Genomic DNA, 58,438 nt, shown 5'->3' on the forward strand with positions numbered 1-58,438 from the left:
TTCACGACTGGTGTATTCCTCTGATATAGAAACTTAGCTAAGTGTCGTGTATTTATGGCAGGCAAAAGGGGGCAGACTCAGTTTGCGTCGGCTGATGCATAATATTCATGGACGGACGGGCGGAACGCATCAGTGTCCAGATGATGGCTTTTTAGATATGTCCATTCTGTAGCGCATTCTGTATTCTGTTCACAATGTAATTCTTTTCATTCGCTTTACACCTATATTTTCGTCTGAGAGCTCCGCCATATATATTGTATCTACGGAGTTATAGCCTTTCGTTCATTGGTATTTTTTAACCATTGTATAAGCATACGTTCATCATTGCGTACTCCGAAACCAGGTTTAGACACGAATCATGTGTTAGTGTTATTCTACTTCGGAGCTGTGTGTGAGATAATACTAAACATCGAGCAAATAATTTTATAATTGATTTTTAGTTATTCTGAAGTTATAGTTTCGGTTTGAAGTCGCCGAACGCAGGTGGTGGCCTCAAAAATAAGCATGCAATTGTGTTGCACGCAAAAGCTGCAGTATAATCGCTGATTTGTAATTGTAATTCATGAAAACTCTTACACTATAAGCTGCCGAACCAGTCGGAATGACAGCGACTCGGCAAGAAACTATTATTTCGCAGTTAGTATCGATCTAACATGAGTCCATACTCCTTTGTGATGTCACAACTATTATTTGGCTACCTTACACTGAAAACAAACGAGCATGGCGGAAAAAAATTTCAATTGTAGACTACGTACTGAGCATAGGGAAATTTCACACGCTGAATCCCGTTCAATAATATCTTGCACAAAATTCCAAAGCGAAGATATGCTGACAACATCCTCCCCTTTAAGAAAGGATCCGTTCAGTTCGAAGGTAAGCATCTTACGTTTGAGGAACGCACAGTGCCTAACGACACCTGGAAAACTTCATTCGTGCCGGTACATATCTCCACAAATGTACGTTGCTTGACACAATGTCACACAGCCCTCCAGTCCCCTGCCTACCCTTTAACTCCATCACCACGGCTACCCACCTGCCTCAACGATCCTTCCCTTCAAAGTGCCCTCGACACCTTCGTGTCATTTTGACACAGCTGTGGTGCCCTTGAGGTCCGCACATTGCATGGACGATTAGTCGTAGTAAACTCAGGTTCGTATGTTTTAGCACCACGGCTTTCTAGATGCTCATCGACTTGGCAGGGGACGTATAGTTTACACACAAAGTGAAACAATGGCGAACTTGAGTAAAGAGACGAAACTTAACTTTATACAAAGATAACATAAGGTGCACAAGTTTATTTACAAAAACCGAGAAGCGACTATACGAGAGGCTGGCTATAGGAGAGATGTATAGGCTGGCTGGGAATTAAGCGCAGCTCCGGCAGCTGGAACGCTACATGGCATGAGCTCAAAGCTCTCATTTCACGACATAGTTTAAGCGGGGGACTACCTGATACCACTACCGTAGCTTCGTTTAGAACCCGCAGTCGCAGCGCGGCGCGCTCTGATATTACCGCGAGTGAACATTCCAGACTCGGAGAGGGAGCGCAAACACGTCAGCGCTCATGAAGCTATGCATCTCCTTCTTGGTCTGCCAGAGAGCACTGCATTCTATGAAACAATGGAAGCAGTGGTCTGTCCGCGCGGCCTTCTGAAGGGCATGATGTGAGGGCACGATGTGTTACCTTTAAATACACCGGAAATTGTTACACGAAGGATGGTTGTAATGCTTGTTCGCCGCCGTACTCCTCATAAAAAGCCTCAGTGCACCCATCGGGGCGAGGAAGAGGTAAGGTGAGGTGCCATGCGACGCATCCTTTTAGAGCATCGCTTTACGCATGCTTTTAAACCCATCACTGGAGATGGGCTAAACCCCTAAATGTTTGCCATTATTTCGCATATATAATCAGATGCAATACCTGTATCAGTGTTTTTTTTTTCCACATTCCACAGCCCGTGTTTCAGATCCTTGCAAGTTTCCAATTTCCATAGGACGTCACTGCTATAATGACACGAGATTCGTGACAAGGCATAAAGTTTTTGGCTACAATTACATGACCCACAGATGCGAAAGGTTCACTTACCTTGGATGTGGCGGGTATAAGAACCGATTCAGCACAGCCGCTGAATGCTGGCAGAAATGTGCAGGTATGTCTAAATTTCGGAAACAGATCTTAGAGGAAAAAAGGGTTTTTGCCAGTTGCTTTTGCTAATGTAGAAGGGCGCTCAATTTGATAACCGTCGCCTACAATAATAGTATTACAAACGAACAGAAAAAATGCGTGGTAGGACAAAATGGAGTCTAGGTGCATACCAGGTCGAGAATGTTATGATTATGTGATAGGCTACTTTTCAGAGGCGATGCGTTCGTAGTTTTTATGATTTCTGATCCTATACACAAAGGCAGAGTAAGATAATTCCCGGATGTAGAGACGCCTAAAAAACAGGAGCTAGTACTGGGATGCACATTGGAGATTAAACAGCAATAAAGCATAAATCTTCGTTAGAAAAAATGAATCGAATCACAATTTATGTGTGGATTTATGTATGAGGGAGCATCATGAACCCTTTTTCACTGACAAGCGAGTAGAGACCGTTCATCTTCTCAGCTCCTTAGAGACGAACTGATAAACTTTAAATACAAATATTAAAATTTCTAAACATTACTAAAACCTGGAATTGTGCTCGATCACTGGTGCAGCACTTTTGCAAAAGGCAAGGCAGCAATAATTTGCTTGCGCCAAGAAGCTCGTGGCAAAAAAATTGGGATATAGGAACGCATTTAGTTATCAGCTTTTGAAAGCAAAATGTCACTGTGAGGCTGTAGACATTTTTGTTGCGTTATAAACGACAAACGCTTTTAGTAGAACAAGAAAAGTCCGTCATTTTGGCGACCGTAAGATACGTCGAAATATTTTACAAAGAGTGTAGTACAGTACGCTATAGCAATTAACATTTTAGGTCTGTTGATAGAGTGAATAAATATTCGTTAAGAATTTGTAGAGGTTCTTTCATATCGTTGCGTTAGAACTTACGAAATTATATTTCAGCAATTTAGACTCAAATGCTTTTGTAAATTTTGTATAATTTCGCCAATTTACAGCTTTTGCACTCAGGCCCCTGTAAATGAATTCAGTGGTTATGTTCTAGGTGCATCAGGGAGCAAGTGCGTCCTGAAAAGCGTTAAAAGAAGGTTTGGAGGATTTTCAAAATATTACTACAACATGACTTCTGACACCTGTGAGTCCTCGAGGTACTGGACTAATAGAGTTAATGGGAAAAACAGGTTCTCCACTCTTGCGGACTGCGAAAGAAGCTGCAAAGGTAAATAATCGAATTTTTAATTATGGGGGTGGACATCCCTTAGGTGTACAAATGATTTCATGGACGCAGTAGTGGAGGGCTTCAAAATTTTACACGGAACTTGGGGTTGTGTAACGTGAGTGACATCCCAAAGCACATGAGCGAGTTTGCGTTTCACTTCCAACTAAACGCAGCGTCAGTGTGCGAGTTTGGTGCCCCGTCCTCCAGCTCAGTAGAAAAGCCCCACTAACATCTGGCTCAGGACGACTGGTCTTACTTAAGGCTATGGCTGCTGCGTCCTAATGATCATGTTTGACTGTGCATTAAGCTATTTGCTGTTAAATATTGTAAACAGAACATGCAGAAGATAATTTCCCTGCCGCTTCTTAGTGGTAGGATTTTATGATAGATGTCAAGCATAGTAAAACATTCTTTATTTACCACGGCCCACGCCGTGTTATCTGGCAGACCTCTCTTGGCAAATATGTTACCAAAGGAAGTGCCTCGTCCCAAAATCAGCGTAACCGAAGCCCTGTCATTTTACTCTTCAGCTGCTTTAAATCTTCTCTGGCGCACTCTGAAATCTTCCTACCTCTTAAGGTTACACCCCCATTCTAGCCCTAATGGTATTAACTTATATACAGTTACACTTTGTTACCTTGAGCGATACAAATAAGCTGCTAGTCATCATCTGAGGGTACTTGCTAAAAACGTACACATGAGCCTTACTCTCCTACTTATTTACCTCTTGTCGTGTGGATCTGCGGTTGATATGAACCCTAATTAGACATATCGTCAACAACTTCTAGTGATTCACTATTTTAAACTGTAGTTCTTGTTCGAAGGTTGTTGAACATTACATTGGTATTCTGCATATTAATTTTAGGGCTACGTTGATGCTTTTCCTTTTTAAGCATTTCAATTCATCCCCTTATTTAAGTAACGATTTACTTAACAAGGAACAGTAATCTGCGAATCGTAGATTACTGACGTATTCTGCATTAACCCTTATACTTAATTGCTCCTATTCCAAGTCCTTGAACGCTTTTTCTAAGCAAGGTGTGAATAGTACTTCGGAGATCGCGGCTCCTCGCCTAATACCCTTCTTTATGGAGAACTACCATTGCTGTGTAGCAATTATAAATATCTTATAATTTTCAGATATGGTGCATCTACACCCTTATTTCACAAAGCTTGCGTCACCGCTGATGTTTAGACAGTACCAAATGCTTTCTCGTACTCGAGGAAAGCTATGTATAGAGGCTGGTGATATTCCCAGCATTTTCTATAACCTGGTTGGTTGTCAAAATCAAGAAAAATGGGCATGGGTATCACATGTAGCGTGAAGGGGGCATAATTGACGGTAAATAAGGGTAAGAAATTCAATTCTATGGGAAGGAAAGCCTAGCAGGGGGCGGTAGTAAGTTAGGGGCGGATGAGTTTAGGAAGTTCGCTGTGGTTAAGTGGGTGTAGCTAGCACTGGGCCGGGTTAACTGGGGGAGCATAGTGGAGGCCTTTGCCGTGCAGTGGGTGTAGTCCGGCTGATGACTATGATGACGACGACCATCTGCTTGCCTCCTCAACACGGTAGGAATCGTTTATCAAAGGTGGTGAATTGTGCTGTTGCATAACCAACCCACAGTGAAGGAAATAGCCGCAGAAACGACAGGACAGAGGCAGGGCGACAAACGTTTTTTAGTCATGGATTACGTAATGCTATGGGGCCATGTTATTTCTCTGAACATATAAGAGGATTTTATCACAAACGCTGGCACAGGACTTCAATACGATACCGCTAAAGGCCCCGTTTTCCAGATAATACCACGTGGACGCTGTCAAAGGAATATCAATACTCGAGCCAGATGGTATTTGACCGGTGAGATGGCCTTGCGTTAATTGGCTGTCGGGTTGCGTCACATATCGAGGCAACATGACATACATAAATGAGGTAGTAGGTGCTGTAAGCTTGGGCCTCACCGCTTAGGTGCGAAAGAGAGGTGGCAATTCAGCCTGGCAGGACCCTTGATTCCACGCAGGCAAGTTCGAATTGCTCGGTTAAAGTGAGGATTTCTATCAATTCTGGTTGGCCTTTCATATAATGTGGTGTGTTACGGCAGCATGATAATGAATATGTGTTGATGAACAGATGAATACAGTAAAATATTAGTGATATAACTACTAGATACGTCCTTGTATGCTAACATATGCAATGGCAGCTCGCAAATGGCAGCCATTAGCATGGCTGCATGAAACGTTCGAAGACGGAGCCACGTATACCCTAATTTTTTTCCAGCCTGGGATCTAATGGTATCGAATTAAAACTAATCCCACTATGAGAGCGCCTACTATATGCTGTATGTCGTAATCACAGGCTGAAGGATTCTGAGGCTCGGCGCATTCCAAATGTGTGGCGGCGTCGAAAATGTTGACATCGATATGGCACCTATTAATGACAAAGTACCATGGCTCAAAAAGTTAGAAAAACCTACCTGTATTACCTATATTAGGGGTTATAATTCATATATACGTGCAGCTCTCAGTTGCCTTGGGAGGTGGTTGTGATTTATTTTGTCGCCCAGCAAAGAATATTTTTGTACACATGTAAGATGATGGCTACATGGTTTATATACTGCCTTGGTAATGCGATTTCTTAGTCGAGTTTAATGCTGCATTTTTAATAGCTGCAGCTTTACTGATCAAATTATTACGTCACCTTTTCCGTGCATGCATTTCGCTGCCTGGTTTAGCCCTATAGTGTTAAATGCCTTATTGCCTAGGAAATCCGGCCTTGGCGTTTTTTGGGTCGGAGTTGTCAGCATCGAATTCGGTGGCCTTGGCGTGATGAGCGAAGAATCAAGATCATGCCCCCGGGAGCTGAGGTGGCAGGGTTCTGATCGGTCGTAGGGTGCGACATCACGCGACCACGGGACTTGTCCAATTTGGCAGGGCTTCTCTGCCAACTCAGGCTTCTCAATCTAGATTTTAGAGCGCGAGGAAAATCGCATTATTTATTACCTTTGCGTTAATAGTAGGGTATGCTACTTTTCGGCCACGTGGGGGCGTTCGTACTGCTTGGGTATATAAGCGGGAGTTTTTCACATAATACGGTAGTCAAAGAGTTTATGCTATAGGGTATTTGCGAAATAAAAGAGGCAAAACTTAACGGCTAGACAATAATTGAGTGGCAAACAAAGTGCACGTAGGCGAGAGAGGATACGAAAGGGGAGCCGTGGCTCGGAGTCAACGCTGTCGGATCGTAACCTTATAGGTGAAACTTGTCTCCCCTCGCCATACAATTCTGCTACAATAATCGCAGATTTATCGAACATTATTATAAATATTCCACTCGCTTTTGATTCAGTATCTACTTACTATAACAGTACGTGACTCAGTAACTCAGTTGCACCATTCTTGTCCACGAGATAGCGTAAGGTCCCGTTCTCCAGAAAGTAGGACATTGGCGCCGGGGCTGCGACGTATAGTAGCTGCTTTACGACATGTTGACATGTCCGCACATTGATCGGCCGATGGGTTGCGGGACTTCGCAATCGCTGCTATTAGGTTTTCTGTTTTGGGATGGGAGGGTGATGTCGCAATGGAACCCACCTGAACCTTTGGATCTCGAAAAACACGTGCTATAGGCCACACAGGCATGTTTTTAATGCTTGATTCGTCCTGGGTGTATATCTGCGTCAGGTGGTCACTCGAATAATACGCTAGAGGACGGTTGTACGTTGGTCACTACTTGTGACCTCATATAGTCACAGATATTAGAGGAAGTGATTATGCAAATAGATAGAATGAAGATCTGCCAAGGGAGCAGCGGACAGGATATATTGTCTGTCGCGTCACACCCTTCAAGTTGGAGCTCAAGTGTACCTCTATGTTTAGTATCAGGACCTACTTTCCTGTCAATCTGAAAAAGGGTATTTTGTCAATACGAAATGGTTTATGAACGCAAGGTTTGCGCCTTGGGTAAGATTGCTCCATCACTATAAAATATTTGCGGACATTTAAGGAGCACCTTAAAGGGTATGACGCAAGAATCGTAATTACTCCTGTTTGACGCATTTCCTTGCTAATCATTGCTCTCGTACATGGGTTTGATGCTCCGCTGATTACTAAGCCCTTAATGTTTCCGTAACATCTCACAGATATTATTTAGAGTACGGTCTTATGTGAAAGGCAGCCCGACACAATGCATCGTTTATAACGAATCCATGCGAACGTGCCTGCGTGGCCTAAAGTTAAAGTGCCTGGCTCAGATCTCCAATTCCCATTTAAAAGGAGAGGCCCGAGTTAGCAGCTCCTACGAAAACAGCTATGTCATGTGATCGCGTGACGTCAGGGAAGCTTGTGACTAATAAGTGCCTGGGACATGCCAGCTTCCTACTAAGAGATGCCATCGTCATGCCCATAATCTTTCACTTTCATGCCCCTAATCTTGCAAGAACCTTTAAGATAATAGCTTTATATTGTTACGTGGACATTCGATGTATTTACAGTATATTTACAACAGCCTCAACTGGCATAACAGCGAGCAGCAACACGGAACCAGTGCCACTTCGTCTTCATCTCCTTGTACCTTCCGCGAGGCAAGAGAAGGAAACACTTCGTCGTCGTCATCTCGTAACAATATATCCGCCGATTGTCTCTCGGGGACGCTTGCTGTGGGCTGCAAAGGAAATGAAACTGGCCCATAATTACGATAGTCAGTATTGCAAAACTTTAACAAAGCTGTTCCGGAATATTAATTTTGCAATCGGTCGACATTAGGAATCTTAGTCACATGTTTCCCTAGACGCACAATTTTAGCTTGCTTTATATTTCCCCCTATATAATTCTTTCGTCCGATACCACGGTGCAAGATATATATTCTTACACCGTGTTCGATACTCAATCCTTTCTATGTTCTTGATTGTTATGAACGGGTCGCTTTCATGATACCTGCCATGTTTCGACGAACTTGCCTCTGGCGGGCGTCGGTGACATGGGTGCGTTTTTGTTTTGTGCAAACATATTAAACCTCGGGTAGTTTGCGCATTCGTTTAGCCGCGCCATTAGAGGCATGATGCGACCACCGTATCGGTTACTGTCTATGGCCCCGCTTTCCGAGGCCGGTTCTCGTTGAAGCACATTGCGAATCGTTGAATCACTACTCTCTTCTTTTATGCCACGTTTATATCACATATATCAAATATACATAGCATAGAGCTCTAAGATGCCGCATTGTTTGAAAGGCCACTTGACATAGATACAGATGCTTTAAAGCGTGGGAGCATGTGCGTCACCATATTCGGCCACGTCATCTTGCCGCCATTGAGCGCCTCCTGTTCGAGTACATGGCTGGCGGTGCGCTCGTTCCTTCCAGAAAGGCGCTCTGCGAACTCTTACAAAACTGGCAGGCGGATCAAAAGCGCTGTTTAGAGGCGTGTGTTTGCATTTATGTGGCACTGAATACCTGCGTAAGGCTTATAATTATTTATCTCCTCACTACGCGGATCGGTTCTAATCTAGCGACAAACGCACAGACGTCTGTGCGAGATGCGAGAGTGCATTTTAACCTTTTCAGCTGATCGTGGGGCGGCCGGGGTAAGACAAGTAATTTGGTTTCGAGCTACATCTTAGTTACATGAAAACAGCAGTGTAAGAGCTTCATTTTCTGCCTGTGTATTTCATTCGCTAGGAGAAACGCAGACGCAGAAAAAATGCAGGCGGACAGAAGCCATTCTCTGTGTGCTTTCCTTCTTTTACGTCGAGCAGTTATCCAAGAACGAAGATTGGAAACGAGAACTGTAGCGCTCACCTATTTAACCTTTGCCCAATAAAGCAAGAAAATACTTTGAACCTCTTCTTAAAAACAAGCAGCAGTCACTCTTGTGTGCGCAGAATTTCAGTTTATATACACTTTCGTAGGATGAAAGCGAAAAGAGTTTCCAGCTTTTCGAAAATAGTGGGGAAAGATATATTATACCACCGCTGGATGCACAATGAGAGGCTCGATCGATTATGCAGACCCTGCTAGCGCTGACACTAGTCGCTGTGTAATATTTATGGTATATGTAAAATTTTTCGACAGTGATGTCTTCACATAAAAGTGCACACTAGCAAAGAAGAAAGAATACTTCAGAAACACGAGTGTGAGTCCCTAAATTACTGCACGTAAGGTGCCCCGTGAAATCGCCCGGTGATCTGAACTTCATCCACTGCACTGCGCATATCTCAAGGAATAAGGGTGAAATATAGCCATTTTCCTTTGTACTTCAGTCCTTAGCGGCGGCTTTTACAGGTAATGGTATTTATGAACATGATATACATGCTGTTTCCTTACCACTGGCGAAGAAACGACTATAGGTTTATATACAAAGTGAGCTATGTATGATTCCATGCACTGTCAAACGGATTGTTTTTGAGTGCACAGAGAACCTCATGTGCAGGCCCCATTACGAGTCGGTTGCAGGATCAAGGTCATCGTTGTCTTTCGAGGAGCTTCGCAGATACGGTAGCGGGAACCTATAGATATCAGCGCTTTGGTATTTTCTCATGACGCAGCTGTTTGCTTGCAAGAGTTTTCTTCAATCCAGTAAACCAACGTCTTTTTGAAGACACGATAAAAGACGATCCTCTTTTATCCTTCCTGCCTTTCTTCTTGGGTGGCATTCTTGTCCATTTTTTTGCCACGCACCGCTGCTGCTAGCAAGGCAATAATATACCTAGTGTCCGCTCGTGGTCACCGAATCAGAAAAGATGAAAGAAACCTTAGCCATGTGCTATATATATATATATATATCATTTTTGTGCAAACAAGCCATTTTGTCGTTTAATAGGACCATGTCCATAAACCCATGATGAGTGCCACAGCAAATTCTGTATTTTCCCCTATTTCATTCGCCAAGCATTCTCTGCAAGCCGACAGCACACAACGCACGAGATCACCGGACGATTTTCTACTAAGATCCAACTATTAAACACGCACCCCATATGGGACGTAAGAAGAGCAGCAGCGGTTCGCGGCTTGGAGGCTGAAGATGGCGTCATGCGGCACCGTGTTGCTGATGCCATCTGTTATGTGGAAATTGAACTGCTCCCTGTAAACGGTCCATAAAGTATCACGTTATTCGAACTACTCCAACTACTTTGGTGCGGCCTAATGGTTGCATGTGAGACTTGGGATCCTGGTGTTCAAGGTTCGATTCGCATGTCCCTGTCTCATCTGAAAGCTGTCGAGTTGGCAGCTGAATATCCGAGGAATAATATATACAAGCTTGCTGTATGCTGTCCATGTGACCCGATGACTCCCGTGCTGCTCGTGACTTTCCGCTCACAACGCCCACCGCCACCTCCTAGTCGTCTACTACGCTCACCGTCTTAAACTTTCCCTTTCCCTCTTCTGCGTCACTCTCCAAGTGCGACGGCAGTACCGGTAGTTCAAAATGTTCGCGAGAGTTTGCAATGTCTGCGATATTCTTGAATTAAGTTTTGCCTTTGAGTGTAGGACGGTATAGCGTACATGGACCTTCCAGGGTGCCAAAGCTCTCATTTTCCGGACGCATGGGTTTCAAATGACATTGGCCTGTTGCGGGAGGCTAAGCTGTATCCTGTGCTGCATGTTAGCCAGTAATAAGTATAATAGGGATGCTTCTTGGGCCACACTACAGCTGTACACCAGTTACGCTGACGGCGACGCAGCACAAGCTAGCAGCGGAAGCCCAAAAGCTGCGCTCTAACGTGCTCACCACTGGGTTTCTGAACTTTGTCCTAAGCACCTTGCGTGGCCATAAAAAACTTTAAGGACAAGATTTTGTAGCATATCGAAAAAGGAGGCCTTTCCCGTGGAGATATTGTTTACAATATCTTGAAATATTACACAGTTTTGTCACAAAGTAATATCCGCGAGAATTTGATTCAATAGGGTTTAGTCCTACAAACAAGTGGACAAATGAGCGAGCCTTTCGTCATTAAGGTGAATGCTTGTAGAATTGTTCAAGTGGGATTGAAAAAAAATTATATATATATATATATATATATATATATATATATATATATATATATATATATATATATATATCGTAAGGTAACGCGAAGGTCGGACTTGGGGGATCAGGTTTTATCGCAGACCTGAAGCCTTGGTCGTACACTGCAGCCAACCACACTCCGCGATGACCCCGCCGGGGTGGCGCAGTGGTTACGGCGCTCGACTACTGTTCCCAAGGATGCGGGATCGAATCCCGGCCTCGGCGGCCGCTTTTCGGTGGAGGCGAAAAGCAAAGCGCCCGTGTGCTGTGCGATGTCAGTGCACGTTAAAGAACCCCAGGTGGTCGAAATTTCCGGAGTCCTCCACTACGGCGTCTCTCATAGCCTGAGTTGCTTTGGGACGTTAAACCCCACAAACCAACCAACCAACACTCCGCGATGACGATGGGTATCTACAGTATCTACAAGAGGGAGCAGGATGAAGATGAAGCAGCACGTTCAGCCGTGTGGAAGATGAAGCGCCACGGAGTGCTCACACTATTTCGCCCGCGCAGTTGAAGCTTCGGTCACCCTGGCCGCAATTAGTCCGCAGGATTGCGCCGAATAAAAGGTTTCATGCGTGAAACGTGGACAACTTCAGTGCCACGGTAACGACTGTCCGGAGGAGGGTAAACAGGGGAGACGCGATAGTTGACCGGGGAGGTTTTGCAAGAACTATGTAAGGACCAATGTAACGGTGCTGGAACTTGTCACAAAGACCAGGAGTGCGTAATGGGGTCCAAAGTAACACCTCGTCGCCGGGAGGGAACGAAACTTGGCGATGGGTTGCATCATAGCGGCACTTGCGGTCTTCCTGGCTAGCTTCCGTGTTGACGCGAGCAAGCCGGCGAGATTTCGCCTCTCGGGAAAGGAAATGGTCAGGAAGTGAGGATGAGGAACTGGCATGCGTAGAAAGGAAATAGGCATCAAGAAAGGTAGCGGGAAAACGGCCGTAAACGAGGAAAAACGGGGTGTAACCTATGGTCCGCTGTACAGCCGTATTGTAGGCGAACGTAACAAAAGGAAGTACTGCGTCCCAGTTTCGGTGGTCCTGGTCGACGTATGTAGACAACATGTCAGAAAGCGTGCGGAGGAACCGCTCAGTCAGCCCATTGGTCTGCGGGTGATAGCTGGAGGTCAATTTGTGATGTGTGGGTGAGGCCTCAAGAACCTCGGCTACAATCGTCGACAGAAATGTCAGACCCCGATCGCTGAGAAGCACTTGAAGGGCCCCATGGCGCAATACGAGCGATTCCAAAAAGAAGGTCGCGACCTCATGTGCTAAGCCATTAGGCAGGGCAGCGGTCTCAGCGTAGCGTGTTAGGTGGTCGACGGCGGTGACGATCCAGCGATTACCTCGTGAGGACAATGGAAGTGGCCCGTATAAGTCTATGCCAACAACGGCGAAAGGAGTAGCAGGGCAAGGTAGCGGCTGTAGTAGGTCAGCAGGAGGAGAAGTCGGCCGTTTGCGGCGCTGGCATGGCAGACAAGAGGCGACGTATTTTGCCACGCTTGAGGCGAGGCCTGGCCAGAAGAAACGAGTTTTCACGTGGTGGTAAGTTTTATGAAAGCCTAAGTGACCGGCTGTAGCATCATCGTGGAAAGCCGCCAGGATACGGGTGCAAAGCGCTCTCGGAATAGCGGGGACCCAACGGGTGCCCTCAGAGCAATACATATACCGGGAGAGCACGCCGTTGTCAAGTCTGAACTTTTGGAGTTGCCTGCGCATCCTAGCGGTAGGAGGGTGAGAACCACCGGTGAGAAGGTCGATTAGGGAAAGACAGCAGAGATCTGCTCGCTGGTGTGAAATAATGTCGTAGCGATCTGGAGCAGCGGCAGGAGTAGCACAAGTGATGTTTGGAGCTCTGGGCGACATTGGGACGTTGAGAGTGCACGCAGGAAGGCGCGAAGAAGCACTAGGTGGTAATTCTGGGAGCGGGCAACGGGAAAGAGCATTGGCATCTCGATGTTTGCGACCCGATTTGTAAGTGATACCGAATATTCCTGCAAACGCAGAATCCAACGGCCCAGGTGTCCAGTCAAATTTTTTAGTGTTGGTAACCAACACAGGGCATGGTGATCGGTAACTATCGTGAAATGGCGGCCATAGAGGTAGGGGCGGAATTTCTGAATTGCTAAAAACGACGGCGAGGCACTCTTGCTCAGTGATGGTGTAGTTGCGTTCCGCTGGTGTTAGAGTTCGACTGGCAAACGCAATTACCTTTTCCCTAGAAGCAGTATCACGTTGCAGAAGTACGGCTCCGATACCGATGCTGCTGGCATCGGTGTGGAGAATGGAGGCAGCCGTGTCATCGAAGTGAGCGAGAACAGGGTCCGAAGTGAGGGCATTCTTCAGGGTTTGAAAAGCTTTTTCACATTCTTCGGACCAATTGAAAGTAGTACAGTCGGTAAGAAGGTGGTGGAGCGGTGCAGCAATGGTAGCAAAATTGCGAATTAAACGGCGAAAGTATGAAGATAGGCCAAGGAGACTGTGTAGATCCTTAGTCCGCTGAGAGCGTGCAAGGTTCAAAACTGCAGCAAGCTTGTCAGGGTCGGGTCGAATGCCATCGCGGCTGACGGGGTGGCCCAGTATCTTAATTTCTTTCTTGGCGAAATTACAGCGGACGCCAGGCATGTTAATACTTAATCAAGGCGGCATAAATGATCAGAAAAAGTCGCAGAGAAAATAACTGTCGTCCAGGTAAGACAAGCATGTTTTCCACTTAAGTCCTCTAAGAACAGTGTCGATCATGCGCTCAAACGTAGCGGGGGCGTTACAAAGTCCAAAAGGCATGACATTGAATTCATAAAGCCCGTCGGGAGTAGCGAATGCGGTTTTTTCTTTGTCGGCTGCGTGCATCGGAATCTGCCAGTAACCGGAACGCAAATCCAACGGGGAGAAATATTCGGCGCCCTGGAGACAGTCGAGGGAGTCGTAAATTCGTGGCATAGGGCAAACATCTTTGCGAGTGACTTTGTTAAGTGCGCGGTAATCAACGCAAAAACGCACGGACCCATCCTTTTTTTCTGACCAAAACGAACGGAGATGACCAGGGGCTAGCTGAGGGCCGAATAATGTCTCGTCGGAGCATATCATTCACATTATCGTCTATGATTTTACGTTCTGATAAGAAAACACGGTAAGGGCGGCGGCTAACAATAGAAGTACCATCTGTAATAATGCGGTGCTGTGCAGAAGACGTTCGGTCCAAGGTCGGAGAAGTGACATCAAAGGAGGCTTGGTGTTTTCGAAGTAATTCCTGCAAAGCTTGGTAGTGAGTCGCAGGAAGGTCAAGATTGATGGTACCAAAGAGAACACAGAGAGAAGCATCGGAAGAAGCTGCTGGTGAGGAAGAGGGGGCGGTAAGGGTGGTGAGGGACACCGGGTGAATGTCCAGGGCACAAGGAAAACATGTCCCTTTAGTCAGCACAATGGGCTCTGGGGAAGTGTTCGAAGCAGCGACAAGCGCTGTGCCATGCTCAAACCGAACAAGACTTTGTGGTAGCGCGATTCCACGGGTGAGATTGCGATCAGAAGGCACGATTAGCACATCTCCGTTATCAATGTCAGTAGAAGTAAGCGCGACAAGTTGTTCGCATCCAGGGGGCAACACTCAGTCAGTAGCGGCAAGCAGGCGATGACGGGGCTCGGGATGTTCAGAAGACTGATCGCTCTCGTTCATGTAAATGACCATGTCACGACACGAAATGCTGGCTGATGCGGCAGACAGAAAATTCCAGCCTAAAATAATTGGGTGAGCGCACGGTGACATCACGGCAAATTGTACATAGTGGCGGACACCGTCAACAAAAACTCGCACAGTACACTTAGCAAAAGGCCGAATTATTGCACCATTAGCTCCACGGAGTTCAGGTCCATCATAAGGCGTTTTCACTTTTCGCAAGCGGGAGCACGAGTCAGTGTGTATCACAGAAACAGCGGCGCCCGTGTCAACCAAAGCCTCAAAGATAAACATTAAACCCAACTAAAATAATATTTTTTGGACGTTCCGGAGGATTTTTGGTATGGCCGAAAAGTGCTGTTTTCTTTCCTAAAACTGCAGTGGTGAGTTTTCCGATAGGCGGGGGGTCGTCAGAGAAGCTTGGCGGAGAGGTGAGGTTGAGCGGCGAAAAGGCGAAGGAGAACGGCGTCTTGAAGGCATGTAACCACCAGGCGGAGCGGGGCTTTCTGGCGGGGGTGATGAACGTCGGGGATAATCAGTGAATATATGGTGGCTAGAGCCGGAGAAGCGAGGATTGTAGTTTGCTTCAAATGAGTCGTAGCCGCGGCGTTCATTCTGGAGCCTGCGACGACAGAAGCGGGAAATATGGCCTCGGTACCCGCAGTAATAACAAACAGGGCGGGCTGGGCGCCAGGTGGGGTCTGCGCCGCGGCAGGTGGCGCCAATGCGGCGACATGAGCAGTGGTAGGCGCCGGTGGCGTAGGCGCTGCAACTGCAAGCGGCAAGGACGTGACCTGGGCGTACGTTGGCACCTGACAGATGGTAGGAGCGACCGGTGTTGGGGGGGAAAAGGTGATTGAGGCCAGCTCTTCTTTGACAATGCTACTCAGGCCGGCACTTGAAGGATGTGGCTCAGATGCAGGGCGACACAAATTACCTGAGCCGAGAGCTCTTCACGAATTAATCCGCGAATAAGCGCACGGAGGTCAGCGTCGGCAGTGAAACCAAATGAAGTGGAATCAGCTGCAGGTGTATTGACTGTAGTTCGTCAAGGCGTTGACAAGTTGATATGATGGCGTCGATCGTGGTAGGGTTCTGCACGGCCAGGGCGTTATAGGCGAGTGGCCCAATACCTTTAAGGACGTGCTGAACCCGCTCGGCCTCTGGCATGGTGTCATTTATGCACCGACAAAGTGCAAGAACCAGATCACGAGGCAGATATTCACCACTTGTTGTGGGTTTGCCCGGCACTGAAGCCGACAAGAATTCGGCACCTGACGGCCGTGGGCCTTTCGCCGAATAACCCATCTTCATACATTCCATGGACTCAAGGGCCTTATCATCGCTCTCTCTTGAACTTTATTAGAACAGCCAACCATTTTTCTTTCATTTAATACCCTCTTTATTTTTTAGATATTCCATTATGCCCTGAGGCAAAAAAACAACGTTATAAAAAAAAAGTGGAAGAACATCTTCTATATAGAGGTATAGGTCTCATTGGACCGCTGAAGTCGGGCTTCTAGCTTCTTCTTGGCGGACTCCGTGCGAACAGTAGGAGCGCAGAAAATCTGGCGTAACTTTTGTTTAAAGGTGGCCCAGTCCGGAATCGTCGATTAATGATTTAGGAACCACGTTTTGGCCACATCCGTCAAATAAAAGGACATATTATTAGTTTATGAGAATCGCCCCACCGGTTGAAAGCACTGACCAGGTCGTAGCTGTCGAGCCAGTCATCTGCGTCGTCGCCGCGGAGACCGGCGAACATCTGCGGGTCGCGTTGACGGCTACTGACAGTCCAAGTGGCAAGGGGAGCTTGGGTCGAGTTGGTAGAAGCCAGAACAGCGGAGTGGCCCTTTTGGGCCATGACGATGGTGGTCGGGGTCAAACGGCGGCCAGAACGGAGCTCCAGGTTAATGCAGGTGGCGAAGCAGCGGGGAAATCAAGGCGCACCTCCACCACGTGTAAGGTAACGCGAAGGTCGAACTTGGGGGATCAGGTTTTATCGCAGACCTGAAGCCTTGGTCGCACACTGCAGCCAACCACACTACGCGATAACGATGGGTATCTACAAGAGGGAGCAGGATGAAGATGAAGCAGCACGTTCAGCCCTGTGGAAGATGAAGCGCCACACAGTGCTCACAATATATATATATATATATATATATATATATATATATATATATATATATATATATATATATATATATATATATATATATATCAGTTTAGTTCAGTCGTGTCCGACTCTTCGTGACCCTATGGACGAGATAGATAGATGTATTTATTGAAAGGAAAAGGCAGAGAGGTTGGCCGGAATAATTCAAATCTGACCATATCACACCACGCTTTCCGGTCTCTCACTATCGTTCTAACATCACACAACTTCATATATATATATATATATATATATATATATATATATATATATATATATATATATATATATGTATGTATGTACTAGCTGTGAACAGAAGGTTACATCATGCGTCGTTATGTAGTAGGATGTTGTTCAAGTGACGTTCATTAACGGACACTTCCAATCAACGAATCAATACTTACCAGCAAGCAAAGGGGCCTTTTTTTTATCAGGTTCTTGCTAAACCACATTAGCGCATAAATTTAAGAAAATAGGAGGCTCCTTTCTTTCGCATTCAGGTTCAATAACATCGTCATGATAAACTGTGCATGTCGCAATAGGGTCATTCTTATTCAAACAATTTTTTTTTCAGCAAACCATACGCATATCAGAGACGACGTCTGATCTTCCTTCAGAGCTGCGGACATGCTACACAGCATCTTTATTACTAAAGACAGCATGCCTAATAATTTGATGAAAGCACCTCGTGCAAATGACAGCAAAATCTAAAGGAAAAAATATAATTGTTCAGCCTAAATATATCTGTGTCTGTGCCTATATTCATTCCCATACAGGTATACAGGTAGGAGTGTTCTTTACAAAAGGGGAATACTTATTTCCATTTTTTTTTCTAATACAGTGTTAAAAAACGGAGGTGAAGCAAGTGAAATCATGTTGCATTCAGAGTTTAAATAATACTGTTTATAGTGAGTGGTTGTGCCCTCAGGTGAACAAAATATCGTGACGCTATTGTCGAATTGTCTTGAAAGTCCTCGAATGAAATAGTTATCACAGCATCGAGTGCCCTGAATTCAAATGTAACTAGAGCTGTCAGAATTTAGTGCCTACTGCTGTGCATGGTTAGATACTCTGCCGGACAGATGCTTGTCTTTTGGCTTCCCAATCCAAATTTCAAAAGGTATGTCGCTGTACTATGAGAAAGGACCAATAAACATTAACACTAAAAACCTCAGCGGCATTGATATTATCCCTGTTCATAAAGTAGAAAAAAGATAGTCAAATAAAGTATAAAATGTCAAATAACACTGTCTCTTTCGTAATCGACGCATGGCCTCTATGTCGCTATTCTAATTGCGTTTGCCATGCTATTTGTCGCTGTGTAAAGAAATGAAATCGAATTTAGGTTCTCAAGGCCAACCAAGGCTCTGGATTTGAGCAAAGGTGCAGCGCAGCAGTTTTTCACTGAATCTACACCAATTAGTGGGCGTCAATAACTATTTACAGCAACAGTATACTTATTGCATGTGTGGCGTTGGCGTAGGTGATAGCGCTGAGCACTGGAGATTTTCTGTGCGCTATAGGTAAGCGACTGCGTACATCACGGTTGCCGCCGTAGGTTGCATTCTGAAACGTGACTTTAAGCATGCTTGTGAGATGACGGCCAGAGGCAGCGACGCAAGGAAGAGTCCTCCAACCAGCAGCGACGCGGAAAGAAACGAGCAAACGTTGCCGATGTTTCGAAATCTCTCGGCCTTTTGGAGTAGGAGCTTCATCAACGCATACAAGGGCCTAGATACGCCAAAAGGTGAGGGCTAGGGAAAGCAACGAGCGGAAGTGTCCCACAGTCAGGAGCGAAGCGGCGAGAAAGGCAAACCGTTGTTCAGGTGAACGGGAGCTCTTGCGTCCGTTGTTGTGCATTACTCAGGCGTTAGCAGCGGTAGGTACGTGGTGTCTGCGTGATGTGAATTAGCACAGATCAGCAGTAGAAGTTCAGTTTTTTCTGCCTAAACCACAGTGTCTGTATGAGTCCCTACATTGGGAATGAGACGAAAGGAGTATCTAGGAAAAACGAAAAGTAAGGACCTAGAAAAGCGTCGTCAAACAGAGACGAAAAGAGAGTCTCAGAGCCGAGAAACTCTAAAACGAAAGAACAAAACCGAAGTAGAAATCAAGAAGATCGAGGCAGAGTTGAGCAGGTAAGTACTCGATACTCAAAAGGCGTTAGCAGAAGCAGAACTTAGAATATTAGAAATAAAACAAGGGCTTCGTTGACCCGAAATAGAAAGAGTTGTTAAAGCAGAGAAATCTAAACGAACGCGAAAGAGCGGCCCTGAACTAGCTGGCTAGCAGCGTATCGGGGGAGCACTGAGTCGGTTTAGACGGCCTTAGCCAGAGCGAACAAAAAATGGCACACATAAACGGCATGACGGTTGCCGCGGAGAAGTGGCCGAAGTGATGCGCTAGACGCTTGTCGCGGTTGGGATGCTCGAGATTGGTGTTGAAAAGATTATGTTGTTCTCTTCGTCATGCGATAAGCCAAACTGCGGCTTAGTAATACCGACTTTCGGCGGGCGACGAAACGGTCGAAGCAGATAAATATGCGCCGACTACAGCTCCTAGACAGTGGACTTCACCTTTTGGGACTGCCGCCTAGAAAAACGTTCGCACTATGCAACTTGAAGCCGATCATATGACGCCTCAATGCAAAATAGCTGCCGGCGCCAATTCATCGACTCATGGTGACTGTTTAATTAGGCTGCTGCATTGTTAAGCTGATTATTTTATTTCATCCTCAACTTGGCTCGACAGCGATGCCTCCGCAGTTTCGGAAAACTAGCAATGCGCGCACATAGTGCTCACAATATAGAACAAGAAAACGTTTGGACATGATACTGCAAAATGCACAATGGCTGAAAATGTAATGATGCTGGTTGACGTCACGTTACCCTTTTACGCGCTCCGTCACATTGATGCACCTGCGGTGGCAGGGTATCTATTATTCAACAGAATATACATGAACAAATATTACGGCCATATCTTTACCGTGTGAGACATACCATTTCCAGGTTAACATGCAGTGATCGGCTTCTTGAACAGCTTAATTGCTTCATGAAACGAATAAAATAAAGCTTATACTACAATTTGCTTATGCATGAGCGCCCATATCATAAAGTCGTACGAGTAACGTAGGCCTGAGACTGCAATGATGCATTTGCACTTTTCTGTCATATCAAAATGATAGTTCAAACAATTTACTAGCATCTTAAGAGATGCTGGATGGTCACTGAGCATTGATGTCTGTGGTCACAGCAGAAACCATCAGATATACATCAGAGCACTGATATATCTGAGCTATTCTTAGCTGTACCAAACTGAGTATCGACAATTACTCAAGAAGTACTCATCTGTGAAAAAGATAAGCGAACATTGGTTAAAGATTGCTGAGTGCGCTTATCCACAGTTGAAGTCACATTGATAAGCCATTGGGTAAACTGATGATGAACTAAATATAACGGAAATTTTAAAGTAATATTTATAAAAAAACATGCCAGTGCGCCACGAACATTCATGCAAAATTTGGTGATAATAATGATCACGTTTTCATTGCTTTCTTACTTCCACATCGGCCGTAGCAGCCATCCATGCTGTTATAGGAATTTCCGTCTGATGGCATTAGGATGTGTCATTTTTACACTGTTGAGTATCTGGGTTAAAGCGAAATTTTTGTTCTTGATGTTTTCCGCGAGATGTAGTGTTGTCACAAGCGCCGTATATACGGTATGAAATGAAAAAACGTTTCTCATGGTATTAACAATATTTATACAAAAATTTTTGATCGTCAATGTTTTGAACCTCAACAGTAAAAAAACAGACAGCCAAGCATAAGCTACGGTGCTGTCCTTGTTCAGTGCTATGATGACCGCGAACATGTTATTGCTTACGCCAGTCGGACTCTAAGCAAGACTGAGCGCAACTACACCATCCCCAAGCAGGAGTGTCTGGCAGTTGTTTTCGCCGTGCAGCGCTTTCGCTGCTACTTATACCGACGGCCTTTTGTGGTAGTAACAGACCACCATTACCTATGTTGGTTACTCAATCTCCGAGATCCGTCTGGTCGCCTGGCCGGCTGGGCTCTTCGATTACAAGTGGCCGACGGCACGCAGATGCGGACTGAAACTCGCGGTTACCACTTGCCACGACAGTATGTGACGCGGAAAACTTCGAGCATTACATCGCTGCTTTATTTACGAGCTTTCCTGATATTCGCACCATCCGAACAGAGCAACACAGCGACAAGCACCTAAAGCCGTTATTGAAGTCTGCTCATGACCAAACCTCGAACAGCCAGTTTTGTGTACGTCATGGCCTGCTATACAAGGAGGTTTACTCAGACACTGGCCTTAGTTTCAGCTGGTTGTACCTGAAAGCTTCTGTCTGTCTCTTTTACGCGCCATGCATGACAATCCAGCTTCCGGACACCTGGGATCAGCGAGAACTTTGCACCGCACACATGAGCGATTCTACTGGCCTCAGATGTGCCACGATTGACCAGTATGTGGCCAGCTGTCCCGAGTGTCAAAGTCACAAAAGTCCTACTGGTGTAGCCCCCGGAATGCTTCACCCTGTAATGCCGCCCAAGGCTCCTTTTGAGAAAGTTGGAGTTAACTTTTTGGGTTCTTTCCCAAAGTCGCAAAAAGGCAATCGTTGGATTATTTTATGTGTGGATCATCTTGCTACTGTGAGACGGCCGCTCTTACCGTCGTTACAGCCTACGATTGATTGATTGATTGAATGTCCTTTATTGAATGGGAAGGCTCATGGCCATGGATGGGGATAAAGGGGAGCAAACAGAATCTTCATTGTTTAGGTCGTCACTCGAATCACATTGCTCTAACCAGGCCACTAAGCGATACATACTTGGAAAATATCCTCTGTGTTTTAGCATCAGTTTCTAGAAGGGAACGGTAGTTCAGGCGGTAGGGTTTGATCTCGGAACGTCCAGTAGAAAAAGCAGGGCAATACTAGAGTAGATGAGATATGTCGCCGCGAGTTATAGTCGTACAGTGGGGGCACGTAATCATTTTCTCTGTATACTGACGCCAGCGGGATGAAGCAAGGGGGGTGGGGAAGTAAATGTGGACATCCCACCTGCCAAGGCAGCCGCGGCGTGTGCCGCCGCATTGCCCCCTGATTCGTCCGAGTGACCTGTGGTCCAGTGAATAGCGACAGTTCTGGTCGCAAGTTGGCGGCGTTTAAGGAGGCGCTGTATGGCCGTAGCTGTTGCATCTTGTGAACCCGGAGTAGCGCTTTCCTTGTAAGCTTCATAGGAATCAGTAAGAATACGTATTGAACCAGTTCCGGTGTCGCGAGGAGTTCAGCATGAAGAGGGGTACGTTGAGGTAGGTGGCAGGTATAAGCGCCTGAAAGGAAAGGGTTGTCATCGCATGCCCAGCCCAAAGATGCAGATCGCTTGTAATCGATGCGTCGGTGTATATGTCAGCCGTATCAGGGATTCGCTCTGGTCGGTGATGGGCAGCGAGGAGCTCTCGGGGAATGACAAAATCGCGGTTTTAGGTCGGCGATGGAGGCGTGTGACTATACTGGCATCTCCCAAGGGGGAAGAGATGCATATAGGGCTGGTGTTTTGTCGTTACGCTGTTCATCCCAAGCCAGCAGGCGGCGCCCTTGGACAGTGTTCTCTAGACGTATTCGATGACGCGTCCGTGAAGTGTCTCTTTTTATGCTGCATTCAGTCATCTTGCGACATGGTCTCCCGATAGTTGTGATAAGTGACAAAGGCCGTCAGTTTACTGCCGATACAATAGAAGAACGTCTCCATGTATGCGCATCCGATTTCCGGCATTCGACCCCTTACCACCCTGAGAAATGTTTTAACAGAACGCACCAACAGAACTCGAACCATATGCTCGCAATGTACGTCGCTATGGACCATAAAAACTGGGACTGTGTTCTATCGTTCTTCACATACGCATTCAACACTGTCAGGCATGTGACCACAGGATACAGTCAGTTTTTCCTTCTCTCTACCCGACACACCCACGATACTATCCTCCCATTTTCCTATGACGACGATCTGTGCTTAGCGGAAACTCTGTCTGGCTGCAGAAGCGCGGCGAATAGCCCGATTTCAGATTTCGTCATCGCAAGACAGATCAAAAGCTCTCTATGACGACCCCCATCGCCAGATCACCTACCTCCCCCCCGACGACCTAGTCTGGCTTTGGAAACCTATGAGGAAACGTGGCTTACACCAGAAAATGCTGGCACGCTAAACCGGCCCATGTGTAATTTTAGAGCGACTCGGCGAACTAAACTACAGGATTGCACGCCTTATGGCCAGTGGACGACGTTCGGCGAACACTGAGGTCACGCATGTCCCCCGCCTGAACAAGTGGCATACTCGTGACAACACCTGACTCGTCCGGAGGGCTTTGTTTGCGAAAGGGGGGCAAATGTTACAGACTAGATGGATGAAGAGGAGGAGCATAGAGTGTAGGAGGACGAAGAAGTGTGTGATAGCAGAGGGGCTGTCTGGGTGAACTGTTGTTTTGTTGCAGTAGCGTTGCTTTACATCGTGACATCAAGAGTGCTAAAATATTTTTCGTTCCTTGGTTAAGACAAAAATTAGCAATACACTTTTGAAGACGATTTTTTAATGTGCACCTACGTACGTTCATAAGTAAGAAGCTTGGCAGCATGGTAGGTTTGCTAGAAATAAATATTGCTTTATAGAAGCAGCACGAATGAGACCGAGATGATGGGTATTCTTGTCGACATATCTATCCCAGAAAAACATGCGAGCCAGCACGGAGCGAACCTACCATCCACCTAGCCTGCAAAGTGTAACCTGCAGTTCAGATAGAGGGCGGGTTCGTTTCGTGTTGGCTCGCGTTTTTTTCTAAGCTAGATAGCTGTCGACAAGAATTTTCATCACCTCGGTTCATTCGTGCTGCTGCCATAAAGAAATATAAAATTCCACTAAAACTTTCATGCTGTAAAGAGATTTGCTTATGATTGTACTTTAGTCCCCGTTAGAAAAATGGCCTTCAAAAATAGAGTATTGTTAACTTTGTTCATATCCGAGAAATGAAATAATAATGCTAACAACTGCATTGAATAGCTCTGCACCCCGGAAAAAAAGGAGATTACAGGATAAAGGCAACGTTCGATCGTCCTTAGCGTGCTCCCATGAAATTGCCGAAAATTGCGAGTTTATTTCATTTTAATCTACCTTCAACCCTGCCAGCAAGCATAGAGAGACTTTATAATATTTGAGAAGGCTTTGAATATTGCACAAGATACAATGTAGATAAATCCAACAAATAATAAATCGAAGTTTTGACGTCTACTCCTAAGGGGAAGCCATAAGCACTTCTATAGAATAAAAACGTTCGTTCAGTTTTATATTTACTTAATACATTTTTTTGCATAATGCAATGTACTTAAGTGCCTGATATTTATAAATAACTTAAGATTGTTTTTACACTCTAAGATAAAAGTGGGTACCAGGGAATGCCTTTTGGGATGGTAAAAAATTGCCACATATGCGATTCCTTTCAGGGGTATCCAGTGACCTCTTTTGAGCAAAAACCATAACGGCCCTCCACTGGTAGGAGAAGCGTCAATGCGACTCCGTAGCAAATGCCGCGTTGCCTCCTTCAGGGTGGTCAGATGGCAACCCTTCACGCGTTTAGCATGACTTCTACTGTTAGAATAAAATGACTATACCCTAGGAATCACATAGACCTTTTAGAATATCGCCGCGTTGCCTCCTTCAGGGTGGTCAGTTGCAACTTTTTAGGGGTTCAGCAGGACACCCATTGTTACAGCGAAATGACATTCATTTTGGAGTCACATAGCGTTTGTTGTGCGCCGGACGTCTTTCGTGAACGTGTCAGGTGATGCCTATTAGGGGCGCACTGCTGATCCTCTAGGAAGTGCCTTGAAGGGATAGGCATACTGTCCACTCACACTGGGCCACCTTTTTGAGCTGTATCAGTTTCATGAGTATCTGTGTCATGCAACCAACATAAGCATTATTCTGAAAAGGATAGGTTCTGTAAACGTAACAGGCTTATTAAACTCAAAAGCCTAACAAATAAAAATATAAAACGCACAGGGAAGCAGCAATCCACAAGTACCTTGACTTTTTAAGAATTTGCAGTGCACAGTCGATTACTCCTGCTCCTTAAGCTGAAAAACACAACATGAGCTCTAAACCATAACATTACCAAGAAGCTAGAATACTGTTTTTTTCTTGAACAGAAAATTTATATAACGCCACCTGTCAAGCCGGCCGGCCTGCTGCAGCCTATTCTTCTCGAGTACCTTTTCACGAAGTCAGTATAGACTTGCTCGGGCCATTTGCTACGTCGTCATTGGGCCACTGGTACTTAATAGGCGCCATTGACTACCTCACCCGCTGAAACCAAAGCCCTTCCCAGCGGCACCTCTAATGATATTGCGAACTTTTTCATCTTTAACCTAGTCCTTCGCCAAGGTGCACCAGCGGTCGTTCTGAGGGGCACGACATTTACTTCAGCTCTAAAACAGGAAGTTATGCTTCTCAGTGGCGCTTGTCATCGCAGACAACAGCTTACCATCCTCAGACGAATGGCCTTGCTGAGCGACTCAATAAGAACACCGCCAATATGCTTTCTGTGTACGTCGTCGAAGACCATAAAAACTGGGACCAGATATTACCGTATGCAACACCGCAATCCAGGAAACGACACGCTTGAAACAGTTTCGTTTGGTGTACGGTCGCGAAGCCGTTGCCATGCGGGACGCAATGCTACTGTCAGATGTTGCTCACCCATCAGTACACGGAGCCCACCAATTCTTTCAGCACGCTGAGGCTGCCCGCCAAATGGCTAGACGGAGAGTCCGTGCACAGCAATCTAAAGATGCTCAACGCTACAACCTTCGTCACAGAGAGGTAATTTACAACCCTGGAGATCAGGTTTGGGTGTGGACTCCTGTTCGCCAGTGGGGCGCTCCGAGAACCTTCTGCGCCACTACCTCGGCCCGTATGAAGTGTTGCTCAAACTCAGCGACGTAACTTATGAAGTGATCCCTCAAAGAACTGTTCTCTCCCGATGGTAGGCACAATCAGAAATTGTGCACGTTGCCAGAATGAAGGCTTTCCATGACCGCTAGATCCAGCCATATGTTTTGTTCTTCCTGCCATCAGTCACAAGTACCAACAGGATATGCCCTCCCATATTGTTCCACCTAACCACGTGATGGATAAACCTTCGGTGCACCTTCCTGTTCCCGGTATACAACAGAAATCAATGGCTCCACTTAGTGGCCTCAACTTACTCTGGCGCACATCTGGTCAGAATATCCTAATTATATTCACGTATACACCGACGGATCTGTGTCAACACAGGCATCCGCTGCAGCTGTGGTCATACCAGTTCAGAAAACGACTCTGCATTTCCTTTTGGGACATACATCTACATCAACCGCTGCTTAACCCGTAGCCATTCGGGAATCTCTTCCCTACATGTGGGGAACCACCTCAAAAATGGAGTATATTCACGGACTCAGACTGCATTTCTTACTCCACACTGCCTACCAGTCCCTGGCACTAAACAATATGGAGCTCCTCACATCTGCCCAACTGCAAGGCCACAGGATAATGTTTCAATGGATCCCTGCCCAGTGCAGGTGCCATAGAAACGAACAGGCCGATGTTGAAGCGAAAGGTGCACTGAGCAGTGGCCTCGAAACAGCTGTGCCATTTTCAAGAGCGGATACGAAGTGCATTCTTACGAACTGTATGAAGATTGATACAGCAGCTTATTGGGCCCAGCCAGAAGCCCGACACACTCGTCTAAAAAGGCTCGACCGAACATTGAAATTTTATGTTCAACGTGATATTCCGCGTCATCAGGCATGCTTGCTACGTAAACTGCGTTTAAACATGGCTTTCACGCGCAGGCACTTACATTTAATTGGACAGGTGGACTCCCCGAATGTTCAACTTGGGGCACCCCACAGACTGTGGACCATATATGATTGGTGTGCACAGTGTATGCGTGAGAAAGAAGTGTGATAGCCACTTCCTTGAAGCATTTGGACAAGAGGCCTTTGTCGGAGGAACTGCTGCTGGGCGCTTGGCAGGATAAGGAAAAGGGTGTCCAGGCACTACGGGCTCTTTGCCGTTTTTTGTGCGCCACCGGACTTGATACGCGCTTGTAAAGCAAGCTGCCGCGCTTGTATATATATTTCATATGTCTTCTCCCACTTCGTCACCCATCATGATCTTCTTTCTTCTCCCCTTCCCCTTCCCCAGTGCAGAGTAGCAGGCCAGATTTTAATCATTCCGGCCAACCTCTCTGCCTTTGCTTTCAATAAATCCATATATCTATCTTCATGTGACTGCTTCTTACTTCTCGATATGAACTTAACATTCACGCTTCCTGCGGTTCTGCCTTGTGAGGCAGAACCGCAGGAAGCGTGGCCATGCGGCATCGGGACCATGCCTTTTTTCACCGGGAGGGGAAATGCCGCAATTTTATTCACTTACTGGCGCCGCTATGTGGCCAAGCTCTGAAGTCTGTCACGTACTCGTGTTCTTCGCTCGAGGAGCTCGCTCCGTGCCTTTATTCACCGGTGCTTGTGCATTAGTGCCCAGCAAACTGACTTACTTAGCTTTACTGGCTTCTGTCACAATATATAAATCAATTTATTGAACTGCGCCCTTATTATTTACATAGGCAGGCCTCCCGCGCCGCTTCCCGTCTTTTCTGAATTGGCGGTTTTGGAATCTGTCCACTTACCCAAGCTTACTCAGCTGTAAAACCTTACAACCTTAAAATGTAAAATTCAGATTTATTATGCACTCTTCTATTCACATTTAACTTACTGCAATTTAGTATGGGCTACGACGACAAAGACTAATATGGACAAATTAATTGTGCTGCAAAAAAGAATCGTTCGCCTGATTGCTAACCTTGAACGATCATTTCCCACAACAGACGTTTTTCAAATACATAACATCATTCGCATCGACAATCTTTATGAATTCCGTTTTCTGCAAACAATGTATTTTTATTCCACCAATGTCACAAATAATTGATCAACGTTGGCATATTTAGAATTGCGCCATACTTCGGTGGACACACGGAATCAAGACACATGGACAATACAGTTTTTTTTGTGATAACTACAAATTGCAGTCTTTAATTTATAACCTCCCTCGCACATTGAACATTTTTAAAAACACTGCTGGCTATACCAAAAAAGACCTACTCAGCTATTTTGGTAAATTATGAAATGAATATAAGTTGTTTTGATTTGTTTATCTATGCATTATTTCCGTATGTATTGTGTTATCTTTGTGCAGATGGCTGTATGGTTCTCTTATATACTTGATTTGCATTATTATAGAAATCTTCTATTTTTTCTTATTTACGTTACAGCTGTTACTTTTGTATGAATTTTTTTTCTACGTGAGTCTTTCTCTTGTTTCTTTTCTGTTGTATATTGCGAGTTTTCATTAAGTTTGTATTATTTCATTGTTACATTTTTGTTGTCACGCTTGCTGTGTACGCCATGCCTTGCAACGGTTTCCTGGACTTAGTCAAGCTGGTCTAGCAGCTTTTATTCAGGAAACCTTCCAGCAAAACTAGAAAATAAATAAATAAATAAACTGTCTACAAACCAAAACACGGTGCACTGATCACTTTAGCTCCACGCTGATCGCAAGCGCACATTCCTGCTACAATCATATGGACAGTTCAGATGACGTTCAGACGTTCGTCTCTCGAGGCCCGTCGCCTCTCAATTGTTTAGGCTGCACGGACGTATGTAATCAGACGAGACAATGACAACAAGATTAAATGTCGTTATTATGGCCAAGTCTAGCCAGACTGTCGAAAGTGTATCTGAGGCGAAAAATATATTAACAAAAACTCCTATATATAAAATCACTATCAATGCATTTTGCTTGATTGATAGCGGCGAATTGCTGACAGGGGCGAGTTGTTTGACATCAAATGAGCACGTGACATAGCCGAGTTCGTAGAAGTCAGCAGTGACGCTATGCAGGATCCCCAAGTTTCGCTAAACTCAGGATCTCCCCGAGCTCTGGCGACGCCTCAGAAGGTGAGTAAATGCTACCAAGACATAGAATTCAACCCTTTTAACACCTGCCAGTTTTTGTTGTTTATTGTGAGTCATTCTATGGTTATCAGAACTCGGGTGTCGCTTAATGGGCCTGGTGGGAAGTCGAGAAAGTACGACTCGCGTGATCACATCTCCGGTGCAGTATTTCACTTATGTTTCCACTGAGTGCAACTTGTGCAAGTAAGTTGTAGAAAGAATATTTTAGCATGTTTTTATTACGTGTTTACCGGTATTTTACAAGCATTCGATAGAGGGCAAGTTGCGCGCTTAGCGTGCTTAGCAGAACTTACAATTTATTGCATTTTGTTTTGCTCACGAGAAAAAGCCGCTGCCCTCCTATCAGCTATGAACGGCATTTACTGATTGTAAAATTCCACGGGAGACGGTGCCTTCCCTTGCGACGCGGCTTGGAAGACTCGCGCGTGATTTGAATAAAGTGAAGGCTCTGAAAGTTGAATTTATGGACTCGTATGCTGTCAGTTCTGCCTCTCCACTGTGAGGGGAGAGAGCCGGCATAAGCGGACTGATCCTATGAGTGTTGGCAGAAGAGTGCGGATCTCGGACGTCAAGCGGTGTGCGCGTGTGTTGGTGCAGATCTCGGAGGCCTAGTGGTGTGTCTTCCTCGAGAGCCTTCCGAGAACACCGAGAGCCTTCCTCGCCCACTTCACCGATTACTGTCGGCCCAGTTACTGAACATTACATACCTAAAGTTGTTTATTTTCAAACTTCAGTGAGCTATGAAATGTTGGTGTATGGCCGAGGTTTAGTTTTATTACAGTGACGCGACGGGCATCCGTAATACGGCATCAACCTTGTTCTTCATTAGTTCTCACGTCTTGGCGAATGAACAGGCATACATTCATTCCTACAGCTTTCAGAATTTCTAAACCTGTTTTCTTCCGGCCAATAGGATTTCAGAAGATATGTCTTTGTTCTAAGACATGTGTCGTTCTTTGGATTATAAAAGTATGATTCCCAAATTCTTCCAGTGTGAAACTCCGTGGTCAGTAGACATGGTGATTGCGCTGGAACGTGAACAAAACGTGAAAATATATTTCAAAGACGCGAGTTGAATGTCTCTAAGGTGAAAGTATGTCTACAGGTGTTTTATTGAAATAAATTAGCATTTTACCAGCACGTCGTAGAGGGCTTGAAGGCATGTAAATTACATTAGCCCTTTTTGTGCTTTTTTGTAATGTCTGCCTTTTTAAAACCCTAACAGCTTTTAATTGATGGTTATTCTTTGGTGCGACTGACTGAATAATAAATTGAATATTTGAAATAACATTTGATACCCGAGAAATGATCACGCTGTTGAAAATTTCTCATTTTTCATTCGTCGGAGTGAACATAGCTTTCAAGCCTAGGTATACCGTCACCTTGACTCCAATTTAAAGCATGCACCAGTACATCCGGCGTCCTCGTCAGCGTTGTGAGCGACAAATCACGAGCATATCCCTGGCAGCTGACATGATCGCACACTAAATACAAGTAAGGTTGTCTGCCGTTACACTGGGCTAGAAGATGCCACCTCGGGTCTCTCCTTTCACATGGGAGGCTGGTATAAGAATAATCCTTCCAGGACCCTTGCATTCAAATTACTCGCCGGCCACATGGCCACGTCCATACGGCTTGGTTAAAAGCAGTGTTTTATATGGGGGACGGTAGCCTACTCTATCACGTCATGTATTTAAAGATAGAGCTTGGCCTTCATACTTTTTCTTCCTAATCGGATTGAGTTGTAAAGCTGAGAGATTCAGCATATTATAAAAGAGAATAATAAACAGCCCTACTTTTATAGTTTCGTGGTCGACATTCCGACTAACCTCACGTCGCTTCAAGAGCAGTCAATAAATGTTCATATAGTTGCTTTATTAGTGTGGTTTCCTGATTTAAGTTTGCTTTGCACTTTGTACCAACTACCCTTTCGCTGATCTGAAAGCAAATAAAAAGGTTTAATTTACTCTATACGGGCATATAACCGCGTCTGCAGTGGAAGGTCCAGTAGTTTTACTTGGTAAGTATTTTAAGCAGATATGACGTACGCTGTGAATGTCAGTCTCATGGACAGTGCAAATTAACTGCATGTTTTAAAAATGTTGCGGTTCTGCGTAAGGAGCGCACTGACTACAGCATGCGGTATTAAGTGCCATAATGCTTGTCATAATGAAGAATGGGGCCGCCTACAAACAATGCGACTTTTATATTTTGAAATATCCTGCTGACAGTAGAAGTCATCATGACATCTCTCACTCGAAATTGATAATTTAGGTGCCAAGTGTAGAACAAAAAGAGAAGCTCATTACGATACACGGAGGAAGCCAAGCAGCTGCGAGACCAACATACACATTTACTGCAATGTTATGTTTTTTTTTTTTCTCATTTGCAGCTTGGATGATAAATAACAATGTAATCTATCAGGGCTGAAAGGTAATGGATAGAATGCTGAAGAAAAAAATGACAGAGGGTTAAGGGTGTTTACACGAAAAGCGGAGGTCAGTCCTCAGTTACTTCAGTTTCAGCTTTAGTTAGAGATCGTGTTTTCAAGCCAAAGCAGGATTCATGCAATCATCTGCAAAGCGGTCACTAGTGGTCCTATTTGTATCGTGCTGTCCAAGCTTCCGCCCACTTAAGCCCCTTAACAAAGCGATTGTTCATGATTCATTGCGCATGGATGAAAATTTATCAAGACGGCTACAGGCTGTCACAGCACTAGTGGCTGGATGTTCAACATGCAAAATGTTCGGATGTAGCATTCCAATGTTTCTAAGACAGTGATTAGTAAATCTGACCTGTTAGCGCCACTCAGAAGTTAAACCCTTCTCGCGGCCATAACATAAACCATAAAGTTTGCAGGCAGAAGCTTCCGCCACTGCCTACCAATACCGCCTTCCACAGGCCAGAGACCAGGCAGAAACAGGCTAAATCAGCGCGAGCACTAAAAAGGACAGAAAATTTAACGCGGTCATACAAATGCCAGTTACCTGCGCTAGCATTATTAGTCGCTGTTTAGCAGGGTTTAAAAATTCCTAAGCTTCCGTTTATGCTGGTTACTGCAGGGATTTGCAGTAGCTCTGCTGATGAGTTTTTTCCCCTGCTCTGCCCTCTTCCAAGTTTATTTTTTAGTAGTTTTTCTGTTTATCGACATCGCATGTTTCACTTGTCTTCGCCGCTGTTCATTTTGTCAAGCCTGCGCACCATCTCAGGCAACCCGAATGGGCTAGTCTCTTCCGCTGCTGTACCTCAGGTCCTGACATGATACCTTTCGGCAACGCTTTTATAGGGAACGACCATATTGGCCTCGAGATCGAGCACAGTCGCCACCTTGCGGCTCAGCGGCGAAACCTACTCAGTGTGGATGCGTTTTCGCGTCGCGTGCCAACCCGCAGCGATTTACGCGCGCGCATGCGGCGTGTACAGGAGTGTCTTTGTTTGTTTCGCAGTTCCTGTGAGCTTTTGCTTACCTATATGCCTCTTGCAAAATAAATATGAACAGTCTATAACCCCACGCTTCATTAATATATATATATATATATATATATATATATATATATATATATATATATATATATATATATATATATATATATATATATATATATATATATACATATATATATATAGGGAGGGGGTTGAAGCTCAAATGGGTCCGGTAGGGCATAGACTTAAAGTAGTTGACACACGGTAGAAAAAACAACACTTTATTCCGACGTTTCGGCCGGGGTCCGGCCTTTGTCAAGGAATGTCATTCCTTGACAAAGGCCGGACCCCGGCCGACACGTCGGAATAAAGTGTTGTTTTTTCTACCGTGTGTCAAATACTTTAAGTCTATATATATATATATATATATATATATATATATATATATATATATATATATATATATATATATATATATATATATATATATATATATATATATATATATATATATATATATATATATATATATATACTTGTCCGTATCGAGCGTGCCATGCTTGGATAAGGACATCATCCATCGCGGTCTTCGGCGCTTGAGATCTTTTGACATGCAATGTCACAAACGAAGTGGTACTGTCGTTACCGCCGTATCAAAGCAAAACAGGTCGTTGCCGCCAATAAAAGTTAATGCAAACGCTCAGAAATCGCATATTCCTGTTTCTGTTTGGAATACCGCAGCTACTAAAACATATGCCACCGCAGACTGCTTTATATAGCAGAATGCAGTTTGAACAGACCACTCTATGCCTACTATGCCGTCTGTATGCACGATAGAGTTGTGTAAGTACTTCTTTTTTTTTTTTTTTTTTTTGCTTTTAACTCTGTCGCGGTGTCTCAATGGTAAGGGCGCTCGACTGCTGATTTCGAGAACGGGGGATTCAATCACAACCGTTTCGAAAGGCGTTCCCCTGCTGTGGAATTTGACTGCACAATAAACAATCTCACGTGATAAATGTGGTGTTAATAATGAAAAAAAAAACGACACCAAAACCAGCCTCTGCAATCATCCGTCATAGCCGATGCCGCTTTCATGCGTTAAACCCGGGCCAATATGCATTTCTTTTTTTTTTTTTTTGTTGTTGAAGGCTTCAGTGCATCCGTAAAAGTTTTAGTGAGCACATTTTGCTTTAGAGAAATGCTCGAATGTTTGGTAAACATATTCTCTGCACCTAACTGTTACCCTAAATAATACATAATACACCTAGATCAATGTACTTTACTGGTAGCCTATTATAATCACTATAATCCCTTTTCGTCCAAGTGATGTCTTCCGACAAAACTCGTCATTTCTGACAAGGGGAGTAAAACAGCTTCATGCGGGCTTAAATATCAGTGTTTAGTTCGGGAATAAATACATCTTTATAGTCGCACGATAAGATGACCTCCATTTCTTTCGGAATAGTTTTATATCCGGCATCTGTTTTGAAGCAACTCTAATATTTTACTTCGCATAAGATTTAGTCACTGCTAAATAATTAGTGACAAAGAAATTTTCAGCCTGTAAAATTGCTTCCCAGAACATGGCAGTGCCCATGCGCAGTTTATAACGATGTCTTCGCAGCGAGTAATTCGTAGCTTGCACTTTAACGTTACTGAAAATTAATCGCTGATTATTGTAAATTCTGTCAAGTGTGTAAAAGTTCTCTCACACGGTGAAATTTATTCGCATTGCAAAACAAAATAATTACACTACTAATTTACCGTTATATATTAACATCACACACATCAGGAATCCTTTGTACTTTCCTCGGTTTCAGGAAATCATTTAAAGTTAGTAGCGCATGCATTAATACGCTATCACATTCTATGACAGTGGCCGCAAAAAGCATCTCGGCAAATTCAATCCACTCAGCGCGCTGTACACGTGAACAATCAACTTTCCAGTGCGGCGAGGTTTCCTGTATATTGTCGGCGTGATCTCATTTTTGGGGAATACTTGTGCGTGGTTGTCTGGGCCAGAGTTGATGTGCACTCAGTCTAAAGCAACTCGCCATGCAGTGCGCTGCCAATGCTACATTTAACCTGCTTGATCCTCGAGTCAAGACGATATAATGAACCAGGCTTTCTCGATTCAATCTAAATTACTGCAGGTCACAGCACGAACCTTATATCTGCGTGGGCTTGACATAAATTCGCCGGTCTCACTCGCATGAGACACGCGCAAACTGTTTAAAAGTCGATAAGAAAAACAAAGCTGTCATTAAGCAGGCCCAAGCATTAGACGCGTGAGCGCGGTACAGCGCAAGAAACGTGCAAAGTAAATCTAGAAGACTGGTGGTTGCGTGCTTTCTTTTCCTAAAATCCGCTCTTCTTCTACTGCATTGACGAAATCCTTGGATTTTTTTCTGCAATATTGCAGAATACTGCAAAAGACACGTTTTCATCGCCAACAAACCCGCCGTAAACTCGGAAGCAGACCTACGCAGCGCGCGTTTCTGCGAGCGCCGCCGGCTGCCGATCCACACTACCGGAGTGACGGTGTCGCCACCTCTAGGTCGATCTCGCAGCGAATAGTGCTGCGGTACTAGTGCACTGTGAGTTTGTTTTTAGCTTATCTGTCTGTGTCGAAAAACTCTAACGTAACCTAGAAGTTGGCCGGAGATGAATTTATGATTTTTTTTAAGAGACGGAGTGCGTTGCATAGGACAGTCCGCTCCACGCGGCTGGAGGCTTCAGAATGAAATCGGATAAATTATTAAGGGGTGTAGTAATGTTAGCGTACAAATACTAACTAGACGCCACTTGTGCAATCCGTGCATATGGCTTAATATTCTTCTAGTGACGCGTAACCTAAGCTTGCGAGCATTCAGCGCTTTTAATTCATCGTATTATTACTGATTTAACATCGACATCACAAATAGAAAAAAAAAACATTGTTCCCATGCTTTCCTTGGTCTCACTGAGTGCCGGCTTCGTTCAACATGTATCACATTAGCGTTCCTGATTTTCTTGCATTTATCTGCTTCAGAGCTGAACAAGGGCCTCTGATCTTAACATATTGATGCTATAGCTAGCGAAAGAGGGTGAACGCCGAATTCCCAGCCTCTCATTTCGATCATGGTTCCACTGACGGGGGTAGTAAACAGGACTTACTAGGTCTACTGTTCTGAACAAGAGCTATTCTCGAGAAAAATCTCAATGATAGGTTACGCGAAGCATAAATACCTATGAAAGGGGAAGATTAGTAATCGCCGCTGTGCCCAGTCTGTACAGCTACAAACGCGAAATTCATAGCTCCGAGGTTTGTAGTCCGCCAGTAGCTGGAATTTGCTTTCAATATACTTTTTTTATGAATTGACTTTCGGCTATTCATTCAGTACGCTCGTTTTCTCACGAGCATCAACAATTCAAAAATATGGAGTCATTCCCTTATTTTTTTCTTGAGTTGGCAGATGACTGGCTTCGTTATTCCGTACTGAGCATACCTAGCCTCCGGTTTTAGTATCACAGAAATTAAATACTTTTACGTGAAGCTCATATTGAGCTGGCTGATCTTATGTAGCAAATCGGTGCATTGTCCTATTGGAAAATTTCGTATTGAGTCAAACAGCTTTTCACCGGGCATGTGGGTCCAGTATAGATCTTATATAACTTTGACACGTCCTATATAAGTTTAAACAGGTTCACACAGGACCAATATAATACTCAAGTCGGACAGGCGAGTCCGGTATCGAGCTCATGCCATACAGATCATCATGTTGCCATACAGATCAGGTATGTTGGTCGAACTGGACAGACCCTTTCCGGTATGGATCTGAAACCTGACATACACGTCTGGAATGGAGCTAACACAGGACAAGCCGTCTCCGGTATGTAGGTCAAGTCCGATATAGATCTGAAACCGGACGGGCTTGTGCAGTATGGGCTTCAATTCGGACGAACCTGTCTGGTATTGAACTCGTATACCGAACAAGCTATGCAAGGTTTCCAAGTGAAACATTACTGATCCTTGAAGCTCGACCGGATCATGCTAGCGCGCTGACAAAGTGAAACATACACTGCATACATTACACTTTTCCTGCATATGTGCGGTACGCCTTTTTCACAAATATCTGGAAGCTATGAGACCATCCAAGTGTTACCTGGCAGGTACAGTGGACCACTTTTCTAAATGTATTGCACGAGCGCCTCTACCCGGAGCAGTGGCGCCGAGGCGGAGCACCATTCCAGTCGGGAGAAAAAATGACCACGCGCGCCTATCACCCAGCGGGACGCAGCGCTTTCTGCTTGGCTGTTATACATTGAGCGAACCAACCACCTCGAGCACTTTTTATGGCAGAGTTCTGAGTTCTTGTTTCGTGTTCTTTTTGCCGCATCTGTTTGGTTTTTAATTGGGGCAAACATAACAAGCAAATGAGCTAATGCCTCTGCCCTGGCCATGCGCCTACCCTCGTGGTCGTCCTTGGACATATTAGTGGGGAGTGGTTATACGTGCAGGGCGTATCGCCACTCCTGGGGAAGCCTTACTCTTTCCTCGGTTACAGACGTGTGTTGTATGTGTAGACGGGTTAATAGGCGACGCCCCGGCGGTGTCTGCGATAGTCGCGTGTATTGGCTCGTGAGGTGGGCTTCTCTCAGCTCCTCGAACGAGTTCGTCATAACCAGACCTTGGAGTCTCAGGTTCGACATGGTTATAGGGAGGTCGAGGGCCTTCTTCGCTATTTTGCGCGTGATCACCTCGAGGATGTTCTCGTCGTGTTTCTTGAGCTGGAGATAGGGGGTCGAGTGCAGGATTCTGCTTGTTACAAAGGCACTGGCCAGTCGTAGAGCATTTTTGCTTCTCAGTCCCCCTTTCTTGTTTGACACTCTGCGGACCATTCGGCCCGCCTGGTCTCCCACCTTTTTTAGCTTGTCGAGCGTGGTCGTCGCTAACTTACGCTGGTCAATGAAAAGGCCCAGTACTCAAATTTCCTCTCTCTCGGGTATTGGTTCTGATCCAAGTCGCAATTCTATCTTGACTGCATTTTTTGGAGGGACGAATATGGACGAATTCGGATTTTTTTGGTGAGCACTGAAGGCCGCATTTTTTCGCGTACTCATTCACAGTGGTGGCCGCCTCCTGCAAGCTGGTCTCCATTTCTCCGAGATAGCCCCACGTGGCCCATATGGAGATGTCGTCCGCGTACAGCGCGTACTGCACACCCTGAGACTTTCTCCAGGTGCACCGGGAGATTTTTCATTGCCATGTTGAAAAGAAGTTTCTGCACCGTTCGCCAACTGCTTAACTCTCCTTGGCTTCCATGTCGAGCGCGTATAAGTTCACCGGTGTTCTATAACTCGTTTACAGGAACGGAAAGACGCTGTATATGTCACTCACGGAATTCAAGACGCGCCGCCCGCCGGCTTTGGAGCGCACTCGTTCCCGCTTGGTCCTCATAGCTGACGGCAGATGGGTGACGTCAAGGATGTGACGTCACCCTAATTGAGTGACTTAACCATTTAGTATTTGGTACTTTCATATTGCGCGCCAATCGCAGTATCTGTCACTTGTGGAATCCTGCATTCATCATCACGGTAAACAATCGGAATTGTGACGAGCGTTTCACGGCCCAGGGCGTGGCACAGCAGTACAGCGCTCGGCTGGGGATCCAAGGGATAGAGTTTCGATTTCCGGATGGAGACAAATGTTTTTTTAATGAGGAGAAGTCGCACACCTCTTAAGCGTTGCTAGGCAATGCCGGCAGAGCTTGGCGAGGGGGCTGCGCAGCTGGCCTTGGCTGTGACGTCACGGTCTCCCACTTACGGCTTACGAGAAGCTCGACTCTGACCCTTGTGGTGAAGCTTTTTGCTTCAAAAGTGCGTTCATTGAGGTCGCTTCTCCACTATTAGCATCTGAAGGTAGATGAGGATATATGTGGCACATACTATTGCGGCATGTGATTAATTCATTGATTGTTTTGTTTGCTAGGGTAGTGTATCGAGACGGAAGTGAACTTCGTGAGTATAGTTAGCATTCATGATGACCTGGAATGATTGAAGAAATAGCAATTTCATCGTGCACTTTTCTGTGAAGCTGATGTATTCTACATAGTGATCTGTATTTGTGCGGTGGTGTGTAAGCATGCAATAAGGAATGAAAAATTTGGTTGAGGAGCAGTGCTTAGCCTGCCCGACTGGGGTGCAGTAGGGTGGCATTTAGAATTACAACGTGCGCGCCATTTTGCATTGTTTCTTTCTTTCATATGTAGCTGTGCTATTTATACCTCTGCACTTTTTTCCGCTGCGGGGCCGCTTCTTTTTTTGGAAATCAGGGCCTCCGACTCATGTACAAAATCCTGGAATTTCAACTTCGCCCGGTTTCATTCCGGTTCGGCCTGCCCAGAAAACCTTCATAGAAAACCCGGTCTGAAATTCACACTGGATGTTTCAGCAGGGTCCCAGAAATAGAATATATTGTGACTGCAATCTCGATCGGCACAGCCGAAATGACTACGATAGGCCCCGGACGCAGCGTTTCTCCAGGTAACGTCTGCATTAATTTGGGGAGATTTAAGCGCTGCCATCGAAGGCATTACATATGCGGTAGTTCTATAGTCTCCCTTTGCTCCTCCCTTTGCGGGCACCCTATCGCGTATAAGCACTTTGCTACTTGCTTTTCACCAATGCTCTTTCTACTCTTCTCAAAAATTTCAATGTTTGCTTCTCTTAAGTATCTGACCCTCATTAGCATCACAGTCGGAAGTTTCCGAATTAAGTAGAAGACCAACCGGCATAATTAAAAAAATGCGCTGTCCAAGTTTGCCTCAAAACATGTCTCAGATTTGTCGAAATCTTGTCTGGTCAGATTAATCCATGTCAAAAAAAAAAAGATGTCTAACGAATAATGCTGTTTAGATTGTTAAACTTTTTTACAAGTTAGCTTTGCTGTTTGCAGTCTGTTCAAGATCTTTGAGGGTTACTATGCTGTATTTCTCTGTTTTCTGTACTTCTGCGCAATATCGCGTGGTAACAAACAATAAACTATGAACTTACGTGCACATCTCTGCAAGCATTGAATTCGGGATGTGAAACTGTTCACATTTCCATTGCAAATAGACCACTTAAACTGTTCACACTTATCCGTCTCTGAGTTGTAACCATAACGCGTGAGGAGCATTTTGCCATTGCAATACGCTTGTGTGCTGGAAACGATGGGCAGCAAGCATGGGTTGGTTACAAATTCTGAAAAAAAAAAAAAAAGAAAAAGCAATTGTTTGAGGCATCAAAGATTTGTACTGCCCTTTAAGTGGAAATATTCAAAAAGCCGGTAGCATAGAAGAAACACTTATCAAGCTTGGCAAAACAGTGTTTATTATCGATGAAAAAAATTCAAACCATAACATAAAGCTTCTTCAAAAGAAAGCGCCAACATATTTTGCTTCCTTTAAAAGCGCCGATAATGGACCTGGAGCGCAATGATGAAATGGGACTGCCGGAGAAAGGGTCAGACAGTGCTTCTTTCGAACGGACTTATTACAGCGAAACGGCGACTTTGGAGCAGAAACTGCGAAACAAAGACATTGCAGGCGCGCGTAAACTTTCAGCTTCCTGGCAAGGACACTAATACGCCATTATATGCGTGAAAGCCTGGATGTTATGGAATTAGGAAGCGAGCCTGCAGGCTCTCGAGTAATCTGCAACTAGGACAGCCAGTTTGGAAAGGGTGTCCACCTCGACGTCACCAGTGGCAACGAGGAGGACAAAGTTATCTTGGAAACGCTGGGGGGGGAAAAACTCACAGCACCTTGTGATATGGTTCCGCGTGTACTCAAGCAGCTGGTGTATACATTGCAGCAGCTGTTTTAAGCGGCTGGCAGGAGCTGCTACAACTGGTTACTTGGAATCAGGCATACGGCGATTGATGGCTTCCATCAATTTGTTTGCCCTGCCCGGTACTGTGTTGATATCGGCTATCTCTCCGGTGACATCTGAAGCCATGGCAGAAGGCGAAAATGAATTAACTAGCTTTATTGACAGGCTTTGTACTGGAGACAGATGAGCACTTACACTTGCAAGATGTATATTATGAGGATGTTTTGCTAAATGACAGCCGGCGAAAACATTGAAATTATGGCAAAAACTTGCCGCTAGGTTGGTGTCCTAGGGCGGACGACGAAATAGATAAGACGGACGAAATATGCTTATGCGCTTATTAAAAGACCACGAAATCAGCGGAAACTGTGGCTAGAAAGAACAAGTTTCGACAATAATAAATTTCGAATTCATTTACTGCGCCTGGTAACAGTTGGCGCACGACCGCGGTCAGTGAAGTCTATGGGAGAGGCTTTCGCGTTTGGGTGGGCATATGCAGGTTGATGATTTTATCCCTCGCAATCTTGATTACTACAGACCATACCTACCTTTCGTACGGTTGTGCCCTTTGAAAGGGAGTGTAGAATGACAGCACAGTATATGAGCTTTAGTGAACTCCTGGTCCTTCCAGCTTCAGGACCTCTCTTACGTTCCAAAATACGCAGGCTACAAGTGACCTAGTTTTGAAGACAAGGTATGTTAGCTGCAATGGAAATACGCTTCTTGAGCGCGTAATGGATGTACTGCGTTTGGGCCTATGTTGACACTGAACAGCCGCTCTGCTATCGAAAAATGTGATGTAGCACGAGGCGATACCTGTAGGGCTTATAAAAATGAACGCTGTAGGTGTGTTTATTATAGTGTGAGCGTAGCAGCTAGACCCCTTCATGGATCACTGCCTTGTCGTGGCGGAGGTGCTTGCGAAACTCGATGAAGTCGTGAGCTCTGCTGTGTAGGGCCACCCAAGATAGACAGGCCACGGCAGAGAGTTCTGACAAAATCTGATTCACTGCAGAAGGTAATGGCAACCCATTCCAGTAATTCCTGCCAAGAAAACCCTATGGCCAGTCACAATACCATTAAAGATATGGCGCCGGAAGATGAGCTCCCCAGGTTGGAAGGCGTCCCACATGTTACTGGGGATGAACAAAGGGCGATTCCTAGTAGCTCCAGGACGAATGAAGCGGCTGGGCTAAAGCCAAAAGGACGCTCAGTTGTGGATTTGTCGGGAAGTGACCGGAAAGTCCGATGTTGCAAGGAGATATATCACATAGCAACATGGAATGTAAGATCTGTGACGCAAGGTAAACTGGATGTCGTCAAGCGAGAAATGGACAGATTGAACATTGATATCTTGGGTATCAGCGAGCTCAAATGGACCGGAATGGGAGAATTTAACTCCGGCGACCATTATGTTTTTTATTGTGGGCAAGAATCCAAGAGAAGGAATGGGGTCGCTCTCATAGTAAACAGAAGAATGGGCAAAGCAGTGCTAGGGTACAACCCCAAAAACGACCGAATGATTTCACTTCGGATCCATGGTCACCCATTCAACATAACAGTCATCCAAGTCTATGCACCGACCACTACTGCTGAAGAAGCTGACGTTGAGAGATTTTATGCGGACCTACAATGCCTTTTAGACAGCACCCCATCATCAGACGTCGTTTTTCTCATAGGAGACTGGAATGCCAAGGTCGGGAGTGAAGAAATATCCGGAATTATAGGAAAGTTCCGTCTTGGCGAGCCAAATGAAACTGGGCAGAGGCTAGTAGAGTTTTGTCAAGAAAACAACCTGACCATAGCGAATACTCATTTTCAACAGCACAAGAGGCGCCTGTACACATGGACTTCACCGGACGGTCTGTACAGGAATCAGATCGATTATAATATTTGGCGGCAAAGATGGAGAAGCGTTATACAAGCAGTAAAAACAAGGCCTGGGGCCGATTGTGGCACCGATCATCAGCTTCTTGTTGCCAAAATTAAGCTTCGATTGAGGAAAACGCAGAAAACTAGAAGGCCTTTCAGGTATGATCTGGATCAGATTCCATTAGAATATGCTGTGGAAGTGAGCAATCGATTTCAAGAATTAGATCTAGAAGACAAAGAGCCCGAAGAGATGTGGACTGATGTTCGTGATATAATACAAGAAGTTGCTACTAAGGTAGTTCCAAAGCAAAAGAAATGCAAGAAAGCAAACTGGTTATCTGAAGAGGCTTTGCAAATAGCTGAGGAAAGGAGGATGACAAAAGTTATGGGGGAAGGAGAAAGATACAAGGTTCTCAATGCGGATTTTCAGAAAATAGCAAGGAGAGATGAGAATGCCTTCCTGAACATACAGTGCCAAGCAGCTGAGGACAACAGCCAATTAAGGAACACAAGAGCTCTGTATAAGACAATCAAAGATATCAAAGGAAGCTTCTGTGCTAAGCTGGGCGTGATAAAGGACGAACGAGGCAAGGACCTCACTGAAGCCTCAGAGGTAAAGAAGAGGTAGCAAGAATACACAGAAGAACTGTACAAGAAGGACCCGAAGGTGCAAACCCAACATAAGACGGTTGTGATTACTGATCACGGGCCGAGCATCCTGAAGAGTGAAGTTGAATGGGCCTTAGCCAGCCTTGCTAAGAACAAAGCTAGCGGAATTGATGGCATTCCAGCTGAGTTGCTTCAAAACCTCAACCATGACGCTGTTAACATTCTGCATACATTATGACAGAAGATTTGGACAACCCTGCAGTGGCCACAGGATTGGGGGAGGTCAGCTTACATCCCCATTCCAAAGAAAGGCAGTGCCAAAGATTGTTCCAACTACCGCACGATTGCGCTTATTTCGCATTCTAGCAAGGTGATGTTGAAAATCCTCCAAGGAAGGCTGCAGCAGTATGCGAATCGGGAGCTTCCGGACGTGCAAGCTGGGTTTCGCAAGGGCAGAGGAACTAGAGACCAAATTGCCAACCTTCGCTGGATCATGGAAAGAGCAAGAGAGTTCCAGAAATCCATCTACTTCTGCTTTATTGATTATGCGAAAGCGTTTGACTGCGTAGATCACAGCAGATTGTGGCAAGCTCTCCAAGTGATGGGAGTTCCAATTCACCTCATCTGTCTCCTCAGGAACCTGTATGAAGGACAAGAGGCCACAGTCAGAACTGGGCATTGTCTTACTATCGCCCTGCCTATTTAACCTATATGCAGAGTGCATCATGAGGAAGGCCGGTCTGGACGAGTCTTCAGCTGAAGTGAAGATTGCTGGAAAACGTATCAACCACCTTAGATATGCGGATGATACCACTTTAATGGCAGAAAGTGAAGTGGAACTCAAGAGACTTCTGATGCGCGTACAAGAAGAGAGTGAGAAGTTTGGGCTTAAACTGAACATTAAAAAGACAAAGATCATGGCGTCTTGCCCTATCAAGCCCTGGAGCATCAATGGACAAGAAGTGGATGCTGTGACAGATTTTATCTTCTTGGGCTCCAAGATTACCTCGGAAGGAGACTGCAGCCATGAAATTAGGAGACGCCTGCTTCTGGGAAAGAGAGCAATGGTTAGCTTTGACCGCCTAGTAAAGAGCAGAGACATTAGTCTGCCAACCTATAACTTGTGCTATGGTCTTTCCAGTTGTGATGTATGGATGCGAGAGTTGGACTGTGAAGAAGGCTGACCGCTGAAGAATTGACGCGTTTGAATTGTGGTGCTGGCGAAGATTCTTGAGAGTTCCTTGGACTGCCAGAAGATCAAATCAGTCGATATTGTCGACCATAAACCCTGACTGCTCATTGGAGGGTCAAATTCTAAAGTTAAAGCTCAGCTACTTTGGTCATCTGATGAGAAGAGAGGAGTCGCTGGAGAAATATTTGATGTTGGGAAAGGTTGAGGGTCGCCGGAGAAGGGGTAGGCAGCGAACGCAATGGTTACATGGCATCCTCGAAGCACTGCAGATGAAGTTATGTGATGTTAGGAAGATAGAGACCGGAAAGCGTGGCGTGACATGGTCTATAGGGTCACGAAGAGTCGGACACGACTGAACGACTGAACTGACTGACTGAGCAGCTGGAACCGCGGGGGAAATTCTAGGAGGCTCTTAACCTTCGTCAAGTTTCATACGGCGAAAGCCTTTGAGGCTAGTTTACTCTCCTCTCTGAGTTTACCCTCCTTCGTCAAGTTTCATACGGCGAAAGCCTTTGAGGCTAGTTTACCCTCCATTGAGGAGTCCGTGGTGTACCACTTGAATATCATTATTCCTTATGCTTCCGACGTTTGCTCTATGCGGAACGAGCACGTTTACTGTTTGTAAACATAAGCGTTTGATTAGTATATATCGCACGTCTGGTTGCTACTGCGTTAGGGCCGTTTGCACAGCCAATCTCATTTCTCTCCGCCGATCAACGGTGGCGCATCCTACGTATATGGAGAATGAAGGCTCTTCATTATAAAATGAGAATTACGATATGTCTCTCACGAGCCCAGCATGGAGTACGGACACAGTATCACCTCCAGAAACGTATCTTTAAATGTGATAGTGCCTACTGTATGAGATACAAAAATTGACTGTTACAGCTAGCATACATACTAATTGCGCTTACAAACGTCGAATACAAAAACTTTACGACGGTATTGGTTCGAAGGTTGCAGACCATCGCTAACGACATATTTGGTCCCAGCCATATCAGTCGTATAATTTAGAAGGAAGGTAGAGTGTTTCCCACATTCATAAAGTGCGAAGTGTTCTTGAGTGTTGTGACGACTCCATTGTTAGGCGACCATGCTCCAGATCAACTTCGAAAAATCGTTCGATTGTGTTGCTCACAAATTTTCTTTTTCATTTTAGATGAGGTGAATGTCGGTTCATTTATGCGCAAGGGCGTGGCTTTGGCGTATCGAAACTGTACAAGGTAGTTTGTAGACAAGAGTTTCGGCGATACCCATTAGCGTGCAGCTTTGGGTGCGGCAGGTCGCCCCTCGACACTCTTTTTTGTATTTACACGGGGACTTTTTGCATATAAATAATGAAAAACGATAATATTCATGGTTTTTAGCTTCAAACAGTCGCGGTAAACCTATTGGCGTACACAGACGACGTTGCTTTTTGTACGGTCGAGTAGGAGATCATAATTGAGGCTGTCAGTTGTGTACTTGACTTTTCTCATGTTAAATGTAGCGGGGTGAACTGGGGGAAGTGGAATTGGACTCTGGCATGGACGATGGCCATCGAAGCCTGACCACTTTACCAACGTTATGTGAGCGAGGACATCCACCAAGTATACTCAGGTGATGAACTCGTTGCTTTCCTTCAAAGTGAGAAATATTGCAAAAGGTAGACGAAATAGTTGCGGGAGGAAGCATCGAAGAGGAAAGGTGCCAACGCTTCAATTTTCGCTAGAGGTACTGTATATAGTCTTTTTAATCATCAATCTTTGGTACGTAATGAATGTACTGCATTATTCGTGTGTAAACATACAGAGGCTTAAAATGGTATCTGGCGTCTTCATTTGGGCTTCGGAATGGGAACCCTGCAACAGGACAAACCAGTTCCGATGGGCTAAAAACGGGGGTTGGAGACTCGGAACCTTCGTTTCACGCCAGATTGTCAACCTAGTTTTGTTTTTCGCGACTTATCCGACAAATCTTGTGCACCCTTTTCCAGGTTAGGCTGCGCTGTTTGTTTGCCGTCGCCGGAGTTTGCTGTCTCCGCAGAAGTAGCGTGTAGTATTTTTGGTAATTACATGAAGTTCGTCGAAAGTGCTAGATTTATTTCAGGGCATTCCTCTGTAGAATAGTTGGTCGAGGTAAAAGCGGATCAAGCTCTACTGAGATCTTCTTGGTAATGTTTTCCAAGAACCCTTGTACAGGATACAGTGGAAGCTACAGTAGAGGCCCAGGCAGAGACGTCTTAAAGACGGCTAAGAAAACGAAGTTGCCCACAATAGCTAAGACATTTCCCGTGGATTACATACCGGAACGTTACCAGTAAAGATGGGATTGAGGGAAGAGATCTTTTTTACTCTGAGGAACGTATTGCCTAGCCGGCACGAAACTGTAAATAATCGACCACGTTTTTTACTTTGTTCAAAGGAGTTTACTTTTGGATGGATTGCAACGAAGTAGAAAGAAGGATTTTCCATTACACTCGCATGGAATTTGATATTTAAGTATAGGTGATGAGGATGGGATTCTATGTGATGCAGTTATGCTTGTGGGCATCCACTGTACCTGGCTCTCAGAAGGACAGGCTAAATCTGTGACAGGGATGTAAGAGCTGTTCGCATCTATTTTCGAAAGAGTATGGATTGGGTTATCGCCATATAAAAAGCAGCTGCAGAACCTCCCGACTGGATCTGAAGGGCAGAGCCTTTGTTGGCGTTTCGGGAGTTATAATACGAAGACAGGCTTACACTGTTTCATAATGATGTCCCTGCATTATGCATATCAATGTGCTTTTCGTATTGTGACGGGGTTCGTTTTGTGAAATAATATGTGTAAAATTAGGGCATAAAGAATAAAAGCCCAGCATGGATTAGTGGTTTACACCATCAGCTGGAGATCGGAGGGATAGTGGTTCAATTACCGCCGGAGACGGCAGATAATTTCATTTAAGTGCCAATGCGAAGGAGATTTTCTGATCATACTGTCTGTACACGACGCGGATGCACCAAGAAAGGCTTTCATCTTAAGAAACGTCGAAGGCTGCGTGCTACGCTTGTGGTAGAATTATCATTTAGGGGTTTTTCAGCATTCCATATGAATGCATTGGGCCTTATCCCTAGCAAGCCATCAGAATTAAAAAAAAAAAGGTTTCAGCAATACCCCCAGAAATCCTCCGGATCTCGCGCTTTCACCAAGGATTTTAACCTGTCATCACTGTCGCGATTCATCTATCAGACAAAGATAATAGACATTATGGTTTTACACTGATAAGAGACATCAAACTTACACGCCGTGCTTGATTAAAGCGTCTAGAGGGCCCTCTAGCAGGGTGAAATGGCACTGTTCTCGCAGAAGCAAATAAACATAATCGCCACTTATTCATTCCGAAACCGGTAACCCATTCTCTGAACGTGCATGGCAGGAAAGTACCAGGGCGTCAGGAATGCACGGAGGTGCATAAAATAATGGAAATCAAATGATTGCGGATAAATGTACGCGCTTCTGCAAACATCTGCTAAGACCGTTCTAAACAGCACTAGTTTTCGGTGAGAGATAATCAGAAAGCGACCCTTACGGGCTGTTTGTCCAAATGCTTGCTTACCCTTGCTTATTATATTTAACCGAAAGATTTCTTTGTTCTATGTACTGATCTGGTTATTTTGGAGGGATTCTAATTACTCAGTGAGGAAAGCCAAACGAGGAAATGCGTAACCGCTGGCAGTCATGGAGCGCAGATATTCGTACGTCTACATGGCAACTGCTTGAACTTGGGCGTGTGAAATCACCGAAATAAAACTCTCCGACCAACACATTGCAATTATCGTGATGTCCCGTAGAACACTGCGACAATATTTGCACTAACCATGGGCGCCGCCCGCATCACGGCTCCCAAGAGAGGGCTCCGAACTACGCGCGCAACGAGGCATACTGAAGTAATATGCTTGTAGTGCAACCATGGTGTTCCGCCTTTTGTTGGAATGTGCTGCATTACGCGGGAAGAAATGGACATGGGCAGGATATGTAGCGCGAAGAGAGGATAACCGATGGTCGCTGAGGGTAACAAACTGGTTTCCAAGGGAAGGAAAGCGTAGCAGGGGACGGCAGAAAGTTAGGTGGGCGGATGAGATTAAGAAGTTTGCAGGGGTCAAGTGGATGCAGCTCGCACAGAACCGGGTTAAGTGGAGAAATATGGGAGAGGCCTTCGCCCTGCAGTGGGTATAATCAGGCTGATGATGATGATGATGACGCGAGCAGGATCAGTGATGACACTACCAAATGTTCCAATTGACTAAACCTTCGACAGAACGTGTAGAGGCTAGATTAGATCGGTCAGTTGCTGTTCACTCTGATCATGCCTGAGAATTGCACCACCATGTCGAAAACAGAATCAGTATATAGCCTCCTCTACAAATACATGATTATAGCTCCAATACCTGGGCACCGCCATTTTACTTTTATGGTGGCTCTCCGAATGAACCAAGACGGAAATCCCGCACCCGCACTTCAAGGCGCCATCTTGAGCTGCGCCTATGTCGTTCTGGCTACGATAGCGGCGGCATGGCGGCGGCGTGCAGCGATTATTGCGTAGCGCTTGGGAAAGCTTCCCGGTTATACCGTGTTTTCTGGACGTTGTGCTTGAGTGCGCCAACAAAAGAGCACCTTTTGTGCTGCATTGTGCAAGCGGTTGGAAGCTGTAGTAGGCAAGAGGGCGATAACAGAGGGCGGCACTGGGTAAAGAAAGTTTTGAGGCAGTGGTTACATCCGTCTCATTTATATGCGGCCTGATTTATTTGAGTTAGGCCTGCTATATTATCATCCTGACAATTAAACAGCAACAAAGACTGAAAAAATACTTTGTTAATAAATACTCCAAGGAAATTTGGTTGAACTTCGTTAAGCATATTCAAGGACTCGAGTGCACATCGACACATCTTTAACACAACGTATCCTGAATAAAATGCAAACGCTTATTCAAAGGCCCTTTTTGTAAGGAAGATGCCCAGATAGAAAGAATATTAGTGTTTGAGATGAGTATAATAATGATCAACTTTGAGTTGAGTTCTTACTTCCGCATTCATTGTAGCATTCCTCCACGGTGTCGAACGAATTTCCTTTCTGGTGGCATCCGCTTGTGTAATTTTCGCAGGTTTGATTGTCTGCATTAAAGCGAAATTTTGCTTCCTTCTTCGTTCCACAATCAATTGTCATGTTGCGTTTAGCGCAGTTGCCGTATATAGGATCTAAATTGAAAAACGTTTTCTTTAGTTATAGAAATAAGACATGCCTTCGAAAGTAAAATTCAGAGACAAGGCTTTGTTCGAGAGCGTTTGAAAGGAAAAGAGGCAAACATACAATGGTTACTTATTTTGTATAAGCCCTTACCGTTCTCAAACCTATGTAACACCTGCAAAAAGGCCCTTTAAGATCAGCGAAAACGCATAAAATAGGCGCAAGGAATAGCTGTATGCATACATAAAGTTCACAGGTTTCTAACACGTTGCCGGTTACTCGTAATGATGTGCGAAGGCGGTTGAGTTCGCGATACTAGTGTGTTCGCTTGTTGACCACGTGTAATGAGTTTCAATGCCAGTCCTGTACACCTTGGCCTATTGACAGACATGGTCGAGACCTCCTTTCCTGATTTCTGGAGAAATACTGCCGTTTAAAAATATATGTTGGACACATTACATCGCTATTTATTATCACGGAATTATTTCAAAAGGTGCACATGCGACAAAAATTCAGTTTAGAAAGTTGAAGGCTGGCTTAAAAAAGTTGAAAAATTACTTGAGAAATTTGCACGACGCAAGGAATATTTCTATGTCCATAATTCGCAGCCTTCAATGCCACCTTCCCCGAACTGAATTTAATTGGTTTGCAAGGTTTGGCAGTGGCACACTGAGAGTGGTATGTGATAGAGCTGAACCCTTTAACCAGGTTGTTCACACCTTCAGAACTTTTGATTCCTTCGCAGGTGAAAGGCTGCGTACTGTTTAAAAGGCGGTAGTTATTTCTGCGGTTTGTGAGCATTTAAAGGAAGGCATAACTTTCCCTCAACGAGGGTGCGTGCGGGATAATGGCTGCAAGTGTGCACTACAAATATGATGTACCTAGCTATGGTAAATCCCAAGGTGAAATATACTAAGATGTATAATGCATCAAGGTACGCATTCGTATGTAAATTCTGAGCATTTTTTAGGAGTTACGCAAACTACTCGCTAGTAATTTTTCCGTTCCTACTACTCGAATACGGAAGCGAAACTAATGCGATAAACCTTTCGTAAATGCGGCGGTTAACGCTCATGGATGAAAAACACAATTGTTGTCGAGTTCCGTTAAATATGTTCACCACAATTGCTTCCCACGGGGTAACTATGCGCAATTATTTTATATGGCGAAAACTGTAGCTAACATTAAAAAAAAAAAAAGATCGCCTTATTTTAGCGGCCTCCGTAGACCCAAGCGGACAGTGAACAGAGCACATACACTTTTGTACACACATTCTTTACCGGCCAATAATGAGGCAAGTGTAATGCTATACATTAGTCAATATTCAACGTTTTTTTCAGCTTGGCTGGATATTCCCGCACAGTAAGTGGAGGTACGGCTAGGGACTGGTTGATCCACCGTCCTCATCGCGCAGCTGCGAGGAGGGCTGCCAAATACAGGGGCCGCTTTCGCTCTGAGTTTGAGTAGAGTAACTAGTGTTAAAGATCCTGGAACGAATTTTGGAGGAGAGCATTGAAATAGTGGTCAACAATGCTATACTTTACAGAACAGCCGTCCCTCCGAAAAGCTCATTTTGCGTTCTTGGCAATAGAAGCGAATGTGCCATGTTAAGTCATATATAAACGTCCAATTAGAACATCGTGCTCTGGTGCTTATGTGTTTCCTAGGTCGGTTATTGCATTAACGGCAGTGTATATGAAGCACGCATCAACGCTTGTATTGAACATAAAAACTCAACTTGCAGAAATTTAGTGCGAACCATTCTTGGCTCATGGATTGCCTGCATAAACTTTTGACGGCAGTAGTTGTGTAGTTTATTTCGAGTATTATAGTCAAATGTGTTCAATCACTCAATAACTCATGTCCAATAAGCGCGTTCGAATAATTGCTGCCGTAATTATACAGTTAAATAGCATTTACTCCTTAATACTTTAAGTTTATGCGTTAGCAACAAGTTTAATAATATGTTGCAATACCTAACTAACAATACAATATAACGTTAGTCAGTACAATTAGAAAAAAAACATATTGCAGGCGTTAAATAACAACAGATAATTATTTAATGGCGATCAACAACTGAACTTTAGGCTGCAGGATCAAGTAATATATCATTGAGAGGTCTCCACAAGTACTCTGCAAAATAAAGCGCTAAAGCAGGAAAAAAACCATACAAAATCGACATCACTCTAGCCTCACATAGCTTACAAAAACGCGATACAAAAGTGAATCAGTACCACTTAAATTGCTAGCACTTTCAGAGTACGTATGTAGACCCACGCGACCTTGATTATTTTTTTTCGCTTAAAATAATATACAAAGAAAATTCAGAATTAAATTCAGTTGCATGTCACTGCGAAATGTACGAACGTTCATCTTTTTATTTTTAGCCGACTGGCCCATCAGTATGCCTGAAGCAATATTTGGAATTCGTTTTACGTTGCTTGAAATCTGGGATGTTAGGTTGGTGGTATTTGCCTACTGCACAACTGAGAAATAGTTATGAGCAGACTGAGAACAGAACTTGCAAAAAAGAAATTAACATGCAATTCTTGTCTCTTCTTCTGTGATTGAAATTTAGGGATGAAAACTAACATTCACACCTGCAGCATATTTGTTGCAAATTGTAGATTTCGCTACAGTTGAAAACTTGACCAGGCTTCGAAAAAGGTCTTTCTTCCAAACGAAGCTGTGATTACGCTTGCCACAATAATGCACAATAGCACATGATTTTTTTTTAAGAAAGGAAATTGAAGATGGTCGACAGCAAAGTCTGCATCAGCTGGCTTGAAACGCCGCCTCCTTGTAATTCGCGCCAAAAGGATCCATAGGTACGATGATTGAACGTCATGAAACTAGTTTGCCCACCAGCCGCCAGAGGCGCATGAGACATAATGTTTATAAAATATTTACATATTGCAAAGCTTCGCTACGAATTCACTTTTATATTGCTGTGTTTCATACCGGTATACGTCATGATCTAAACTGGCAGCGTCTGCAGCTCACACGCCTTTTATCGCAAAATTTTCAAGGCATAAGAACAAATAAAAAAAAAGTGAGAGAAAGCCCTCACCGAACCAGTTGTTATAGCAAGCAGAAACCAATTGAAAATAAAAGAAAAGGTTTAGAGGGGCACCCGAGAGAAAATTTAAGAAAAACGAATGAGGGAAAAAGCATGCCTGAAAATCACGCTCTCAGCGGCCGCTGACGCTGAACACGGAGCGCGGAGCAACGTGAAGCTCTAAGAGGAATCCTGACAGAGCTCCGCAAAACAGCGGATTATAACTGTTTAATCGCTGGTAGCATTAAGGTGTTAACTGGTATTGTTCACAATTTGTAAGGATCTCCCTTTCCTCGAATAAAAGAAACCCATATAGACTAAGGCACATCCGTGTATACACCGGTGATGGGGCCATCCTCATGGCACTTAAAAAATGTCTTATTATTCCTGCTTTATTGCACATGACATAGGTAATTATAGGCTATTAAAATAATGTCGAATAATACTTTGAAGTCGTCGTAACGAACGAACTACAGCAATGATACTTGTGGCTACACCTAGCAGCACTGTCTTCTTCATTTCAGTTGAGGAGATTGCCTTGGAGGGTTAAGACGCTCTTATACATTTTCCCTGAGACATTAAGTATATACGAGACCCGGCATGCTTTTCAAAGCACGATGTCTTCATAATTATCAGGCATGGATACTTTTGAATGCATTTGAATAAGAACAAAAGCTCCTCCAAGAAAGCAGCTCCCTTTGCAAACACTCTCATACAATACACTATCCTAATAAGTCCTGCGCCATTTTGCTACACGGACAGAGCCAAGTAACAAATTTAGTCATATGGTCAGAAACTTAAACAAATAAGGATCAATGGCCGCACACCTTAATCTTTCCCATTACTTGAATTTCTCCACGTTTTTATACGCCATTCGTGTGAACCCCGATGGGATGTAAGCGGCGCTTAGCATAGGGTTCAAACTTCTCGTTACTTGTCTGAACAGATCGAAAGTTAGGCGCGCAGTATTAACTTTTCGTGGTCTTCACATTCCTTAAATATGCAGTACATAGTAACATCGTAAGAAGATTGACCTTGTATATTAAATAATGAAAACTGCGAATTTTTCAATTTGTAAACTTAGAATCTCACCCCAAAATATGAACACTACTGCTAAAATACTGCCTCGACGCAACTGCCCCTTACAGTAAGGCGTGTAAATTTTGCGCTTTTTGTTCTAATATTTTAGATAAAGCTGCCAGTACGTTCACCTAGGGATTTGCCTTATGTAGTCTTCTCTTCTATTTCTGAATTTCAGCCAGAGAGTTTTTAAATATCAGAATTTGTTCAAGCAACAATGGACGATTTAAAATTTCTTTAAGGCTCTGGCGTCTCTGACCTTGGTAATTGTGCTAGCTCAAATATATTTAGCCCCTACATGACTCAAATCTCACTTTACGAAGACCAGACAAACGCTGGAACCCGCACTGGCACCATTTTTCGCACATTAATTATAGCTTTCCCCCAGAACTGTGTCCGAAAAGAAGTCTCTACCTTGTCATATTTTTTGCCTGATAATATTGCAAAAGAACTGGAACGCCACCTGCATATTTATTGGCTTCCTGGCTTTGGATTATGATTATTTCGTTTTGTGCGCTTCTGACTGAACTTTTTTTTTTAGGTAATGTTATCTGCATATACTTTTCATTTCATGTTTGAAACAGTGGTTAATTTTTCCACTTCATGCTAGGACCATACATGACCTGCAGCATTTGAAATAAATAAAAATTTAGGAAGTTGTCGAATGTTTGGGTGCTGCTAAATGCAACCTCTAAATTTCTTTCCAATATATAGTTTCTGTTCACCGGGAGAGATTTTTACTTGTCTCTTAGCAAGTATGAAAGGCTAAAATTTAAACAGATTGAACAGTTGAACTAGTGCGACGCTTTGCAAAAGCGCACATTTACATTGTGATTCTTAACCCAACAATTTATTGTCACACTTACCACGACATTTCTTGTTGCATTCGTCTTTATTCATAAAATGGTTTTCATTGTGTTCACATCCACCGTTGAGGTAAGTCTCACAAGCACTGGAAGACTTATTGTAAAACCACATTCTATGGGCAGCCCTGCAATTGCCTTGAAGAGGTTCTTTTAGGCAGGAATTCAGATTATCTTGAGTCCACGACTTTCTAAAACCTGCAAAACAGAAAAACGCGTCACTTACACGTTGGCTTTGTTAATTACCTTCCAGGACTATCTTTTTTTTTAATTACCATATTCGCCAATGTTGCAGGTTCTGCTCACTCACTGCAAAAATTATGAAGACGCCAACAACATCACCGAGTCCAATCTGCAACCATATTTTGAGACTCTGAGGGACAGTACAACCTTTAAGCACAGCAAGGATAGAACGGCTTGGCGCAAGGCGATTTGATCTTTTTATGATCTTATTTCTAGAAAATCAAATAGACGAACAGCTTTAAAAAAAAAATATCTTTGGTTAGCAAATACTTCCCTCAATATTTTGAGACATAACGGCAGTGCGAAGAAACATATTGACTTTGACAGCAAAAACATATACAAGGATAGAAGTAGGGGTATCATTTGGTGATTTGTGTGTGTCGTTTCTTTTTATTAGAAGGTTGCGTGATTGCAATATAGTGAAGTTTGAAACTTCGAACCAAAAGTGCCTGACCACTTGATTCTTTTGAAGCATTTCGCTTCCGCTTCATTTATGCTAGAAAATAGAAACTATTTTGGGGCTGCAATTTAGCTTCAACATCTTTTTCATGTCGAGGTTTGTCCAAATTCTCGTGACGGCAGTCATTTATGGTGCATGGCTCGGAGTGTATAATAAGAGCAGACAATAAAATGCGGCGATAAATTCAAATATGTCCCCTCCACCTCACCTTGCGATTGCCCCATCAACGTTTCAATATATCAGGCTTAGTAAGGCAGCATTCCCGAGCTGCTTACTGTTATCAGTGCGATATTGAAGATAATAACATAAATATTATCATAACCTATCTAGACACTCGCCGGGCAAAATAATTTGTACGCCTGCGTCAATGTCGCCTCTAGAGGTTTTGGTATTATTGGTGGTGAGAAGTGAACAAGCCATGTTCTATGCTCATATTTCCCCTTCTTTAGACTTCAATAACGTGTAACATGGTATGTTATTATTAATTTATAGCACTTCGGCATCCTGAGTTTTGAACCGAGAGAAGGTCTTATGAAGACTGAAGCAAGATGAGAGACCAAAACATGGATGTGTACTTATGCCCCGCCCCCTTTGTTATTGTGTGATGGGACATAAATTCCCCCACTTGCGGCATCCCGCATGGATCCATGTTCGCGTTAATTCGCATTTACAATTTCTGAATAAGTTATCTTTTATTTTTGCCTTTCCGTTTTCCCGCACATACGAATTTGCATAGAGTGGCAGTATACTACAAGATGTGAATAACCGCCCGTCGTACATGCAAATCTCAGCTTTAACCAAGACTTGCTAACGTACTAGAGCGGCCTACGGCAGCGTGTGAAACTGCCGATGCTCGGAATTCAATGGTCCAGGAAAGCTGGATTGCGACTTTAGCATCCCGTTTCAAAGCCGAAGCCACATATAGCAACGCCTACCAACTCTGCCGTGTCAACTGGTCTCGTGATGTTACACAACCCTGTCAGTGCACAGTCATGCCACCTGAAACTACCACCTGCCAGAACCATGCCTGGTTCTCCGCTCACGACGACAGAGCCCCGATTTGTTTGGAGAACATGCCTATGGTTTCGCAATTATATACTGGCCCGCAACTTCCGAGATCAAAGTGACTTGAACGCGCCGCCGAATAGTCATTATACCTTTTTCAATCTTTTGATGGGTTCTGGTTGCAACATCTTGAAAGAGCTTGCTGCTGAAGAGCGGAAAGTTAGGCATACATTTTAAAGGCCCGCATACAGCACACCTCCAACTAAGATGCGACTGAAAATGCGTCAAGACAACGAGGCAGGATGCCCCTGGCATCGTGGTAGTCCACGAGAGCGCAGCCGCTGTTCGGAATATTGGATAGTTGCCTGGATCTCTACACCTACGGGTGAAGCAGGACAACTAAACCATCGAATGATTACGAGGTACCAACGCGTAGGAACTCTGACGCTGTCATTGCACACAAAAAGATTTCATTCCCAAAATGTTTCCGGGTAACATGGGCGGGTTTTCAATTGCATATCCTCGCACTAAATATACTGCTAACACCTAAAACTATCAAGGATTTCAGAAGTGGGAATGATATTCCTCTTTTCCGCAAAATAATTGTTTTGTTTAAATTCGAAACGGTGACCTTCAGAATAAATCTCTAGGATGATTTGACTGTAGGAGTAAGCGCCGCATCCACATGAATTCTCCTCAATGCCACTCCATCATGGGGAGTTAGAGAATCTAAGAGCTTGGATCTATACTTTAGACGTAACACCCGCGCTAAGGTACGGAGAAGTAATTTCCCAGGCACTATAGCGTGGTTCAACGCATGCAGCCGGTTTATCACTTTCCTCAGGCAGGATGCATCGTCTGCTTGTCTAAGATGGTGCGAAGCCAATTGAGCTCGCACAACTCGGAGAAGGCACGAAAATTCTTATAGCATGTGACACATATAGTCCACGATGTCTAGAGAACTTGCCATGCGCTTTGGAGCTCGTAGAGCTCGTGCAGAAGCTGTACATAAGTGCACACTGATCCGGACCAAGTACAGAGCCTCTCTGCTAATGTAGACAAAACGTCGCGAATCGCCCTGAGCTCTGCTAACGGAAAGGAATTGAATGCTGCCTCTTCACTATGTGAGCATTTGTGGCGTTCACAAGGAGAGGGGGAGAAATACTGCTCGTATGTAAAACATCGTAGTCTGTGCTTGCGACCCCGTAAGCTTAAAGCGCCTGTGGTGTTCTTTGCAGCAATGCTGGCCGACGCCAAATTTCACTTATTGCAAAGTGCGTGGGCAGCTCCGCTTCTGGTGAAAAAAAAAATAATAATAAAGATGGTAACTCTTTAGTTCCACGCTGACTACTGGCGTCGCAACACAGTGACCAAGAACGATGTCTATCCACTCCCGCGTATTTATGACATGCTTGAGCATCTACGACATGGGCTCATTACTTTCAATCAATCAAGGATATCAATTAACACCATGCGGAAACCAAAAATGAAATACCCGCACTAACTCTACATGGAAGAATATGGAGCATATCTTATACGCAGAAATATTAAGGAATTAAGGGTATATCTTTTAATTTAAGTAGCTGAAACCGTATGGAGAACTCATGCTACTCTCACAATAGCGTTTACTTGTCCGGCCCAAACATGTCGACGTGAAGTTTAGCCATGAGGCATTAAAACCAATGACATTAAGCCTTCTTGACGTGGTAAAATTTTATTTATAGAATAAATTACATACTCATTTTTCTAGTCGATCATAAACGCAGACATTCTCAACAACATGCTTTTAAACAAGCATTATATTTTAGTTTAAATATTCGAGATAACACTATTTTCGACCTCGTGAAATATTTAATGCTTATACGCGTGTCACACGTTCAAGGTATAGGGACGACATCTAACGTTTAAAAAAGCAAAATTGTTAATAACGCACTTGAAGCCTGCTTCGGAGCTGGTGAGAAGTAAAAGAGCAGCAGGAGAAAAATGTCTGTTTTTCTTCCGCTTTTTTGTCCCGAAGACCACCTATTCTTCAGTAACGGTCCGCTGTTTATAAATATAGGATAACATCACTGTTTCCAAGTTTTTATACCTCAATCTGATAACACGAAGTTTATGAAATTAAAACTGAAATCCAAACAAACGGAGCACTCACAGATATTACGGCGCATATAAGAGCGCAATTTTTTGCCTCTACCTTCTCTCATTATGCGTGAGATACGTATCAAAAGAGCCAGAAGTCACTCACACGAAGAAATGGATAGGGGCCTTTTTAGTATTAATCGTTTTGTGATAATAATGCAATCCTGAAGATAATTTATGACG

The 58,438-nt window shown here is 44.4% G+C and overlaps 2 protein-coding genes across 2 annotated transcripts; one reads left to right on the top strand and one right to left on the bottom strand.

Moving 5' to 3' along the window:
• The first annotated feature begins 1,705 nt into the window (after positions 1-1,705).
• LOC146170727 (penthalaris-like) lies at positions 1,706-17,827 on the top strand. Its single transcript, XM_084586811.1, has 4 exons — positions 1,706-1,788; positions 1,953-2,147; positions 3,150-3,323; positions 17,728-17,827. The coding sequence occupies exons 2-4, from the start codon at positions 2,054-2,056 to the stop codon at positions 17,757-17,759; spliced, it is 300 nt and encodes a 99-aa protein (XP_084442937.1). The 5' UTR covers positions 1,706-1,788; positions 1,953-2,053; the 3' UTR covers positions 17,760-17,827.
• A 12,178-nt stretch (positions 17,828-30,005) lies between these two features.
• LOC146170728 (inter-alpha-trypsin inhibitor-like) lies at positions 30,006-54,660 on the bottom strand. Its single transcript, XM_084586812.1, has 3 exons — positions 54,412-54,660; positions 39,711-39,899; positions 30,006-30,280 (listed from the first exon to the last, which is right to left on the bottom strand). Exons 1-3 carry the CDS (start codon positions 54,521-54,523, stop codon positions 30,078-30,080), a joined length of 504 nt encoding a protein of 167 aa, XP_084442938.1. The 5' UTR covers positions 54,524-54,660; the 3' UTR covers positions 30,006-30,077.
• Between the last annotated feature and the right edge of the window lie 3,778 nt (positions 54,661-58,438).

Source organism: Amblyomma maculatum, unplaced genomic scaffold (assembly GCF_055883805.1).
Source record: "Amblyomma maculatum isolate TAMU_Amacu unplaced genomic scaffold, ASM5588380v1 scaffold_61, whole genome shotgun sequence".
Classification (NCBI taxonomy): Eukaryota; Metazoa; Arthropoda; class Arachnida; order Ixodida; family Ixodidae; genus Amblyomma; species Amblyomma maculatum.

What these genes read in the sequence shown, in the direction of transcription:
- LOC146170727 (XM_084586811.1), top strand. Translation starts at nt 2,054, where the DNA reads ATGACCCACAGATGCGAAAGGTTCACTTACCTTGGATGTGGCGGGTAT. An exon ending in ATGCTGGCAGAAATGTGCAG is followed by an intron (nt 2,148 to 3,149) that starts GTATGTCTAAAT and finishes GTTATGTTCTAG; the next exon opens with GTGCATCAGGGAGCAAGTGC. An exon ending in CTGCGAAAGAAGCTGCAAAG is followed by an intron (nt 3,324 to 17,727) that starts GTAAATAATCGA and finishes TTTTTTTTTCAG; the next exon opens with CAAACCATACGCATATCAGA.
- LOC146170728 (XM_084586812.1), bottom strand. Translation starts at nt 54,523, where the DNA reads ATGTGGTTTTACAATAAGTCTTCCAGTGCTTGTGAGACTTACCTCAAC. An exon ending in ATGCAACAAGAAATGTCGTG is followed by an intron (nt 39,900 to 54,411) that starts GTAAGTGTGACA and finishes TTTTTTTTTCAG; the next exon opens with AATTTGTAACCAACCCATGC. An exon ending in ATGCTTGCAGAGATGTGCAC is followed by an intron (nt 30,281 to 39,710) that starts GTAAGTTCATAG and finishes TTCACGTTCCAG; the next exon opens with CGCAATCACCATGTCTACTG.